The sequence below is a fragment of the Triturus cristatus genome, chromosome 3_2, assembly GCF_964204655.1.
Source record: "Triturus cristatus chromosome 3_2, aTriCri1.1, whole genome shotgun sequence".
In the NCBI taxonomy this organism is placed as follows: domain Eukaryota; kingdom Metazoa; phylum Chordata; class Amphibia; order Caudata; family Salamandridae; genus Triturus; species Triturus cristatus.
Window position 1 is genome coordinate 1,172,407,173 of NC_140584.1, and position 72,089 is coordinate 1,172,479,261.

Consider the following 72,089-nt stretch of genomic DNA (forward strand, 5'->3'; position numbering starts at 1 on the left):
TTAAGTTTGAGCTTTATACAGACCATAAGCCTGTATAAACGTCAATGCGGATTGTTTATCCCGATTACCGGTGGCCGGTAAAGAAAACGACTGTGAGAATGAGGAAGAATGGATGGTTGCTAGCATTGAAAAAGTGTGTAAAGCTATTACGGAGAAGGAATGGCAAGAAGCAATTGTTTTGGATACTGTTTTGGTGAAGGTAATCAAGCAGTTACCTAATGTTTATGGGTGGAAATTGGATGAGGATGTTAACCTCTTCAGTGCCCATGACGAGCTGGACTCGTCATGGGCCGCGGTGGCGCTGTGCCCATGACGAGTCCAGCTCGTCATAAACCCCGCCCGCTAATGCAACGGCCGGCACAGGGCGGGGAAAGGGGCGGGCACTGAAGGGGTTAAGTGCTATAAAGATGTGTGGGAAGAATTATCCGTGGTTAATGGCATTGTCAGAAGAGGTGATAAGTTGGTTGTTCCGTCTTCATTAAGGACAAGGTTGATGGAAATGTTGCACGAGGCCCATGGGGGGATGTCAGCCGTAAAAAGAAAGGCCAGAATGGATTTTTGGTGGCCAGGTTTGGATAGGGACATAGAGAGGTTTGTGAGAGAGTGTGTGTGTTGTACATGCAGTGACAAATCTCATATGTTGAAGGAGACTCCAATTAATCCTATCAGGCTACCCGAGAAACCTTGGGAGAGATTGGGAATTAACATTTGTGGCCCCTTTGATTGTTTGTCTACATCTGAAAGATTTGCAATTGTCATGATGGATTATCATTCTAAATGGCCGGAAGTGGCATTTGTAAGAGAGGTTAAGTCTAGCAGTATAGTTACATTTTGTGATGAGATTTTTAGAAGAGAGGGATATCCAGCGGAAATTTTATCAGACAATGGACCACAGTTTACTTCTGAGGAATTTGGTAGTTTTCTTAGTAGATTGGGTATTAAGCATTTAAGGACGCCTGTATATCATCCCCGAGGTAATGGTTTAGTGGAGCGCTTTAACCGAGTTTTGGGGGATTGCATTCAACTATGTGTGTCAACAAATAAGTGTTGGAAAACTGAGGTAAAGGATTTACTATGGAATTACAGGACCACTCCTCATTCAGTGACGGGAGAAACTCCGTTTAGTTTGCTCAAGGGTAGAGTGCCTTGCACGATGTCTGTACCGGCGTGGATGGGTAGGAGTGGTAGAAACAAAGTTGATATCGCGAAGGTGTGTACCAAGGTTGAGGCATATCAGGATGCATACATGAAAAGACATAATGACAAGATAGTCAGGGATTCTATTGAAATTAAAAAAGGAGATTTTGTAAGATCTTGTTCTGGAAACATGTCAAAAAAGGGAGCATCAAAATTTTCTGATCCAAGGGAAGTGGTAGATGTAAAAGGTAATTTTGTTAAACTGTCGGATGACAAGTGGTGGAATTCACGGAGAATTGCTAGGTGCAATAATGCAGAAGTGAGAGTATGGTTAGAAAAAAATTCATGTGGAGTGAAAACTCAGGAAATGCCAGAGAGATCTCTAAGCGAGCGAGTTAAATATAAGCCAAAAAAATTGGATGATTATCTCTTTGATTAAGATGGTTATAATAATTAAAAAAAAATGTATTTATAGTTTATGGAAAAGGGGGATGTGTTATATTTCTTGTGGGAAATATTGCTCTGTATATTCTTGTATGTTGTCACTCAGTCTCCTAGCAACGAAGTCTCTCTGGGGATTCTAGATTGTGGATTCCTCAGTGAGGCTTGGCTGAGGAGCTGAGAAGATACCTCTGGGGGTTGTTCTCTGTATCTAATTAAATCTACCTTTCTAGTTGACTTACATGGATCCTGTAGTCTTTAAAAGAAACTACAAGGAAGTTGGCACGGAAACTGCAAAGTACAAAGACAAGGTTTATTAACCCTTAAGGGTGGTCCTACAACCTATACAACACTCTTCAGTATTGCATAGAGTAGCACACAGAACTTGCATACATAGTCCCCTTTTATACACAAAAGAGGGGCTCATAAGTGGGTGGATACAACATGAAGCAGAATTCATTACCTTTTATGGGCATTTTCGATACAGAATCAATACGTGGGCGGAGTAACTAATTTCCTGAGCCCGCGAAAACATGGTCAAGGAAGGACTAACTGATAACAGATGTGGTCAAGTCTGGGCATGCGCCAGATGGACAAAGGAGCTATTTATAGACTGTTACTAAGCAGATTACAAGAGCAACTAACGAGAAGGTAGGACTCTTCTCGTGTACAGCACGTGGAGGCATGACAATACAAAATGGAGTCCGGACATTAGACAACATAGGAAGAGAAACTCGTTCAGAGTAGAGGGGAGTTCATGTCTTTAGTGAATGCTTAATCAGATCGCTGTTTCAATTTTCAACACAGGTTCCGATGAATTATATAATTGTTTATACATCGGATGTGTTCTAGACTGCACAACAGTTAAGTCATACCTGCTCAGGTGAATTAGAGCCACTCGGATTTGGGAGTTTGAACAAAGGTCTCACTCACAGATATTCAATTGTGGACACATTTCAATCATACAACATTAGCGGCTCTCACACCTATGGGTAACAGAATGGTGTAATTAGTAGGACACCATAACTCCATCTGGCTGTTTCTTCTGACTGCGCTCCATAGGCGACCCTATCAAATGATCCCTGTTCCATCTCTCACTTGACACACACTCACAAGCTGGAAGTGAACCGGAATGTTGACCAAGGCACATCAAGTGGTTCAGTCTAAGCCTTGTGCGTTCCTGTCCACTTCTTGAAATCTTACTCCAGTATTGTCCCACCTTGGGACAACCCATCCCAGCAAGAGTCTGCCCCAAGTCACCCGCCTTGCTAAAAGTGCCCTCTCACTTCATTTTTAAGAGTCGGACTCTCTTGCTTCTCACTGAACATTCTACCCGAGGCAGACTTTAGCCCCAACCATCTTCCTCCTGGCCAGTCACTTCTTCACTTCAGGAACATTAGGGCCAACCCTTCCATTACTATGAAGTTACACAGTAGGATGAGACCCGCTGACATGCAGCTTCCTAATAATGGCATCACTTTCGGTGATGCTTTCACTTTCTCACCATCCGCAGCTCCTGTTAAGCTTAATAATTCTTGCATCCTGGCAATTTTTTTAGTGTCTTCCTTGTTTGCTTTGCTGCAGTGTTTTGCATCATATGGGCAAATAATTTCGGAATGTTCTCCAAGGATTGAGACAATATACATGCTGCACTTCAGTGGTTCTTTATGTATTTTCTGTGGTTCCTACAACAGGTTTGTATCTGTGTTGGGTGGCATGAATAGGTGGCAGCTGAGTAAGCTCTGCACATCCCCGGCTAAATCATTTATAATCCTAGGTCCTCGGGCCATCCTGCTTGCTTGAGGGGGTAACTCAGGCTTCCGTTCCTAGTGACCATTATTGCCCCCAGTGCCATGCTGCCAGTTTACGACCGGGCACAGAGATTCTCCCAGGATTCCAGGATGCATCTAGCTGAGGGACCGCACATCGAGCTCCTGTTGCAGGGAGAAGGTGCATCCCTCTGGCATGGGTCGGTAATCATCACTGCTGGGGATTCCTGAGGCCACGGGTCTGGGAGCAGTTCCAGCTGGGGCCCAGTGGCTTGAACCTGGTGGTATCCTTTCATTTGTTGTGCTGCCTGCTCGTGGCGGTGTATGGAGCAGCCTGGTGGTTTCGACGAATAGGCTGGTGCTGCTTTCTGGACCCCACCCGCTGTGCGGCCTGTGAATGTAAGAGGATGCGTACTTTGGCCGATGCCCATGTTAATTGCTGCTCCTGTCATGGGTAAGGATTGCTGGGATCCCCTAGGGAAGACCTGCTTGGTAATATGCTACATGGTGGAGCCTACGGATGATATAGGGTGGACCACTTTTCACTACCCCGGGATCAGCAGTAGCGCTGACCTAGAGTGGTGCTGACAATGGAGTGGGCCTTCCCCTTCTGGGCCAATCTGGATTTTGTGAAGCCAGGGGAAGATGGAAATTAACTCGCCTGCAGCTAAGAGCTCCACCAAGTGAGAGGACAAGGCTGCTTGGATTGTTCTGCGCTGTTGGCCTAGGGGTGCAACCTGAATGCCGAACAGAAGGACTTCAACATATACCTTGCCTATTGTGTTGGGTGCTCTACCCATCAAGTTGGCCTGAGATCGAAGGGTGACCTTTTTCTACGATGGCAGGCTGCCCACTGAATTGAGACCCAGGCTTTGCGGCGGGATCCATACCCTGCTCCTAGAGCACTTGAGCATAAAAGGTTACTAATCTGGCCTCCTTGGCACTAGCAGTTCGGACCTAAGGGGAATAGCGGCAGCCAAGTGTGTTCTAGGTGTGCTGGAGAATCGGAGGCAGCCTGTGTAATCTACTAACCAAGATGTTGCTCCAGTGCACACATCATACGGCTTGGGAGCACTACAATAATGGTGAAAATGAAACGATCCAAGCACTCATACCCGGCCAAGGAGGCATCACAGCCTCAGGATGGGGCACTGGAAGGGGGGTTGGTACTCTGTGCCACCTCGCGGCTACACAGAATAAACATTTCAATCAGTTGGAGAGGATTTTGCAGACTATACTGGACACCAAAATAGCACTGGAATCTAAGGTTAATGCGGCGTCCCTGGAAGTGGGGTTGCTTCTTGTGGACCACTAATGGCTTGTGTAACGGGTTGATGACATTGAGCCAGCTCTGACTACGATGCGCCTAATGGTGCAGAACTTACAAACCCAGGTACAAGAGATGACAGCCAATATCACATCCTTGCAACAGCGGGCGGAAGATGCTGAGGGATGATCTCAGGGTAATAATGTTTGATTGGTGGGATTCTTGGAGTGATCCGAGGGTCCCAACATAGAACTCTTCCTCGAGCAATGGCTGATGGAGACAGTGTTAGTTGGCAGAGTACTGAAATTATTTTCCAAATAATTAGCTCACCGCCTGCCGGGTGGCCTCCCCAACTGGGGACACACCCGTGACTGTTATCGCTCCGGTGCTTAGTTACAGAGACCTGCTCTTGCAGTTCTTCTGGGCGACAGGACCTTGGCGATTTGAGAACTATGACATCACCTTGTACCTGGATTATACCGCAGAGGTACAATGCTGCCGTACTTCCTATATGAATGTAAAGGCTCAGCTATTCACCTTGAGATTGAAATATGCCCTTTTGTTCCCTGCCAAACTCTGGGTCATAGATTGGGACAACACACCTTTCTTCACAGCTCCAAAAGGAACATGAACTTGGTTGCAATGCAAGGACCTGGCAGAGAGACCGGTGCAACCCCTGGATTCCCAGAGTTGGCTAACCCTGCAACCTTGTTGACTTTGCTCCTGTAGACAACGCTCCATATCAACATCCAAGCAGGCAGCCAAGGAGTGGGCCCAGGCAGTGGAGGAGGTGCTGGAACATGCCTGTAACTACTTCGAGGTCCTGCGATCCGAGAGTGCCTCCGACACCAGCTCGGATACTGGTGGCACAGTTGGCTTTACAAGTGATTACAAGTGATTACCTCTGCAGGCTCACACTGACGCCATGACCGGCAGATGACCTCTGAGGTTGGAATGATGCTCCCCACGGTAGTAAGCCAAGTGACTGTATGCATGGCCCAGCTTCTCTTTGATGGTGGGTGGGGGTGGTGTGACAATGTGGACTACATACAGCTGGCTAAGGAAACCAGGCTACATTTGTGGTTGCTACCTATGCCCCAGATGACTGTAATGGACTGGAGTATTACAATGTGTGTTGTTATTGCTTGGTTGTTTATTGCATCGCACAGTGGCAGAAAACTGGGTATTATCTCAGCTAGGAGGGTTGGGAGGGATTCTTGTTGATTATGTTATTGTTGAGGCATTGAAGTTACCCACACATGATTGCCTGCCCGCCGACACATAACTCACACTCATGCACACATTGCACTAAAGAGAGGGATGACTCCACCCGGAGTGTTCCGAATGCGTGTCCGTCTCCTGCCAGTCACAGATACATATGACTAATGGTTACACCTAACAGGGTCTCAGCCCCTCAGTACAATTTTCTGACATGGAATCGGAGGGGTTTGGTCACACCGACCAAACTCTACAGCGTCCACACCTACCTTAAATGATGGCACACACATGTGGCTCTACTGCAAGTGATGCATCTGTCACAGTCGGAACTCCAAAAGTTGTGCACAAAGTGGAGGGTCAGGTATTTGGCACTACAGATTCGAACTGTACCAAGGGAGCGCTCATCTGGATCGCTCAGAGGTCCGGATTCTTACGAGACTGACGGAGACGGCAGATATGCGGTGGTGGAGGGATGCCTGAATGGTAGGCCACTGGCGCTTGTAGCTATTTATGCCCCCAATGCAGGCCACCCCCCTTTATATACAAGCTCACGCTCGCTCTATTACACAACCCCTATACACCTACTATATGGGGTGGTGACTTTAAGTGTGTCCTAGAAGTGGATAAAGACAGCTCGGTTCCCCCCTGGCTGGGGTGGCTTGCCGTAGATGCATGACATACTTACCGAGCTGCATGACTAATTATGGGATGTGTGACACCTGCATCACCAAGAGAGTCGTGAGTTCTCCTTCTATTCCTGTGTTCACGGTGTCCACACTCGCCTAGATCTCTTTTTCTGCAGTGCGACGCTTGTCTGATACTTCATACAGAATACCTGGCCCACACGCTCTCTGATCACTGACAGTAATAGTTCTTGTTATGATGGGGCCTCGCTTGCTCCAGGATTCCGACAAGGAGTTTACAAACTGAATCGCTGCTTGACCCCCCGCCCCTTCCTGGAGGACTTAACCGAGCACCTGATATGTTATTTTATTTTTGAACAGAGTGCTGGCTCAGCGTCTTGCCAATGGATGCCCATAAGGAAATGATGAGAGGGCCCTGCGTTGCAACTACATGAGGTGTCACACAGATGCTGCACAAGGATATACTGACCAAAGAACATGATTTGTGACACTTTGTGACAGCTGGAAACTGAGGAGGCACAATCTTTAATACAGGAGAAGATATCAATGCTACCTTTGTGAGCTCCAACTCTGCCTACATCAATACCTGCAAGAGATACCAAACCCCACGCTGAATGCACTTCAGAAAGCTGACTTAGATGCACACTTTCAGCTGGAGGAGATACTTGTGGCTGGTTAACAAATTGCACGTAGTAAAACACCGGGCACTGATGACCTCCCCATTTAATATTATGCCATATATATAGTGCTACTCTGTCACCCAGGTATCTGGAAGTTTACAATGAGGTACATACAAGTGGGTGTCTGCCGGATACACTCTGGGAGTCCCTCATAGTGGTGTTCCAAAACCAGACAGCGAACTTTTGGGTGTACAGTTGCTGGAGCAGAGTTTTCTGTTGAAAATTTATCGAGTTTTAAGCTCCAGTTTCGTTTATATGTTTTGACTAAAATTATTAATTTAAAGACATTAATTCATAGTTGTTTTGTTGAAGTCGGACTAACCAACATTACTAATGAGAGAAAACTACACGTGGGAATGCATATATGTTGCTTAATAATAATGTGCGGTTTTAATTAAATGAATGTTGCAAAGTGCTATTTGTTTAAAGCACGAAACGCTTTTGAAATAACGTGTATTAATGCTTTATTGTGTTGCAAGAGGCTAGATAATTACATACACATAAGGGTATTAGTGGGAATTAACACTGTTTTATCGTTATGCTGTGGTAACGTTGTTTTGTGTCTCTTTTAATTAAGATGGTCTGTTTTGGCCTAAACAAGATGGCTGCCATTTACAGCCTGCGCTTGAGTGAGTGAATTCTGATGGGAGGCCTTGCTGAATATGGTCGAGAGTCACCTGACCACAGCTTTTGCCTGGTTAGAAAATCTTCCGTGAGGACAGCAGCTCTGGGAACGATTCCAGCTGGCCTTGGACAAGGATAAAGCACAATGAACATTGTCCAGTCTGCGGTCACTTTGCTAAGATATCAAGGAAGAACATTTACGAAAGTAACATTTGCAAACTCGAGTTTCCTTCTTCCGTCTTTTTATTTTTGTGATTTTTCCTGAGCGGAGGTTTTCTAAATGTAACCGAGAGACTTCCTTTCCTGCTCGCTCTGCTCAGTGGCTCAACGGATATCTAATTTTTGTTTGTTACTTTTGTTTGCAACATACCCTATAAATATGTTAGACTAGAGAGGGTCCATGTTGGTTGGTTCATTCGTTCGTTCGTTCATTCATTCTTTCCTGGTGATCATCGCGTTTGGACGTTTCCCATACTGAGGACGGCAGCTCGAGAGACTTTATTGAGAGACCTGTCCTGACCCTTTTAGCTAGAATAGGTAACTATGAGAATAATGATTTCGCTAATGATTGACTTTCATTTGAACTAATTTAGATAAATAAGCATTGATTGAATTATGGTGTTGGGTGTTCATTTCTTGTCATTTATTGAGTTTCAAATGTATTTCCTATGTTTTAAAATCATGACTCAAGACAATGATTTTCAGGTCGCATTGACCTCATTGTAGATGCAGATTGGTTCTCCTATATTCAGTGTGGATAGAGTAATAGTATGAATTTTAGTGTGATGGGCCCTAGCGTATGATGTGTGTATGTGCGTGTGACTGTAGGTTTACTCTGTCCGTGGAAGCAGGGAGAATTTATATGCGCCGATCTGCAGCAGTTTCCAGATCCAGTTTTCCCAGGAGTGTATTATGTTTGTGGGAACAAGGCTTATTACAAGTTGCCTGACCATTGGTATGGCACGTGTTATGTGGGCCTGGTCTTTCCAAAGATTTTTCATATAGATAGAATAGAAGATGTAGAACACATTAATTTACTAACACGTTTTAAGAGAGAAACTTGGTCAGAGATAGTGGGTGATATTTTTGGTGCTTTAATTCCAGCAGTGGGAATTTTCTTTAAATGCATATGGGATTCGGAAACTGTCAACAGTGGTGGATCGCTTATCGACAAGTACCGCTGGAGGGTTTCTTTTGGTGAATACGGAGATGATTGCCGTACGTGCCATGTCTATGCAGAATCGACTTGCCCTTGATATTCTATTGGCCAAGGAGGGTGGAGTCTGCGGAATGCTGAAAGTTCAACATTGTTGCACTTACATTCCTGACGAAAGCAAAGACCTAAAGGTCTATATCAAAAATATTACTGATTTGCATGAAGAATTAATACCACTGGAAGCTGAAAGTATCTGGACTAAAATAGCTAATAAAATAGTTGCTGTTAAGAGTTTTATTGCTAAGATAGGTAGTACCTTTATCGGTAAAATATTGTTCCCTTTGACATGTGTAATTGTTGCTTTATTGTTACTAAGATTGGGGTGTTTGTGTTGTAAAAACAGGGGAGGGAAAAAGAGAATAATTAGAGAAAAGGCAGAAAAGAAACAAAAGAGATCAAGGAGAGATCCACAAGAAATAGAATTAGAAGAGTTGAGGGAGAGTGTTTACTTGGAGACAAAGAGGGATGATGTGAGGGAGTCTGGTGTTTAATGTTGTGTCATAAAAGACATTTTCAATTTCTCCTAAAAATTGGGACTTACATTTGTTTTTTGGGTTGGTTTTGTGGTTTTTTGTGGTGATAAGATATCACCAAAGGGGGGATTGCTGGAGCAGAGTTTTCTGTTGAAAATTTATCGAGTTTTAAGCTCCAGTTTCGTTTATATGTTTTGACTAAAATTATTAATTTAAAGACATTAATTCATAGTTGTTTTGTTGAAGTCGGACTAACCAACATTACTAATGAGAGAAAACTACACGTGGGAATGCATATATGTTGCTTAATAATAATGTGCGGTTTTAATTAAATGAATGTTGCAAAGTGCTATTTGTTTAAAGCACGAAACGCTTTTGAAATAACGTGTATTAATGCTTTATTGTGTTGCAAGAGGCTAGATAATTACATACACATAAGGGTATTAGTGGGAATTAACACTGTTTTATCGTTATGATGTGGTAACGTTGTTTTGTGTCTCTTTTAATTAAGATGGTCTGTTTTGGCCTAAACAAGATGGCTGCCATTTACAGCCTGCGCTCGAGTGAGTGAATTCTGATGGGAGGCCTTGCTGAATATGGTCGAGAGTCACCTGACCACAGCTTTTGCCTGGTTAGAAAATCTTCCGTGAGGACAGCAGCTCTGGGAACGATTCCAGCTGGCCTTGGACAAGGATAAAGCACAATGAACATTGTCCAGTCTGCGGTCACTTTGCTAAGATATCAAGGAAGAACATTTACGAAAGTAACATTTGCAAACTCGAGTTTCCTTCTTCCGTCTTTTTATTTTTGTGATTTTTCCTGAGCGGAGGTTTTCTAAATGTAACCGAGAGACTTCCTTTCCTGCTCGCTCTGCTCAGTGGCTCAACGGATATCTAATTTTTGTTTGTTACTTTTGTTTGCAACATACCCTATAAATATGTTAGACTAGAGAGGGTCCATGTTGGTTGGTTCATTCGTTCGTTCATTCATTCTTTCCTGGTGATCATCGCGTTTGGACGTTTCCCATACTGAGGACGGCAGCTCGAGAGACTTTATTGAGAGACCTGTCCTGACCCTTTTAGCTAGAATAGGTAACTATGAGAATAATGATTTCGCTAATGATTGACTTTCATTTGAACTAATTTAGATAAATAAGCATTGATTGAATTATGGTGTTGGGTGTTCATTTCTTGTCATTTATTGAGTTTCAAATGTATTTCCTATGTTTTAAAATCATGACTCAAGACAATGATTTTCAGGTCGCATTGACCTCATTGTAGATGCAGATTGGTTCTCCTATATTCAGTGTGGATAGAGTAATAGTATGAATTTTAGTGTGATGGGCCCTAGCGTATGATGTGTGTATGTGCGTGTGACTGTAGGTTTACTCTGTCCGTGGAAGCAGGGAGAATTTATATGCGCCGATCTGCAGCAGTTTCCTGGTAGCAGTATGATGGTTAGATTATCGTCTTGATCAGATTAGATTGCTTGTACATTGGCTTTCGATTTATTGATTATTGATATATGTACTAATACTATATGTTGAAGTCATCGTATTGAGTTTTATGTAGTGCTTCTGGAACTTGGGAGCTGGTGACAGTTCCGTAGTAGGGCAGAGGGAAGAGTGTGCTGCTCTCGGGAAAAACGGGATTGTTGGAATTACCTGTACGTATGCAGGAAGAACGTGTGACAATTGAAGTTGCGCGTCACATTGTCTGGGTTCGGAATTAGTGACATTGTCATGTGTTACTATTAGAGATATATTTTCTGGTATAAAAGGAGTGTGTATGGTAGCGAAGGTTATCTGTGAAACTCTGGTCATAAGTCCCAGGGATCAGTAAGGTTTGCCATTAAAGCTTATCGCGGGAGGAGTAATGGGTATTCTCTGAGCTTGTCTGAAGGACTGGGCAGAGGTAAGCGCTGCTTGGTTAACGTGTGTTATAATTCTGTAGTGGGACAGACTGTTCGCTGTTCTCGGTAAAGGCAGGATTCTGTGTGCATGTGCTACATTTTCTGGTGTAAAAGTGCGTGAATGTATGAGCATTTAATTGATTGTAAGACTATTTGGAGCAGTCCTAGAGGAAACAGTTAATGGATGCATGTTAGAAGGGCAGAGTAGAGGGATGTGCTACTGTGTCAACGAGAGTATTAATCCCGTAGTGGAGCAGAGGTAAGCGCTGATCTAGAGAGAAGCGGGATTCTTGTGAGGAAGAATTTTCCTTTACTATTCTGTGGTTAGCGAAACAGACAATGGAGATGTTTATATGTTGTAACTAATAGATTTTGTGGAATTTGAAATGAAGTCTACTGAGAAGGCTTTGTAAAGGAGGGGTAGACGAGTGACAGGAGACAGGAGCAGAAGCGACTGCAGCGACTGCTGACGTCATACAGACCGCGCTCTGATTGGGTAGTGAATCAGAACAGTGCTCGCGCTAGGATTGGTGCGTTAGTGTGAGCCGCGCAGGGATTGGAAGGAGTACAGAGTGACGTAGACGCTTCAGGATTGGTGCGTTGGTGTAAGTCGCGCTATTATTGGACAAAAGATCGTACAGTTGAGTTGCGGAAGAGACTAGAAAATACTGGTAAACATTAAAATGTATTACCAACCGGAGGAAAAGAAGAAAAGATCCTTGTTCGGTAAAATAAAAAAGTGGTTCGACAAGGATAAGAACATAATAACCAGAGAGGGTGAATTGCTACCTCCGACGAAAACTCCTGCATCCTTCACGGTTGCGAAATATGGGTATCATACCTGTATTTGGTTAGATACTAAGGAAGATGGTGTCTTAGCGTTCCCGGAACATGGTTCATTTAATTTGGCTGTGTTGAGAAATTTACGGGAGAAAATGATGTGTCTAGAGCCTAGACCAAGGCCGACACAGTTCGAGGCATTGGTGGAATGGGAAGATGAGGTGCATGAGCGAGAAAAGCAGAGGAGTGGAAACAATTATAGATACTTTTTTGGGAGAAAATATGATCGTGAAACTCATCATGATCGAATGAGGAGATGGCGAGATGCTAGTATGTCAGAGGGATTATATCCTATGAGGACAGTTGAAGAAGCGGAAGGAAGGAAAAGTGCAGCGAAGGTGTCTGATGCAGAAGTGAGAAGGTATGGAGCTAATGATTAAGAGGATGAGGTCTTGGATGACATAATTTACAAGAGACCACCTCCGTATAGACCAGAACCAGAAGAAAGTACGTCAGCTGCTACTCCTGTAAGAGATACTTTGCGGATTATTAAAACTGAGGTTGTGACACCTGATTTGAAAAGTGGTAGCTCTTTCGCGGAAAGGGAGAGAGAGAGAGAGAGAGAGAGAGAGCATCGAGTTGGTGACGAGAAAACAAGAGAATTAGCCAGAACCACATCTGAGCTGACTGAGAAAATTAGAGAGCTAACGAAAAATCTTGAAGCTGTGACGGTACCTGTAACTATTGGTCCGGTTGTGCCTATTTTTGATAAGCAAAGAATGGGTGAAAATGGTTTGACAGTTCCTTATGTTGGAAATGGTTTGGTTGGTACTTGCTCTTTGGAGGAATCAGGAATGAGAACAGGAGGAAATAATTTGAGTCAATTGAGACATGACACTTGTAGTGGCGGATTAGATGTACAGCCTAATTCAGGATTGAATACTGGTTGTTTGGGAGGAACAATTCTGGAACCACAGACGGTGACAGAACAAGTGAGTGCAGTGAAAAAGTCTACTGAAATAACAGCTGAGGATTTGAATGATTGGTTGAAGGTTCTTCAAAAGAAAGATAAAGATTCACAAGCAATTGATGTAGCCAGGTTGCGCATGGAATTAGAGGAGCTTGTTGCAGGGACAATTCCTACAGATATACTCAAAAATCATCATGATGGGGAGTTGTTATTCATGTGTAAAAGCATCACCTGGAGGGCTAAGAGTACACATGACAGGTTAAGGGCAATAGCGAGTGAACAAGGAGTTGACATGGATAAAGTGAAGGTGTTACAGAGGTCTTACAGGATGGATTTTACAGACAAAGATATTGAAAATCTAAATGGTGCTGGTAGAACAGGACAGATTAAGGAAATGATTGCCTTATTGCGAAAATGGGGTGATGTAGAAAAGTGGAAGGATAGATGGTACAAGAAAAGGGAAGATTCAGTGGACAGGACTTATTCAGCTTTTCCCGTGAGAGGAAAAGAGAAAACAGTGGATGCTTATCCTATGAGAGAGATTCCTGGAGGTGGATATGTACATGTCCCATGGACGAGTCAGGATATTTTGTCATTTACGAATGATTTCCCTCGACTGAGAGAAAAGCCCGTCGAGTGGTATAGGCAGGTAGACAGGTTTGTGAAATTGTCAAAAGTGCTGTGGATTGACCTGAATAGTCTGTTTGATATAATTGTTCCAGCAGATTTGTGGGCTGAGTGTAAAATAGTTGTAGATTGGCCTGCTAAGGAGTATCCAAGAGATCAGAAAACAGGAGCACCAGATCCAGAGGTTATGAAAAAGTATGATCAGGTTATTGTGTTCCTGAAAAATAAAGTACCCCGAAAAGAGACAGACTGGGTTAAGATAGATCGAACACATCAAGAAGCAAAAGAATCAGTTCATGCTTTTTACGAAAGGCTGATACTGGCTTTTAAACAGTTTAGTGGAGATGAACACCTGGGTGACAAGGATTTGAGTCATTTTGTATACAGATTTGTATATGGCCTGAGACCTGAAATAAGTGAAAGGATACGTGAGCATACAGTGGATTGGCAGAGTAAAAAGATTGATGAAATCCTGAGACATGCAAAATACTTCAGTGATGAGATTGAAGCAAAACAGAGAAAGTTGAAAGAAAAGGCAATGTGGGCACAGGTGAAGGTTGCTGAAAGACAAGAAGCACAGTTGATGGAACAGGCAAATAATCCAGGAAATAGACCCAGATATGCAGGAAAAGGAAAGGGAAATTTAGAGGAGGTCAAAAAGAAGTTCCCTTGTCACAACTGTGGACAATTGGGGCATTGGAGATCCAAGTGTACCAATCCACCATTAGTGAGTAATGAAAATAAACCATTAAATCAACAGGTGCAGAACGAGGGGTGTAATCAACAGCAGCAACAACAGAAGGTTGTCAGACAGCAGAGCCAAGAGCCAAAACCGCCCTTGCCGCAGAATAGAGGGTCCCAAAAGTATAACCAGGATTCAGGATTCTACAATGATGAGCAGGTAAACAAACCGAGACGTTCTAATCTGGTACAACAGTACTGGTTAAAGAATGAGGGGAGTGAGCCTGAAGGGGACTATTGATGGTGCCGAAGAGAGGAGGAAGAGTGCATACTTGGTGCAACTCTAGAAATAGACCAGGCAGGACCATTTGTAGATGGGAAAATAAATGGGGAGAGTGTTACTTTTTTGGTAGACACAGGAGCGATGAGATCAACTGTCAGGTCAGCAGATATTAGAAATCTTCCTCTCTCGGACGAAGCAATCCAAGTAGTTGGTGTAGCCAATACACAGATTAAGACTCGTCTTACTGAACCAGTAAGGGTAAGAATAGGGAAATTTTCTGACATGCACAGATTTGTTGTCTGTGACACTAGTCCAGTGAACTTGCTAGGTAGGGATCTATTGTGCAAGATGAATTGTACAATTTTTTGTACTCCGGATGGAATAGCTTTTGAGACACCGGATGAGGATGTCTTGTACCGGATGACTCTGGATAATAGAGAGAGTGAGATTGTTGGTACAGATGCTGTGTTTAATCCAGATGATTTGCCTCAGGAGTTGAGACACACAGTGAAAACAGCAGTGTGGGATTTTACTGAAGAAGATAGAGAGGGACAGATTGCGGAAGACCCCCGAGGAGGTGTAGGGAACATTCCTGATGAGCTAGGTGAAGGGACAAGTAGACAGCAAGAAGATTGCGTGTCGGAGACCCGAGGAGGGATAGAATTAGGGAAATCTCAATCAGTGGTGGTAAAAACTGTGGAGCAAAAGAAGACTGCTGAAGAACAAGAGGCAAATGAAACAGAATCAGATGAGAGTGAAAATGAGAAATCAGAGGGTCGAGTTCTGAGAAAGAGAACTTGGATTGGAGAAAGGAATAATAAAGAAGTGAGACCGAAGAGAGTTGTAAGAGGAGATCTTTGGCCTAATAACAAGATAAAGAGACTGAGATATAGACTGACACGAGTAAATGCATCAAAAGCTGAACAGGTGAACGAAGTGTCGAGTCAGAATCAAGCGAAAGGTGAAAAACAAAAGATCACAAAAGAACCAGAGGAGATCAAAAGAATCAGAAAACCTAACCAGAAGTATAGGTCACCGGAATGGTCGTATGTGGCACTGTCTGAAGGTGAAGAGGCAGAAAGTCAAGGAAATCCAGAGGGGACCGTACGAGAAGTGGTTGAGGAGAAAACTGTTGGAATCCTGAAAGTAATCTTGACTGACATTGGAGAAGAGTCGGATGCACAGGATGTTGTTGATGATCTGATACAATTTGATGTTGCTGAAGAAGAAGTGAAAAGTGACGAAAATCCAAATTGAGTGAACTGGAAGAGTCACTTGGAGAAGTGAAAAGAGAAAATCTGAAATTAGCTGTTTGAAATAATCTAGTGTTCTAAATCTCAGTAGTGGAGTAGAAGAGGCTAAGTCAAAAGACACTGCCAAAGTAGTAAAATGGCTAACACAGAGAATAATCAAAGTAGATGTGCCTTCTTGAAAAGATGGTGTAGAATGTGCTGCTGCTGTACTGGATTATTAATGCTATTATGGGGTGTACTAGCTTTACTGGTTACTTTTAGAGTTACAATAGATCATTTTGGAATACATACTGAGAATGTGACTAATGTAGAGAAAAGTTCACAAAAAGTAGTTCCAACTAGAATTAGTAACATTTATATACATAAAGATAGGTCAATTAATGATTTTTCTAGCAATGTTTTTTCAAAGTTATTGTACGAATACGTAAAGACAATGGAAGTTAGGGATTGCTACGTATGTATGCAATTGCCTGCATCCTTTTCAGAAGGTGTTACTTATCACCATTTACCAGCTACGTATGGAATTTCCTGTAGTGTGTTAAGTAGTGTTTTTTATTTGTTAGGGAAAATAGATTATGAGATGTCTAACAAAGATAACATTTTTGGGCAATTGTCTATGAACCAAAGGCTGAATCCAGCTAAAGAAGTTAACATTTTTGGTGAGATTTTTATTGAGAAAGAAGAATTAACATTAGATTACATTTTTAGAAACAATTTAACTTGCAGTTTGAAAGAAGAGGAGAAAGCTTTCCTAAACATGGTAGAGGAAAGGAGAATGAGCATGCATGAGAAGGCAGGGAAATATAAAGTGAGTGAGACTATTTGGGACATTGAGATGGGAAAGGAGTTGAAGAATGGAGTTAGTCCAACTTTAGCTTTAGATGCACAACAGAAGGGTAAATTATGCATTACCAGAAAGAAGTCTCAATATGATACATATTTTGTTGGGACTAGTGAGTGTCATGATACATACTTCATTGCAACAGGATGGGGTTTTAAAGGTGGAGAAGATCCAGTTTTCCCAGGAGTGAATTATGTTTGTGGGAACAAGGCTTATTACAAGTTGCCTGACCATTGGTATGGCACGTGTTATGTGGGCCTGGTCTTTCCAAAGATTTTTCATATAGATAGAATAGAAGATGTAGAACACATTAATTTACTAACACGTTTTAAGAGAGAAACTTGGTCAGAGATAGTGGGTGATATTTTTGGTGCTTTAATTCCAGCAGTGGGAATTTCTTTAAATGCATATGGGATTCGGAAACTGTCAACAGTGGTGGATCGCTTATCGACAAGTACCGCTGGAGGGGTTCTTTTGGTGAATACGGAGATGATTGCCGTATGTGCCATGTCTATGCAGAATCGACTTGCCCTTGATATTCTATTGGCCAAGGAGGGTGGAGTCTGCGGAATGCTGAAAGTTCAACATTGTTGCACTTACATTCCTGACGAAAGCAAAGACCTAAAGGTCTATATCAAAAATATTACTGATTTGCATGAAGAATTAGTACCACTGGAAGCTGAAAGTGTCTGGACTAAAATAGCTAATAAAATAGTTGCTGTTAAGAGTTTTATTGCTAAGATAGGTAGTACCTTTATCGGTAAAATATTGTTCCCTTTGACATGTGTAATTGTTGCTTTATTGTTACTAAGATTGGGGTGTTTGTGTTGTAAAAACAGGGGAGGGAAAAAGAGAATAATTAGAGAAAAGGCAGAAAAGAAACAAAAGAGATCAAGGAGAGATCCACAAGAAATAGAATTAGAAGAGTTGAGGGAGAGTGTTTACTTGGAGACAAAGAGGGATGATGTGAGGGAGTCTGGTGTTTAATGTTGTGTTATAAAAGACATTTTCAATTTCTCCTAAAAATTGGGACTCAAATTTGTTTTTTGGGTTGGTTTTGTGGTTTTTTGTGGTGATAAGATATCACCAAAGGGGGGATTGCTGGAGCAGAGTTTTCTGTTGGAAATTTATCGAGTTTTAAGCTCCAGTTTCGTTTATATGTTTTGACTAAAATTATTAATTTAAAGACATTAATTCATAGTTGTTTTGTTGAAGTCGGACTAACCAACATTACTAATGAGAGAAAACTACACGTGTGAATGCATATATGTTGCTTAATAATAATGTGCGGTTTTAATTAAATGAATGTTGCAAAGTGCTATTTGTTTAAAGCACGAAACGCTTTTGAAATAACGTGTATTAATGCTTTATTGTGTTGCAAGAGGCTAGATAATTACATACACATAAGGGTATTAGTGGGAATTAACACTGTTTTATCGTTATGCTGTGGTAACGTTGTTTTGTGTCTCTTTTAATTAAGATGGTCTGTTTTGGCCTAAACAAGATGGCTGCCATTTACAGCCTGCGCTCGAGTGAGTGAATTCTGATGGGAGGCCTTGCTGAATATGGTCGAGAGTCACCTGACCACAGCTTTTGCCTGGTTAGAAAATCTTCCGTGAGGACAGCAGCTCTGGGAACGATTCCAGCTGGCCTTGGACAAGGATAAAGCACAATGAACATTGTCCAGTCTGCGGTCACTTTGCTAAGATATCAAGGAAGAACATTTACGAAAGTAACATTTGCAAACTCGAGTTTCCTTCTTCCGTCTTTTTATTTTTGTGATTTTTCCTGAGCGGAGGTTTTCTAAATGTAACCGAGAGACTTCCTTTCCTGCTCGCTCTGCTCAGTGGCTCAACGGATATCTAATTTTTGTTTGTTACTTTTGTTTGCAACATACCCTATAAATATGTTAGACTAGAGAGGGTCCATGTTGGTTGGTTCATTCGTTCGTTCATTCATTCTTTCCTGGTGATCATCGCGTTTGGACGTTTCCCATACTGAGGACGGCAGCTCGAGAGACTTTATTGAGAGACCTGTCCTGACCCTTTTAGCTAGAATAGGTAACTATGAGAATAATGATTTCGCTAATGATTGACTTTCATTTGAACTAATTTAGATAAATAAGCATTGATTGAATTATGGTGTTGGGTGTTCATTTCTTGTCATTTATTGAGTTTCAAATGTATTTCCTATGTTTTAAAATCATGACTCAAGACAATGATTTTCAGGTCGCATTGACCTCATTGTAGATGCAGATTGGTTCTCCTATATTCAGTGTGGATAGAGTAATAGTATGAATTTTAGTGTGATGGGCCCTAGCGTATGATGTGTGTATGTGCGTGTGACTGTAGGTTTACTCTGTCCGTGGAAGCAGGGAGAATTTATATGCGCCGATCTGCAGCACAGTCGTACAGACCACTCTCGTTGTTGAATCTTGACTACAATATTCTGGGGAAGGTTCTTGTGAATAGGCTACTCCCTCTACTTGGTGCTTTAGTAGATGAGGATCAAAATGGCTTTGTACCTGGCTGGAGTACTTTTTTCAATATTCTCTGATTGTTGCGGCTGCTGAGGACAGACTTGGGGACCCTAGGCATGTCAGTGGCGGTGCCACTTGACATAGAAAAATCATTTTATACCCTGGGTGACATTATTTGTTCACAACCCTGGAGACAATGCAGGTGGGTTCTGGATACTTGAGCTGGCTCAAGACCCTGACTGTGCAACCATGAGCGAGAGCCAAGAAGGGCCTATGGTAGGTTTTATATCTGCTGTGGTACTGTCTTTGCTGATTTTTGCTCTAGGTGTGGAGCCGCTCGCCTGTCAACTGTGAATACGGGCAGAGGATTGTGGGATTGAGGTGCATGAAACCCATCATGTGATCTCTTTGTATGTGGATAGTGCATTGATTTAACTATGAGATATGGCCATCTCACTACCACTGGTGATGACACTGCTGGATGAGTTTAGGGCACTGTCGAGACTCAAGGTGAAGTGGGCTAAGTCCTGCCTGTTCCCCCTTCACCCAACCTCCCAGCCTGACAGGAGAGTTTTCCCTTTGGTGCGTCTTCAGTGGCAATGTGATACTTATAAGTATTTTGGCATATTGGGCATTGAGTTCCTAATGGATGAGTAGTCGCACTTTACAAGAACCCTGATTGATTGGATATATCAATCGGACGCAGATATAGTGGAAGGGAACCTGTATAGAGCTCTTAACTTTGTGCGCAGGTCACTGGCATTTTGGACATCTCTCCCCTTGTCTCCGTTGGGTTGGCGGTGATATGGAAGATACTGGTGCTACCCTGGCTACTGTTTTATTTATCAGCCCTACCAATTGCGCTCCCTGTGCATTTTTTCACAGAGTTTAAATCACTGTTAATAGAATTGATCTGGGGCATGGGGCAGCGAAGAGTGGCGCTCACCAAACTGTACCCCCCTGCAAGATGGAGTAAGTAATAAAAACAAGAAAGTAAATCCGGACACACCGAACAGAATATTGGATTTGACTTTTAGATATATCTTATTGGTCAGAATTATTCAAGTGTACGGCTGTCACATACACAACACATGAAAAACATGTAAGACAGAGAAAGGGTCTTTTGTGAGTCATGTGACATAAAGTACATAAAGGCTGTACATATGAGGAATCTGAGGATATAAATAGACAATACATCAAAAGAGGATGCTTAGTTTTGGTCCGTCCTGTCTATACATTAAGTTCTACAAACACCCTATAGGTTCTCTTCTCCTTAGTTAGAGCGTGATGAGACTATGACCATGGACTAATAAGGAAGCAGTAACGTTTCGTCCCAAGGTGTATGCGTAAATTACTGTACGTCACGGTAGGTCTTCTTCAGGACTGTTAAAAACAAGGTGGGCAGCCTAGACAAAGAAAAGCGGTTGTCTAGAATGAGTGTGGTATGTCAAAGCAATCTTTATAAAATGGCAGGTGGGAAGTGGACCAACTCACCGAGTGAAATACGAATCAAGAAAACTCCTCCAATCCTGGATGGAGTCTGCAAGTTTATGGTAAAGAGGCTACATGAGTCATCTCTCAGATGTGATTAGCTGCATCCACAATTTAAAAGGAAATATAGATCTATGAGTATTGGTAAAGGTGACTGTTTGTCTGAAAAAAATGCTGTGAATTAGCCGTTGACTCACCCCAAGTTGAAAACGAACGAATTCTTTTTATATTTGAGTAAATCCTTCCGAATTTGCAACGTGATGAATATATGATTTATAAAGTCGTATAATCTAAAGAAGAAAGTGATGGCAAACATGAGACTTGCGGAATTAGTATAGAATACCTAGAGGCGAGCGTGCTTATGTTGCGACTCACCTTTACTGAAATATGGCACTGAATGCCGAAGTTAACCGACGTGGCGGAAACGCCCACGGTAGGTAAAGAGAGTGCTAAGTAAACGGCTGCTGCGCCAGTGTGCATGTCAATGTGAGCACCCAGTAAAGCTGTCCAGCGCGAGCTGTCAGCCGGAGCACTGACACGCAAGTGTGAGTGTACAAGCATGTATACAGTAGCACGTCAAGGAGCGGACAGTTTTCTAGCATGTTCACAATAATATGTTGAAATGGTACAGATGGAAGGGCCAATTTCAGTGGCTACTAGGTTCAATATTTTGTGATAATAAATGCCAAACCTCAAACCAACAATGGTTCGATAAGGAGTGTGCAGTTGAAAGGAGCTAAGAAAAATAGGAAGGGCAAGGCAATCAGATGGTCAAGCAATGCTAGTTGATATCTACCGCTGTACGAAAAGGGAATATAAAGCTCTGGCGATGAGAAAAAAGCGGGATTCATCTGAGTTAAATTGCGATGTGATGATTAGAACACTTCAGGAAGAGGATATGAGAAAATTCTGGAAATTGATCCAGAAGGGATGTGGTATGGTTGTCCCTCCAGCTAGATGCATAGTGTCACAAGCAGATTGGGTATCCTTCTTAACTAATACTTATGAGTCAAGTGAGACAGTGGTGAAGAAGGGCTGGCCAGTTGTGGCTGTGGAGGCTTTGGAGTCATTCTCTACTCAATCCATAGACAAGTTGATAGCTTCCTTAAATCTAAGGACCAGCTAATCTGACAGCAATTGTAATTAAATCAAATCACTTGTGGTGGGCAGGATCCTTCTCCAAAGTTTTTATTCACATATTTACGCCTCTGTTGGGCCTCACCTTATTCCTTTGTTCCCGCCCCACCGCAGCCGTTTAGGCGCTGCCGGGGACCTTAGCGGCAATCACCTTCAGGTGAGGAGCAGGCGAGCGGCACAGTGCTCGGCCCCTCCCACCTCTGGACACATAAATACGCCCAGTCACAGCGCGTGCACCGATTGATAGTGTGCATGCAACGTGGAGGTCTTGAGGCGGAAGCCGGGACCTGGTATGAACGTTTGATTTTAATGTTACTTAGCTGAAAATTACTTTTAACCTGTGAAACTTGATCGCTTTAAAAAATAATATTTAGAAGTGTCTCTGTTGTGATATTTACGCCTCTGTTGGGCCTCACCTTATTCCTTTGTTCCCGCCCCACCGCAGCCGCTCAGGCGCTGCCGGGGACCTTAGCGGCAATCACCTTCAGGTGAGGAGCAGGCGAGCGGCACAGTGCTCGGCCCCTCCCACCTCTACGGCTACTAATGAACAACCCCCCCAGGAAGCGCAGCGCGCCTAAGACAAGCCCGTCTGCGCCCGACCGCGACCGGCCGGGACCAGGGGCAGACCATGCTGCCCGTACCACCGTTTATCTGAGGTCCGTCCTCTTGAGCTACAGAAACAAGGGACAGGGCTTGCTACCTAGGGACACTCTCAACCGACTCTGCTCTAACGGCATCCTGTCTAAAGGCTGCCACTTAACCACTCCTGCGCTACAACACACTCAGAGAGACCTACCCATGCCACCGCTCACCATCTTCTACCTAAATACCCGCTCCCTGGTAAAACACCAGTTGGACATCTTCCTCCTGCTAGACACAGAGAAACCAGATATCCTCCTGCTTACGGAGACATGGTTGACTCCCAACTCTGCCCCCGACATAATTGCGGCACTTCCACCCAATTATTACATCATCCACGCTGATCGTACCAACGGGAAAGGGGGAGGAGTCGCAGCTATTATCTGTTCCAACTTGACTGTCACCTCTCTTACTGGCCTATCGCTGGAGGGGACAGATAACCTTGTGCTGAAGATTACCACCCCTGACTCGACAATTGCGTGTGTCCTACTGTATAGACCCCCGACCCTGATGCCATCATTTCCTATGAATCTGGCCGACCAACTTGCAAACTTAGCACTCGAACACCCCAAAATCTTTCTGATAGGAGACCTAAACTACTGGTATAAAGATCCCCTGGAAGGCCCTCACTCAGCCGAACTGTCGGACCTCCTATCTAACCTAAACTTTAACCAACTAGTTCCCTCCGCCACTCACTGCAAGGGCCACATCCTTGACCAGTTGTGTTCTAACACCACCTGCACAACTGTTCCATCCATATTACCATGCATCTGGTCTGACCATGCATTCCTTCAATTTAATCTTTGCATCACCCCTGCGACTTTCACTGCACCAGCCGGAGGCGGGTTAGCCAGGAATTGGAATTCATTCAATAAAACAGCTTTTTTAGAGTTACTAGCCAATACCGTCCCTCCTCCCCAACATGAGATCAATTCCTCAGTCTCCTCGCTTACCAACTGGCTAAACATGGCCAGGGATTCTCATGCCCCTCTTAAGGAAATCAAATTGGCAAGACGTGCCGACGCCAACCGGTGGTTTTCCACTGATTTAAAAGCCAGGAAACTGGCCTTACGGCAATTAGAACGTCAGTGGCGCCGAAATTACGACCCTGACTTAAAAAGGACCTTCACTAAAGCTAGGAAAGAATACATGACTGCCATTTTGGCGGCGAAAGCGTCCTACTTTTCCTCTAAAATTCTGGAGTCTACAAATAAATCCAAGGACATTTTTTCTATCCTCAATGACCTTACTAATCTAGATACGGTTCGACCCAAGATCATCCCCACTCAGTCCTTATGCGACTCACTTAATGTCTATTTTTTTGACAAACTACTGGACATCAAAGCCAGCATTCCTCGACCGGTGTCCCCCCTTACATCTGGTATGATAATCAAGCCGAATCATTACACCCTGAGTAGTTTCCCACCAATCACCCAGGACCAATTTCGGGAATTACTGTCAAGAGTAAAATCCGGTGCACCTTCAGATAGTTGCCCGCCCCACATCTTAAAAGAGTGCTTCCTGACTCACCCAGCCCCTGCCCTCACACTCCTGAACAACTCCCTGACTCTTGGACTAGTCCCCGCAGCTTTTAAAGAAGCTATAGTTATTCCGCTTCTAAAAAAAACAGGGGCAGATCCTGCCTGTAAAGCCAATTTTCGACCTATCTCGCTGCTGCCTTACTTGGCAAAAGTCCTGGAGGCACACGTGGCCAAATGCCTATCCAACTTCCTTGAGGAATCCTCCTGCTTCGATCCCCATCAGGCAGGCTTTCGGCCTGCACATTCGACTGAAGCAGTAGTCACGACAGTCCTGGACACCCTGCGTGACTGTGCCGACAGACGCTCTCCACAAGCCCTGGTGCTCCTGGATCTCTCGGCGGCTTTCGACACGGTCGACCACAACATCTTGGTCGACCGTGTCGAACAAGCCGGCATCCGGGACCTAGCAGCCGGCTGGCTGAGATCCTTCCTGACAGACCGTAACCAAACTCTACGCCTTGGTGACTTAATGGGCGTCAAACAGGCTATCACTTGTGGAGTACCACAGGGCTCCTCCCTGTCTCCCCACCTATTTAATCTGTATATACTTCCCCTGATTCAGACCTTAAGAGACAACCAGGTGAGAGTCTTCAACTATGCAGACGATTTACAACTGCTCTTTACCATCGACAATACCGAAGACTCCATACGGCACTTCCAGTCTACCATGAGCTTCATTAAAACCTGGATGGACCAGAACCAGCTCAAATTAAACCCGGGTAAAACCGAGCTAGTCCTGACCGGCGAAAGCGGCAAGTACTGGGGCTCGCACTACTGGCCCTCTGAATTGGGCCAAGCTCCAACGCCCTCCTTGTCAGCTAAAACACTTGGAGTCACGGTGGACTGCGACTTATCTCTTAAAACACAAGTAGGTCAGGTGGTCTCCAAGTGCTTCTTCCAACTGAAAAAATCCGGAAGGTACGTCGCCTGCTCACACCCGAGGCTATCACCCAGGTTGTGATCTCTACGGTACTATCCCATCTGGACTACGCAAATGCCATCTACCTAGGTCTTTCCAACTACCTGGTTAAGCGACTCCAGATGGTACAGAACCATGCCGCAAGGCTAATCCTGAACCAACCAAGGCGTCAGGCAGCCACCCCCCTCTTAAGGAAACTACACTGGCTTCCAGGAGCCCAGCGCTGCGCATTCAAGACTGGCTGCATAATCTTCAAGTCTCTATACTGCAAAAGTCCATCTTTCATTAACAACCTGATTTCTAAATACACCCCTTCCCGCAACCTATGCTCACTCCACCAGAGCCTCCTGCAGATGCCTTCCTTCAAACTAAAGCGCGCAGGAGGTCGTAGGTTTGCCACCCTCGCTTCCTGCTTGTGGAATTCTCTCCCTGTGGAGACCCGGGATTGTCAAGACCTCCTATCCTACCGGAAAGCCTTGAAGACCTGGCTCTTCAGACAAGCATTCTCATAAACACTCTCCCCTCTATGTTCATGTTACTGCTGATCTTAGCGCCAAGCAACCAATCGGTGATAGTGCGCTCTAGAAATATTTTAATAACATATCTAGTACTGGGATAATCCCTCTGAGTTGGAAGGGTGCAATAATTAAACCTGTGCATAAAAAAGGTGCTAAGGATGACCCAGTCTGTTGGAGGTAGGTGCAAAGCTGTACTCCAAAGTAATACTAAGGGCTTTAACCCCTTCGCCGCGGCAGGAATTCCGCCGCGGCACTGGGGGGGGGGGGTTTGGGGGCACAGCGACGGCGCCGTGCTCATGACGGAACCACTCCGTCATGAGTCACGGGCGAGCTGTGCTCATGACGGAGTGGTTCCATCATGACTCCGCCCACGGCGCTAATCGCCCGCACAGCCGGGGAATTAGCGCCGCGTGGGCGGAGCGGCCGCCAACGGCCGCAGCATGACGGAACCACTCCGTCATGAGCACACGGCGCCTTAATAAAGTATGAAGTGAACTTTGTGATAATCTTTCCTGGTATTAAATGTAGTAACACATACCAGTTTGTTCTTTCTGTCCCCTTCAATGTAACATCCAGTAGGGCATCAAATGGACAGTACCACACTCTTTTCCTTGCCCTGAAAAGCAAGCGTTTGGGATAATCTCTCTCCTTCAGTTTCAAAATTAAAGTGTCAGTTTCATTGAAGAAATCAGTTCTACGTGAACAGTTCCGTCGTAGCCTCAAGAACTGCTCATAGGGTAGATTATCTCGTTAGTCCCTAGGGTGTTGTGAATTATAGCTGAGAAGTGTGTCTCATTCAGTGGGTTTCCTATAGAGAGTGGTAAAAATCTTAGCATCCTCTATTTCCTAAAGAAAGGTCAAGGAAACAGATTGTCTCTTTATCATGTGTCATGGTGAATTTTATGTCTGGGACCCCCCATTCAGCCAGAACGTGAAATCAATTCAATTAAATTCACTATCAGTCCAGATCATCAAGACATCGTCTATGTAGCGTTTCCACAACGTAGTATTGTCAAGGAAGGTTTTATTCAGGTTTTATATGTGCTTGTCCTCATACCTACGCATAAACAGGTTAGCCAGACTGGGAGCAAAGCCGGCTCCCATGGCTACTTCAGTGGGGCCAATTCCGATTTCGGTCGGAAGGGCTCCGACCGATTCGGATCGTGTCGGCCGGATTCCTTTCCGACGAGCCATTCTGATGGGCTCAGTCGGAAAGGAATCCGACACGGATTTTCGGATTGCGAACGACAGGCTCGGAGAGCCCGTCCGCAGTCCGGAAATCCCTCAGTACTCCCCCGGCTGCCTCTTTGCGACCGAGGGAGTACGATGGCAGTTTTTCACTGCCTTTTCGTGACGGTTTTTCTGGCACGGAAAGGCAGTCAGAAACTGTCTTCGGGGGCCCCCAGTAGGGCCCCCATGGGTGCGAGGCTGCCGTATGGTGGCCTGGGGGCACCTGTGGTGCCCCTCTGTGGATCCCTGCACCCAGTGGCAGGCACCTTGGGGTGCCGCCCACGGGGTGAAGGGATATACTGCACCCCAGCTTTCCACGATGCAAGCATGCCTTCAGCTCGGAATGCATGCTTGCATTGTGTTGTATACGAGTGCGACCGAACGTTGTTTGGTCGCATCATACTAGCAGGGCCGTAACCGACGACAGCAGGTCGGTCGGTTACGGCTCCTGACCGATGTTGGACGGACCTGAGTCCGTCTGACATCGGAATCGGCGTCTTTGTGTTAAAAAAAAGTTTTCATTTTAGGAAAAAAAGTTGTTTTTGCTCATAGCAATGTCCAACAGTTCCATTATGAAGTCAGTCGGCACCCAACAAGAACCTACTCTTTTATCCAGAAACTCACGTACTAACTCTAGAGCCTGTTCCTGTAGTATACTAGTATACAGTTAGGTGATGTCCAGGGTAACCAGAAACTGTGTTGTGGAATCAAAGGGTTGATTTTCCTTATTGAGGAAGTTGAATTCTGGTTCACTCAAGAAACCTTCCTCTAATCCTTTGCATGTTAGTCTGTTGATGAGTCTCACAATGTCTTGGGTGGGGTCTTTGTTAAGTCTAAGGTAACTCTCCTGAGCGTTCGGTTGTTTCCTGATTTCTGTCACATAGTCATGAGTGTTTTGAACGACAACTGCACCACCCTAGTCCACTGTTTTAATCACAACCGCGGGATTGTTTTTCAACGTATCCAGCCCTTCTCTTTCCATCTTGGTAATATTGTACTTTATATATTTTCTGTCATTAAGTAGATCCATGATTTCCTTAAGTGCAATCTGTTTGCATGCCTAGATTTTATGGGTAACTAAGTGTGATCCTGGTTAAAGGTGGATGCAGGTCTAAACTTAGTTGCAGCCTGATGTACAGTTGGTGGCGGATTATTCGAGAAAAAGTATCTAAGATGTATTTTTCTGAAGATCTGATGGTATTCCAATTCAACATTAAAGGTATTGGGTGGTCCTTTGGGTACCAAAGAAAGCCCTTAAAATAAGATTTTTTTTTCTGATTCCGTAACGGTGTAGTCAGAGAGATTTATAACTGGGTCTATGTGCGCTTGAGGAGGGGCAGGTTGTAACATAGGGGGATCCAACTGGGTCTGTCTGGCATCTTCAAAGGAGAGATTGTCTCTTACCACCCGTAAGTCGGTCTCCGGGTTTGAATTTCCCCATGGTTCTCTGGCTGGTAAATTCTCACCCGTGTGTTCCTTCTATGTGTATTCCGTCCCCTGTTCCAATGTCTGGGTCTGCCCCACACTTGATCCCAACCCCTGAACTTGTTGGGCATTCATGTGCTGTCCCCTAAAAAAGGAGAGCCACTATTTGTGTCCTGATAGCTAGGGCCTTTATTATATGAGTGACTGTTGGTGCTGGTGGCAGATCTTTCTGTATCGCTTTCTGAACTGCTACAAAAGGAGGGATCCCAGAAAGTAGCAAACCTTCTAGGTCCTTGCCTGCCTCTATTGGTGTAGTAACCTTGGTTGTTGTGTTGGTAGTAATCTTCAGACACTTCTTAGTCATAGTCTCATCACCCTCAAACTAAGAAGAAGAGAACCTGAAGGTTGTTTGTAGAACTTCATGTATAGACAGGACGGACCAAAACTAACCATCCTTTTTTTGATGTATTGTTTATTTGTATCCTCTGATTCCCTATATGTACAGCACTTATGCACTTTATGTCACATGACTCACAAAAGTCACGTTCTTTGTGTTATATATTTTTCATGTGATGTATGTGATGGTTCACTGACAAAATATCGATGTAAAAAATATAGAAGTAAAAAATATTGATGAAAAAATATAGAATGCAAAAATATTGACTCCCTATACTTAAACAGGTAAGTACAAAAATATTGACACAAAAATATTGATGTCAAAAATATAGTTGTACAAAATATCGATTTTTATAAATATATAGAATAAAATAATAAATATGTTAAATAATAAAATTAATTTAAAAAATGTAATATACATTTTAACAAATATAACAAATAAACTTCATTCAAAAAGTTGAACACACAAACATAATAATTAACAAATATATATAATAAACTACTAATTTTAATGTATTTTATAATTTGAAAATTATTTAAAAATGTAAAAATATATATATGTATATATATATCAGCGCTACAAAGACTTGATAACCTTTTCAAGTAAAGTCCAGCACTCGGGGGGTATCGTCACTGTTTTTTAATCAGTTTTTTCAGTAGTCAAATTTGGGCTGAGAGAGGAATATGTTTCCTAATTTATGGTAGCTATGGTATCAATGTACTAATCTGTATACACAGTACCGTGCCAAGATGGCTGCCGCAAAATGTGCAATGTAACTAGTATTGTATACCGTCGTCTATGTTGTTGCATGGATGACGTGAATAATTTAAAAATGCTTCCTCGCAGTGATCACTGTAAAAACTGACTAAGGAATTTCCGAAACGCGTCTGTTTTGTGTGGCTGATTAAAAAACAGTGACGATACCCCCCAAGTGCTGGACTTTACTTGAAAAGGTGATCAAGTCTTTGTAGCGCTGATTGAAACATGGAGCACCGCCACGACGAGCACCCGCCTCTGAGTGCCTTGGCCTTAAGGTGCATAATAGGAGCTTGATGTATATATATATATATATATATATATATATATATATATATATATATATATATACACACATATATATATATATATGTACCAATAACATATAATCTAATAAAAAAATATTCTATTATAAATGAACACATTAAACTATTTAAAAATCTTTAAACTTACATTTCCCACTCCAGTCAGTGCAACAGTAGGGAAAGTGATGGATAGCGGAGGGGTAAAAATTACTATTTCCACTCCAGTGTGTTCAACAGTAGGGAAAGTGTTGAATAGCGGACGGGTAGAAATTACTATTGCCACTCCAGTGAGTGAAACAGTAGGGAAAGAGTTGGATAGTGGAGAAATAAAAATTGCTAATCACACTCCAGTGAGTGTAACAGTAGGGAAAGTGTTGGATAGCGGAGGGGTAAAAATTACTATTCCCACTCCATTAAGTGCAACAGTAGGGAAGGTATTGGATAGTGGTGAGATAAAATTTACTATTCCCACTCCAGTCAGTGCAACAGTAGGAAAACTGTTGGATTGCAGAGTGGTAAAAATTACTATTCCCACCCCAATAATTGTAACAGTTGGGAAAGTGTTGGATTGTGGCAAGGTAACAATTAATATTCTCACTCCAGTCAGTTCAAAATTAAAAACAAACAAAATATTAACAACAAAAATATTTAAAAAACAAAATAAATAAAAAAGCATATAAATATGTTAAAAATTGAAATACAAATATATTTAATATTAATGAATTGTACAAAAAATATTATAATGGTAAACACATATGACAAATAGCTACAAATATTATATTAAATAAAAAGAAAAATAATTTTCAAACAAATAAATATATTTATTTAAAAATTATTTATAAACAAAAACATCAATTATCACATAAACAATTTTATTAATTAAAAAACAAATTAAAACTCATAGAAGTTAATTAACTTCCCACACTTTACGCCATAATACCCCACAACCCACAGCTAAAATTAAACTATAAAAATTAATTTCCCCATTGCAACTTATTTATAATTAAAAAACTAATAGTATTTAACAACTAATTATAAAGTAAGTAAAATTAATTTACTCCCCACCTTTTACACCTATAAAAGGAAAACTCACACACAAAAAAATAAACAATTACCCTAATTAAATATCAATTAATTAATGAATAATAATGATCACCAAATTATTAATTAATTAAACATAAATTACTTCCCACCCTTTACTCCTATAAACCCCACAACCCACACCTAAAATTAATTACACAATTTCCATATTTAATTAATATTAAGTAAGAACGAATTATTAATTGAATAAACATAAATTACTTCCTACCCTTTACCCCTATAAACCCCACAACCTGCATCTAAAATTAACTACACAATTTCCATAACTAATTTACAATCAATGAATTAACAACTAATTATTAATTAATTAATCATAAAATACTTCCCACCCATTACCCCTATAAACCCCGCAACCCACACCTAAAACAAATTACACAATTATCATAATTAATTACCAGTTAATTAAAATTAGTTAACAACTAATGAATAAATATTGCAAATAAATTACTTCCCACAATTAAGACTATAAAATGTCAATTGAATAAATATTAACAAATTTAAAAAAACTTTTTCTTATAATTCCATTACTTCCCAACCTATTCCCCTATAAACTCACAACCCCCTACAAAATTAAACAAGCATTGGCATAGCCAATAGGTCTCGCCTTTGGGACCTTATAAGTGTTTAGCCATGCAACAGTTGCATAACTAAATACTTATAAGGTCCCAAAAGCAAGACCTATTGGCTATGCAAAGCGGCCGTGCGGCTGCGAAAGTGAAAGTAATTGTGCTAAAGCGCGGCGCGCGCGACCGCGCACATGCACTGTAGCTCTAGGCTGGTTTGGTAGCACTTTTTGGAGCCCTCTCAATAAGTCTCTCCAGACCAGCGCATGCGCTGGGTCAGGCGAGACCTAAAAACGAAGAAATTTTATTAAAATAAAATTGATAACCACTAAAAATGTAACACCTATATTAAAAACACAAACAAAACTAATACAAAAATAATTAATCTCATAAATTCCAAATATAAACTAAAATACATAACACTAATTTCAAAATCGATATTTGAAACAACCATATTTTTGCAAACTATATTAATGACTTCTATATTTTTTTAAACAACTTTTCTCACCTTGAATTCGATATTCTTGACCACAATATTCTTGCTGTCGATATTTCTGTGTCACGATATTTCCAACTCGTTATTTGTGTAAGTCGACATTTCCAGCTCGATATGCTGTCTGAATACCGTATGTGACAGCCATACACTTGATTAATTCTCAGCAATAAGATATATATAAAAGTCAAATTGAATATTCTGTTTAGTGTGTTTGGATTCAGTTTCTTGTTTTTATTACTTATTGCGCACTGATGGCAATTTGGAAATGACACAACTGTGTCTTGGAATATAGAATTCATTTGTTTACTAAGTAATTACTTTACCCAACAGAAGACTCTGTAGGTCATATTGCTTATACTCCTGTTCTGAGGGACACAGAGTCACCTCAGTATCGTTAATGGCCTGCAAGATGGAGGCATGGGTGCGTTCATATATGAACTCTTCTTTTGCTGTTGCTCAGCTACAGTGGCCATAGCGGTGACTTGGGATGGCTCCATTTGCAGAGAGGGCTGATCTTGTACGACTCCTGGCTGTAACTCACATTTACACTTCTGTCGACCCCCGGGCCTGGTCTACCAGATGAGTCGCCCCAAATGTGGGGCTCCAGATGCAGCTGGCAGAAATATGTTCAGGGATGGGTGTCTATTCCCTCTTACTCACCCCTAATACCACTCTGGCAGATGCCGACTTTTCAGGACATTTTAGACATCATGGCGTGACATGCGTGAGGGAAGAGTGACATGCTGGAGGGAAGCGGGTTTAAATCGTGTTGGGGATCTTTATACAGAGAGTGCTTCACCCGTATTCGGAGGTGAGCAATGTGTTTCAAAGACCGATGGGTCAATTCCTGCCCTATGTCGCTGTTCACCGCGAAATTGCCTCCTATTGGAGACAAGAGCGTACAGAACCTAAGGTTGCACTCCCGATACACAACATACTGTCTTATTGGGGACACGCAAAGTTTTTACAGCCCTGTACACTGGTCTCCTGATTCATAGACAGAAACCAGGTACCAAATCTATGGAGAGGTGGGAGCTGGTTCTTCGATCCCCACTGGGGGACAAGCAGTGGACCTAAGCCCTGCGACAGGTTGCGGAAGTGTCTCGAAACTCTCGCTTTAATTTTACCCCGTTTAATTGCCTTCACCAGATACATCTCACCCCCCACCGCATATCACGTATGTTCTCCCTTGCTACTTCAGGGTGGCATAGATTTTGGGTACTTGATTTTCCACATGGTGTTGCTGTTCGGTGGTGGGGTGGGTTTGGGTGGAGGGGATTACAGCGGATCTGACTGACAGTCTGGGCAAAGGCCGAGGTAGCAGTGATGGCGGGTGTCCAGGAGAGAGGGGGTAATGTCATTGCACTTACAGCCTGGGACATTTACATACATAAACTGGAGACAGAAATTATGGAAGCGAGAGATGATGCCAGGGCCCCGTAGATACGCGAAAGATCAGTTATGCAGCGACTGGACGAATGCCAGATTAAACCCTGTGGAAGCCCCTAGGAAGTCGAAATTTCGGGAGGGGGGTGGGGGGGGGGGGGGGGGGGTTCTCGCAAATTATGTCCTAATACCCAAATGCACCAGATTTTTTTTCACAAACTGACAGCTGCCAGAGGATGAGCTTTTAAGAGACAAACTGTTATGTGAATCTGATGTATCTGGTTTATGTACTTTAAGTTGTATTTTGATCTGTTGTCGCTGGAGTGAAGTGTTTATTTGGTCAACTGGAATTGTGGGTGACTGCCTAAGTGAGAATCTGGGAGGGGGGTGGGGTGGACCGGAAGCCGCTGTTAAAGTTTACAAAGGGAGGGAATTACCAAATGGGGATGGGAAGGTTTCGTTTGCTTTCACGCTGTGAACCTTCGGGGAGTTGGGGATGGCTAATAAAATGTGTGAATTGGGTGTTGAGTCATAATACACTCTACCATTTCATAGGCAATTGTTGGTTGTCAGGCAGGAGGACCTGAGGATAAAAGGGGCTCCAATGTTGTTGTTCCTAAAATGTTGTTTATGCTAATAAAAACATGGAAAGAAAAAAGGTTTGTATCTGTGTTGCCAGGTGGTGGATAGTGCGGTTTTGCTTGTGGCCGGTTGGAGGTGCTGGTTTGACAGCAGAAGGCCCCTTTCCGTCATCCTGAGGGTTTCTGTGAAAGATCTACTTGAATGAACATTCTTCAACATGATTTGACATCAGATCACTAGTTTCTTACTGCTGCTGTGTGTTTGCTGGTTCCCTCTCTTGTTTCTCTTTGCCTCTAAATTTGCTTTTCTCCTTGGTCTCTATCTTGATGTTATCTTCGTGAAAGGAGCTTATATTTATAAATGTATGTTTTATTCAACCATTAATATAGCACTCCAGCACTAAGAAAGTATTAGAATGCCTTTATTTGTACACACATGATGGTGGATATGGGATTAGGTGAGAATAACCGGGAATACGCTCTGATTTCCAGTCAATCTGGGAAAACGTGCTTTAGGTGTCTGAACAACATAAAATAAGGTTTCATCTTTAGATCTCCTGGAAGAGGGCTCCAGAAATTAGATGCTGCTCCCGAAAATAATTGTTGTGAAGTTTGCGTCATGATGAATTATGGTGCCTTATCTTAAACCTCTTTGTCGCGCTGTGACTGGCCAAGTTATGAAAGCTGATTCTTAGGCACGCGTCTGATTGTAAATGTAACCCTGGCCTTCAATGGCTGTCGATTGATTGTAAATGTAACTCTCACCTTCATAGGCTGTCGATTGATTGTAAATGTAACCCTCGCCTTCAATGGCTGTCGATTGATTGTAAATGTAACTCTCGCCTTCATTGGCTTTCGATGTAAACAAGCATTTACAATGCAATAGGTTTCGCAATGACATTGTTTGGAGCTATTGGCATTGAAAATGTTATTGTTTTCCTTCGTGAAGCATTAATCAATTAATGGCGTTGTAAATGACAATGTCTTTTACCCCCTGTTGACCCCCGCATACAGACATACATAGAAACCGCACTACAAACGGGCACACATGCATGAACACGCTGAGAAACACTCACACCCGTGAGACAGACACGCTAATACATAGAGGCACATGGGTGCACCGAAGCACGTGATCACACACGCAGGCACACTGAGTCACAGCCACACTGAAGCTTTGGGTCTGGCAGACTAGCCGACACACCAGACACTGTCACACCGAGTAGAGGCGCACACATGCTGAGATATGGATCACAAGTGAAAGACCCACCAACGAGCACTCAAGGTTGCATGCAAGGATGTATGTGCATGTTTATTCCAATGGAAGGTAAACTTGAGCCAGGTGTCTATGGGCACGCACCATAGAGGTTACACCAGCCCCCTTCTCTCCCTGATGTATCAGCACGCATCGCACATGTGCTCACGCTCAGTGCATCAAGAAAATACTTATTGTTAAAGTGTGCAAAAATTACAATGCAAATGTAAAATTACTATGCAGGCTATTTTAATCCACAACTTGAGGCCACTGACACTCATGCTTAACAGGGACGTGACATACAGAACACCTTCCATCCCATCTCTGATCAATGTTTTTTCTGGAGTGACGCACGCACAGAGCATAGTAGGGAGATGCACAATTAGGTTTATGTACATTTCTGACGAAATTACCTTTTTTTCCACGTCTTAAGGTCACTCATTCCTAAAAAGAAAGTACCTCATACAACAAGAATTTGCAAACAGAAATAATTCTGCAACTGTGGGGCAATCACTGAAATGTATCAGTCTACACTCCTTCTACTGATGGCACAGAGCGGGAGGGACTCCAACAACAGCTCGTCTCTTGAAGGTACAAGGGATCATGGTTATTGAGTCGTGTCCACCCAGCATAGCATCTCTTATATGTGCTTCTTGCATGCACTATCGTAAATGCAAACTCCACAGACGACAAATTCATCACCCAATCTTTGCAAAATCACACTTCCAAAAATGTGTTTGGAACAATTCCATTTTAATCAGTTGTGGGAAAGGCTGAGCAGTCAATGTGCTTGTTGGATAATCATCCCCACGCATGATATGCCACACACCGTGTGATACTGCCTCCTCCCCTCTGTGTGTCCCGACACAGCACTGCCTCCTACCCTTAGTGTGTCCAAGCACAGTATAGTCCCCCCCCTTAGCCCCTGCCACAGCACAGCAGTCCAGAACATCTGCAGCCATGAACAAATACCTGCTAGTTCAAGCATGTCCTCAACAGTAAGCAACGTTCTCACACAATCAGAATTTAAAACAGGGGAGGATTAAATCTAAATTTCAAAGGTGTTATCACAAAATGAATTGGTTTGAGGGATGTTAGTATTTTAATATTAAAGTCAATCAGTGACACTTGTAAAGCGCGCTACATACCCGTAGGGTCTCAAGGCGCTGGGGGGGGTGGAGGGGGGGGTGCCGCTACTGCTCGAACAGCCAGGTCTTCAGCTTCTTCCTGAAGGAGAGGTGGTCTTGGGTCAGGCGCAGGTCGGTAGGGAGGGAGTTCCAGGTCTTGGCGGCCAGGTAGGAGAAGGACCTTCCTCCTGTAGTCGCTCTTCGGATGCGGGGGACGGCGGCGAGGGCGTGGTTGGCTGATCGGAGGTGGCGTTTGGGAGCGTGGAAGTTGACTCGGCTGTTGAGGTAGCTCGGGCCTTGGTCGTGTAGGGCTTTGTGTGCGTGGGTGAGGAGGCGGAAGGTGATTCTTTTGTTGACGGGGAGCCAGTGAAGGTCTCTCAGATGTCCGGAGATGTGGCTGGTTCGTGGGATGTCGAGGATGAGTCTGGCTGAGGCGTTCTGGATCCGCTGGAGTCTCTTCTGGAGCTTGGCAGTGGTACCGGCGTAGAGGGCGTTGCCGTAGTCCAGTCGGCTGGTGACGAGGGCCTGGGTGACGGTCTTCCTGGTCTCGGTGGGGATCCACCAGAAGATCTTCCGTAGCATGCGTAGGATGTTGAAGCACGCCGAGGAGACGTTGTTGACTTGCCTGGTCATGGAGAGGGAGGAGTCCAGGAGGAAGCCCAGGTTGCGTGCATGGTCTGTCGGTTTGGGTGCGGTGCCCAGGGCGGGAGGCCACCAGGAGTCGTCCCAGGCGGAGGGTGAGGAGCCCAGGATGAGGACCTCCGTCTTGTCCGAGTTCAGTTTCAGGCGGCTGGTCGTCATCCACTCGGCTACCTCTTTCATCCCTTCGTGCAGGTTGGATCTGGCGGCGGCGGGGTCGTTGGTCAGGGAGAGGATCAGTTGGGTGTCGTCGGCGTAGGAGATTATGCTGAGGTTGTGTTTGCGTACGATGGCCGCGAGGGGGCCATGTAGACGTTGAAGAGGGTGGGGCTCAGAGATGATCCTTGAGGGACGCCGCAGGTGACTTCGGAGGCCTCTGACTTGTACGGTGGTAGGCGGACTCTCTGTGTTCTTCCGTCGAGGAAGGAGATGATCCAGTCCAGCGCCTTGTCCTGGTATACCTGGTGATAGCTTTTTTTATGATTAGTTTTATGAAAATGTCCTTTTTTTATTGCCCATGACTTGTTATTCTTTGCATCTTGTAGTAGGGGAGTATAGTAATTCTGTCACTGTTGTGTTATAGTTTTTATTGCGATAAGATGCCTTTTAACCCTGTATTATTGTGATTTTTTTGTGCTTTTATGGTTGATTGACCGAAAAAAGTTGTTTGACTGACTAACTCGAGAATTCAGAAAACAAACAGCAGCTATATTCAAAACGCTCAACAGCACAAGAGCTTCAAAGGAGTAACAGTGCATATACCAGTGATGGAATGATGCTATGTGGCATTATAGTTTCACTTAAACGCCAACAAGCCAAGCAAAACCTTGCAATACAGAAGCCATTACAATAACCTCAGGTGTGGAATGATTATGCATTTTAGCACAGCAACTGCAACTTGTCTTCCCAAAAGCAACCATGGTATGCACAAACACGGACCATTCCGAATGTAAGAGGAAGGGGAGGTCATGATTTCATCTGTGTTTTACTTCTTCAATTGGGAAATGTAATCTTCAGTCATTCGATGGTGAAAGGTGGGTGGGAAGCCTTTCTCAACACAAATGCCTACATTTGACCAGGAAATGGTTTATAAGGTCTTGTACTAACTGTTGCACTGCCAATTTCTGGAAGGGGTTTGCAGTCCATGTAGTGTAATCCCTTAAATGAAAATATTGTTCAAAACAGACCTCATTGGTTATAAAGAACACACTGGGCCCATGCACACCCCATCATTTCTGCATTGTGCCACATCATTTTCCCACTAGGAGTATACCTAAAAAGCTCCTACGCTTTCAACTGCGATGGGTAAATGCCACTTACCTGCATCATGGTGACCACGTGGCTAGGATTCAACAGGTAGATGATGGTCTTGGTAGCAAACTTGAAGCCCACCTCAATCCCAAACGTGAGGCACAGGGCTACCAGCAGCAAGTTTTTGTCCCGGCTTTCCTGCCTGGCGGGTGCACCCCGAGGCCAAGGGGCAACCAGGGCATTCTGGTCTCTAGTCATAAAGCCCTGATGGTGATTGGACATCGCACCCTCCCACTGCCCGGAGACATCATCCTGTGTGATCTTGGCTACCCGATCACATTGATCCTTCGTCAGCACGTACTGGTGGTCCCCAATATGCGCACACTGTTTCGCCAAGGGCTTGTTATTTTGCTCAAAGGGTCCCTTGGAGTTGTGATCCCTGGTCCCCCGGGAGAGCTGCTCAGTGGTCGCTGCAGCATCCTTACAGCATCCCACCGGGCAGAGCTGGTCCTCACCGGCCACCGCCCGCTCCCGGCCTGTGCAGCCATCGTGGCACAGCTTGGCCTCCTGAACCACCACGTTCCCTTGGCACTGGCGTGCTTCCTGGGCCGGCACATGCTCCCTGCAGCCCGCTTGCTCCTCCGGGGGCTGGGTGATCCTCCGAAGGGCCAGACCCACCTCCAGCAGGGAGAGGCAGAGCAGCACCGGGCTCTTGAGCAGCCTCTGGCCCGGGGACAGGAAGGCTGCGCACTCGGGCCCCCGTTGCCCTCGAAGCTGGGGTCCACCCCGCCGTAGAACCAGTCCAGCATGGCTGGGAGCGTGTAGCGGGCCATGGCTGTGGCCGCCCCGCTTCGGCTCAGCTCATGGATCAGGGGCCTTGGCTGGGCAGTGCCGGAGCGAGGCAGGAGGTTTGCAGGAAAGAGAGGTGCCTTTAGGCGGAAGCGTCAGCGCATGAAGGGCGGCTGGAGGGGAGGCGGACCCGCTGCACTTGGAAGGCGGCGTGGAGTCTAAAGCGCTCGAATCTGAGGCAATACGCGCAAAAGAAAATGCAAAAGAAGTCATGCCGCACGACAAAAGGGGATGGGAATTTTAAGTAGCAGGAAAGAATAGGGCTGCTGCGCCGCAGCACGTCTCCGGGCTCAATAATTGGGCCAGGAGGTCAGGGGGAAGCGCTTTCAAGGCGCCTATAAGAGCTCACACCCAGCCCCAATGGCGTGACCTGACCGCGCGCGCACCGAGGAAACCTTTCTCAGGACAAGCTGTCGGAAACATGATCCGGCAGTACACGCCTCCTGAACATAAGAAAGTGCTTCACGACAGCCGAAAGGCAAACGATCCTGTCCGGATGGGCCGGACAAAAAGGGGAAAGGGCGGCAACAAAAAAAACTAATTTCCAATGGCAAGCCACCATTTAGCATAAATGGTGACACCAGCCAATGAAAAAGAGGGCGGGGCTTCAAGTCCCCTTCTGAAATCTCCTCATCCACAATATGTCTCGCAGAGCGAGCAACGCATGCGTGCTGCAACGCTAGGCAAGACCTAAAAAGGGATGGAGGGACGTGGTAGAACCCCTTGAAGAAGACAAATGACTGGTTGTGAAGTCTGAGACTGCACCAAGGCTGGTGCCCCCAAAGTCCAGGCGTGAGGTTGCCGATGGGTGGACAGCCATGCTTAGATGAGAAGCCACCAGAAGAGGTTTATTCTTTTTGAGTGTTTGGAGTTGGGAGTTGGCTGCTTATCATTGTGTTTTTGTGGTGTAGCAGAGAAAGGGAGGGGTCAAGGAAGAAGCCTATACATTTCCGTATAAGAAGACCTGGAAAGAGCAGCATCTATGACTTTGAGTTCTTCAGACAACACAGGATCAAGGGTGTTCTTATGCTTTGGGGTCAAGAAAAGGAGCTCAGAAATTCTTTAAAAAAGTACGGCCTGCCTCCCTGGCGCGAGGCATCTTTTGTATTACAGTGAATTCCAGAATCTCGAGCCAAGTGCTGCTACCAAGTCTTGGCAGAAGGGGAAAGGTGTGAGAGTTGAAGGAAAGGAGAGGGGAAGAAGTAAAAAAGAAAGAGATGTGTAAAAAGAGAACGAGGAGCTGAAAATGGAAAAAGAAGACTTAAAAAAGAATACAGAGAAATACAGGGAAAAGCAAAACGAAGAGAAATAAAGAAGAGTAAAGGAAAGAGAGAAGAGAATGTTTGCGGAAAGGGCAGACTGAGACAGCCAGAGAGTAAGAGTGACATGCACACCAATAGAGGGAGTGACTATGGAGAGTGAGACTGAGGGGTGGCCAGGCAGGTGAGATCCAGGTCTCAGATTCAAACGGTGTTCGGGTATGAAGGACTCTAGAAGAGAGGGCACAGCAGAGGGCAAGAGCTGGGGATGGGGGGGGGGGGGCAAGTCAGAAGAAGGCAGTGGAGATACTGAGGAAGAATGGAAAGTATTGGCGAGTGGCAGAGAGAAAAGATAACAAGCTCATTATAGATTTGCACTAAGGGAATGAGTGTTGGGGAGACGTGCTGGAATGTTCCAGTGGAAGGGGAAGTGACGGGAGAGAGCTAAAGGGAAGCAGAGGGACAGAAGAAGCAGCCTGGGGGAGAACTCAGATACCAGATTTTGAGAGAGAGCAAGTAGAAGGGAGAAAAGAGAATGGAACAAGAGAAACTGGATAAACATTTGAAAGGTTATTAAATATGTCTAACTCTTCTTTTTAACAAAATTGGGTTGTTGAAAGATGTGTGTCTATAACAGCAGCAGTATCTATGGTTCTGCTCTCTGTGCCACACAATTTCTCCCCTACAGTCCTCTCTTTACTTCCCGCACTATTGCTTTGCACATACGGGAAGAACGTGATGTTACTCGTACCCGTGGTGACAGATGTGTCTACCCATCTTTGTTGCTGTGCAGAGGCAGCAGGTACTCGATGGCTCTGGTGGTTTAGTGGACTAATGTGTCCACTGTAGGGGCTGGTGTTTGACCTCATGGGCACAGGTTCAAATCCCAACGGGTCCACTCAGCCTATCATCCTTCTGAGGTCGATACAATGAGTACGGTTGGCTAACAACAAACATCTGTTATTGAGCTCCAAGTTACCCTGCGGGGTGAATGTGCGCTTTACAAACACACGTTATATCACTTGGACTGGAGTGCCGAGGAAAGGCTTCACCTGCATAGTGTGAAGAGCGAGTACCCCATGCCTGACGTCTCGCAAGGGAGGCTGGGTAAGGGAGCCCAAAGCCTGTGTTGTACACATTGAAGGCGCAGAAGCACATTTGTTCCTGCTGTCAGGAGCACGCCTGCACTGCAGAGCCAAGAGGTGCAAAGCAGTGTTTTCAAGGACAGAGAGGGACATGGTGCCCAACCCTCGGTTGTATGACAGGCAGCAACAGAGGGTTTCAGATATGCTCTTGCATATTTGAAGCTGCTGCTTCTTCTTAAGTGCCTTTAAAAGGAAAAGGGGGGCAACAGAGGAACCTAATCTCATGCTAGAACAGGAATCACTAACTATGACTTTCTTTGCAACAGGCATTTATTTAATCTCACTCCCATCAGGAGAGAGGGTTCCCTGTATTTCAAAGTGACGTTTACAACCCTCATAAACGCAGTGTCTGCTGAGAGGTATTTGCATCCCTCTGTTATCAAGGAGATGTCACGTTTGTGAAACAATATTCACCCTCAAACTGCTTGTATCAAAACAGGAATGTGGCGAGCAATAGTTCAGCGATGAACCTAGCTCTCAGCTACAAGAAGGGACATTTTTTATATGCACTCAAAATAACACACTAAAGAAAAGTGGCATCCTCCCAGCTGAAAGATTCCTTTTGCATCTTATTCATGCCAGCAGCTACACACAGGGCAGGGGAGACACTGGGACGGGGTGCTGTCTTGGCAGATGGAAAAAAGTATTAAGAAAGGGGAAACTTTTTTCCTGAGGCCTGGCACTGACATGCACTACTTAATGTGGAGATGAGCACATTGTGCACAGGCAATGCAGTCACTCACAGTGAGTGTGGACACTGGCCGAAGTGGACTTACTCACTGCCCTATGCTGGTCATTGTAGGGGGCGGAAACAAAACGTGAATGACACTACACAAGACCAATGGATGAAGAAGGATGACTGAAAGCCCCTGGATGTATGAAGACGTATGTATTTTAAAGAGGTTTTTTTGCAAACACAAAAGGTCTTGGCTAACACTATGCACAAACAGTAAATAAATGGAAAACATCAAGCTATCGGTGGTCAGACTACCACATTTTGATACGATCGCCGGGCTGGCGGTCTGAAAGTGCTCATTTACACGACGGCTTGTGCTGCGGCCCAGGAAAAGGGCAGCAGCACAAGCCGCAACGTAAATGAGCAATTTATCCACATCCATGCACCATGTATTGCATGACACACGGCGCATGGAGGTGGGTGGGGAAACAGCCTTTACAACGGAAGCGTTACAACGCATGCCATTACAACGCATGTTGTTACAACGCGAAAGGCTTGTTGCAGGGGGAAGAAGGTGTTGGAGTTAACTCCAAAATCATCCCCACTGTTGCACACACTGCAGTTGGAATAGTAAATGATACTATTCCAACTTCCAGCGCTCCTCCGACAGCAAGTCGGGGTAAAGGTATGCATTGTAACGGCGTGTGTTTTAATGCCATGCGTTGTAACATCATACAACCAGTGGGTGGGGCACTACATGTGCACCCTGGACCACTATACAGTGGCCCATGACAGACGGGGGCCCTGTTTGGGGCCCTCCAAAGTCCTTTTCCGACAGCCTTTTCATTTCGGTCTATCCGATATGAGAGGGCTGTCGCAAAGGGGTATTGTAATCGCGACAGTGGTGCCTGCCTCGGCACCACCGCCATTCAAGGAATATGATTCTGACTGCCGCCCGATGGGACCTCAGATCCTGTAGGAGGCATCGGTCTTCCCCTGACTGTTGAGGGTCCGATTACCTGCATCATAATGCGGCAGTAGGACCGAAGGGTTGTCAGTCGGCTAGACCGCCATCAACAGCCTCTTGGTGGCGCTCTGAAGGACATCATAATCAGGGCCTAAATAAGGTCTTTGTGTGTGGGGAAGAAAAAGAATGAGACTGGAGGGAACAGGTGGTCTTTATCTGCGGTCAAATTCTATGATACAATAAAAAACAACTTGCGTTGTGTAAAAAGCCACTTTAAATGAAATGATCACATGCTAGGCAAGCACTGTCAAAGAAGCCTCTGTGCTTCCCTGCCTGAAAGCTTACGCTAAAACATGTCAAAACCAACAAGTGTGCCGAATTCTGCAAAGCAGGCTGAATGTGTGTTTCCTGTGCTTGGTGAATGGCCTTTTGGTATGCCTGGACCGCTTCATTGACAGTTTTAACGGGGCTGTCCAGTGTAGATAAAGAAAACCAGCTCTCATTATCAAGCCCCGTACCTATTACAGTCTCCGGTATAGGCATTCCAGAATGTTCCTCTGTTTGACGATGTTTGCTTGGGTTTTGAGATCTATTAGAACACTGGAATTTTGAGAGCCTGTGGCTTGGGCCTATACCTCGAGTTGAGGGCCTTTAACAATCATATAATCCTCGGCAGGGGGCGATAAGGCTATATTGAGACATCCTTCACTGGAAGACCCCTCTAAAAACATACACGAGTGGTCTTCTGCTCTGGCTTTGCACTTACTCTGTGACCATTTCTGGGTTTAATATGTGACTTGCTGTTATGAATTTCCCTTGTGCCTTATAATTGGTAGTATCCGGAGGTATTTGCTCTGCGGTTTACTAATGTATCTGTGTTGTATCACACACAAGGTGGAGCTGAACACCAAAGTGATAAAGTACAAAATGCAAGCAAAGCGCTGTAAATAACAAGAATTATTACCCAATTCATTTGTACTTTTTGCAAGGACTTTGAAGGATAAAAATCAGAGCCAATCCAATTAGCGTTGATTATCTTTTGACCCTCATGCGGCAGCAGATGGCATGTTGCATGAGCTTGCTAGATGGCAGTTTGAGGGTACGCCCACCCGGGAGGAATTCTGCAGGATGCAGAAAAAGTGCCTCACTCCAGAGGCCTTGAGGCAGGAAGCTGAGGCCCAAGCAGCAGTTGACATCTCCAGAGACCACCTGATCTATTGGGAGAATGACCTCCTAATTAACGAACCTAAGGTTCCTGGACCAGGGGCAGCCCGTGTGCTGGAGGTCCCCTATGTTACAGGACCTTACTACTAGGTTTGGCTCATGACACACCCATGGTAGGACATCTGGGGCAAGACAAGCCATTTGCCAGGCTTGTTTCCCACTTCTTTTGGACCCGAATGAAGATGGCCTCAGATGCATTCTATAGGTCCTGGCCTACCTGCCAGGCCAGTGGGAAGTCAGGGAAAATATCAAGACTCCCCTGACCCCATTACCTGTCCCTGGCACTCTCTTTGAGAGGGGGACATCAACAGCAACGGACCCTTAGACTCCAAGACAGCTTTAGGCAACATGTTCATCCTGGTCTTGGTGGACCACGCCACTCGTTACCCAGAGGCCATTCCTTTGAGGTCGGTGACTGCACCTGCATAGTCTTGGTAGAAAACGCCACTCGCTACCCAGAGGTCATCTCTCTGATGTCCGTGACTGCACCAGCATGATTCATTTACTGAGGGTCTATGTCAGACACAGCAGCTTGGTCTAATTATTACACTATTTGAAGAAAACCAGGACTGCTTACTGGTTTCACAAGCAGACTTCTGACCTACAGAACTATTGGCAACTTTGGTTATCGATGACCTAAGAACTATAGTTGACAGACACATCTGGACCCCACCGCCACCTTCAACACCAGCAACCAGACCATAATTTTGGAGTGACTCTACACTTTGAAATGGGGGAGGAAGGAGGGCCGTCCCTCCGAGGTTGGTGACTGAACCAGTATGAGAGGTAAAGGGTATCCATGCAAGTACTGAGCCCCATTTCAAACCTAGGGAATTGGATGAGGAGTTAAAAGAACATTCCAGCCCTGGTGGATGGACCATCTCCTACTGTCCTTTCACCAAACTCTAAATCAGGCTCTAAATCTGATAAATACCTCAGTCAATTAAAGTGTTGAATGCATATATTTTGATTTTACCATTTTTAATGCAGGACATTACTCCAATGTTAAAATTCAAAGCAAAAAGCAGTACTGGATGAGCAGTTCACACAAGTCATGGGGTGTTATATATGCAGCATACCACAGGGGAGCCTTTGATGCCTGAGACACAAGCACCACTACTTGGGATAGGCACTCCTAATGCCTCTGTCGAAAAGAGCTAAACTGGACAACAAGATTAACAAGCATTGGCATAGCCAACAGGTCTCGCTTTTGGGACCTTATAAGTATTTAGTTACGCAGCACAATATCCTTGTTGCAGCAACATTAACTATTGCATGGCTAAACACTTATAAGGTCCCAAAGGCGAGACCTATTGGCTATGCCAATGCTTGTTATGCGCAGCAATACAAACAATTGGCGCTGAAGCAGGAAAATAACAAGTGTCACCGGTGTAAACAGCAGACTCTCACACTAATCACAGTTGCCCCTTGCCTCCTTGCATTGTGTGATCTTCTGCAAATCAGTTTTCTCTCCGACGCAATTCCCTTGCTCATAAAGATTGGGCAAAATATTACCTATTACCACTAGGCGTTTTGCAGGGGCTGCTGTTAAGGTGTGTTGCTACCATGAACTGAGAACCCTATGAACAAGAAAAACATTTTTTTAAGCGCCGCTCATGTCCCTTTTAAGTGTTTTAAATAGCAATAGTAACTATTACCATTACTCATTGTAAAGATACAACATTTACCCACCTCAGAAGTATGGTCCGCCATAACATCCCAAGTCAGCAGCAATGTTTAACTCGCTGAGCCTCCTTGCACGGTTACTATGTTTGGGAGATAGCTGTGCAGTGGTGAGTGCATGCATATACTAAGTATGTGCTTTAAGTTTAATTTCTCCTTTTTAATCCAAATTAAATTCCAGGTATGCCCGAACATTTCCACCCTCATTGGCACAGAGATTTATACGTGGTGTTCACTGATGGGCAGCTGCCATTTACGCTCCCTCCCACTGCTGCTACCTACCTGCCTCCGCTGACCACCTACCTAACGCCGCTGCCTGCATCTCGCCTCCGCCGCCTCCCAGGTACCGCCTGCTGCTTCCTGGTCGCCACCCACGCCGCTACCTTCACTCCCCACGCCCGCTGACCACCGCCACTTACCTGGTCACTCCTTGGGCTCCGTCGCTTCCCGCCGATTTTCCCGCCGTTTTCTCGGCGCCGCTGCCCCAGGCGCACACTCCCACTCCCGCCTCCTCCTTCTGTCCCGCCCCCCCTCCCTGCCCATTGGCCACCCCGCTCCCGCCTCCCGCTGACCCTCCCTCCCGGCTCCTTATTTAAGGGGACCCCGCGTGCTGGTCAGTGCGACCCCCTGTGCCTGCACAGACGGACGCTCCCTCCCACTGCTGCTACCTACCTGCCTCCGCTGACCACCTACCTGACGCCGCTGCCTGCATCTCGCCTCCGCCGCCTCCCAGGTACCGCCTGCTGCTTCCTGGTCGCCACCCACGCCGCTACCTTCACTCCCCACGCCCGCTGACCACCGCCACTTACCTGGTCACTCCTTGGGCTCCGTCGCTTCCCGCCGATTTTCCCGCCGTTTTCTCGGCGCCGCTGCCCCAGGCGCACACTCCCACTCCCGCCTCCTCCTTCTGTCCCGCCCCCCCTCCCTGCCCATTGGCCACCCCGCTCCCGCCTCCCGCTGACCCTCCCTCCCGGCTCCTTATTTATGACGCCCCCTCAGCGACCGCGCAGCGGACGCGCGCAGCGGGAGCGCCGACTGAGCGCCGAAGGTGCGCCAAAGGTAAGCCCGTCTGCGCCCGTCCGCGCCTGGACCGCGCCCAGCGCCAGACCCCCTGGTCCCCGCGCCCGCCAGCCCCCCCGCAGGACCTACGACTTCGCTACGCTCATCGCACTCAAAACCGCCCGAGCCACCGGATGCTACCGAGCGTCCCCGCAACGCACCCATGGACCCTTCGCCTGCAGATCCTGCAACTTCTCCTGCCTCCAAACAAGCACCACGCCCACCAAGACGGACAACAGCAACCACCTCAAGTGCATCCTGCTCAACACCCGCTCCGTCCACAGACACGCCGTGGAACTCTGGAACCTCCTCGACACTGCATCTCCAGACGTCGCCTTCCTCACGGAAACCTGGATGAACGACTCTTCAGCCCCCGACATCGCCATTGCCATCCCGGACGGCTACAAGATCATCAGGAAGGATCGCGTCAACCAGACCGGAGGAGGCATCGCCATCGTACACAAGAGCACCATTCGCATCTCGACTGACTCCATCGACGTATTCAACGCCGCCGAATACCTGCACTTCCAGATCCACACCGACCCCAAGACTACCCTCAGAGGCACCCTCATCTACAGACCCCCGGGACCACGCGCACAGTTCTGCGAAGACATCGCCGACTTCATCAGCCCTCACGCCCTCCCCTCCGCCGACTACATCCTCCTCGGGGACCTCAACTTCCACCTGGAGAGCAACAATGACCGCAACACCACCGCCCTGCTGGATAACCTCGCCAACCTCGGACTTCAGCAACTGGTCAACACCCCCACCCACTTCGCCGGCCACACGCTCGACCCACTCTTCTCGTCCAGCAAGCACGTCACCTTCAGCCACTCCACCGGACTTCACTGGACCGACCACAGCTGCGTCCATTTCAGCTTCAGAAAGAACACGGTCCACCATCACCCGAAGCAGGCTCCCCACAGAAACTGGAGCAAGATCACCGCCGACCAGCTCGCCACCTCCCTCAGCCAGAGCCCACCTGTCAGGACCACGGACCCTAACACAGCTGCCCTCGACCTCACGCAGTGGCTGACCTCCTGTGCCGACGACCTCGCGCCACTGAAGAACCCCCTCACCAGGCCCAGAAGCAAGAAGGCCCCCTGGTTCACCGACGAACTTAAGGACTCCAAGAAGGCCTGCCGCACCCTCGAGAAGGCCTGGCTCCTCAACAAGACCGCCGACAACAGAACAGCACTGAAACTCGCCACTCGCAGACATCACCAGCTCATCCGCACCACCAAGAAGAAATCTCTGCGGGAACGACTGGACAAGAACGCCCATGACAGCAAGGAGCTCTTCAACATCGTCAAGGAGTTCTCCAACCCCAGCACCGGCAACAACGACATCACTCCCTCACAGGACCTCTGCGACTCCCTCGCCTCGTACTTCCACCGCAAGATCGCCAACATCCACAACAGCTTCGACATTTCACCCCCGCACCCATCGGTCGTACCTTCGCACCCCGCCGCCACCCTCCAGACATGGACCGAGGTGACCCCCGAAGACACGTCACGCATGATGAACACCATCCACTCCGGATCTCCGACCGACCCGTGCCCCCATCATGTTTTCAACAAGGCAGCCTCTACCATCGCACCCCACCTCCGAGACATCATCAACACCTCCTTCAACACAGCAACTTTCCCGGAGAGCTGGAAGCACGCCGAACTCAGCGCTCTGCTGAAGAAACCAACAGCGGACCCGACCGACCTCAAGAACTTCCGCCCCATCTCGCTCCTTCCTTTCCCCGCCAAAGTCATCGAGAAGGTCGTCAACAAGCAACTGGCCGCCTTCCTCGAGACGAACGGATCCCTCGACCCATCACAGTCCGGATTCAGAGCCAACCACAGCACCGAGACCGCCCTCATCGCAGCCACCGACGACATCCGAGCCCTGCTCGACAACGGCGAAACAGCGGCACTCATCCTCCTAGACCTCTCCGCAGCATTTGACACTGTCTGCCACCGCACACTAGTCCAACGCCTCAACGACACCGGCATCCAAGGGAAGGCTCTGGAATGGATCATCTCATACCTCTCAGGCAGAACACAGAGAGTACGCCTCCCTCCGTTCCGCTCCGAGGCCACCGAAGTCATCTGCGGCGTCCCGCAAGGATCGTCGCTCACCCCCACTCTCTTCAACATCTACATGAAACCCCTCGCTGCCATCGCACGCCAACACAACCTCAACATCATTTCCTACGCCGATGACACCCAGCTAATTCTCTCCCTCACCAGAGACCCCGACACCGCCAAAGCCAGCCTGCACGAAGGGATGACAGACGTCGCTGAATGGATGAACATCAGCCGCCTGAAACTGAACACGGACAAGACAGAAGTCCTCATCCTGGGACCATCACCCTCCGCATGGGACGACTCCTGGTGGCCCCCGGCACTAGGCACCGCACCTGAACCGACGGACCACGCACGCAACTTGGGCGTCATACTGGACTCCTCCCTATCGATGACCAGACAAGTCAACGCCGTCTCCTCAGCCTGCTTCCACAACCTCCGCATGCTCCGAAAGATCTTCCGATGGATCCCAACCGAGACCAGGAAGACGGTCACCCACGCTCTCGTCACCAGCAGACTAGACTACGGAAACACCCTCTACGCCGGTACTACGGCCAAGCTTCAGAAAAGACTTCAGCGAATTCAGAACGCCTCCGCCCGACTCATCCTGGACGTCCCCCGACGCAGCCACATCTCGTGCCACCTGAGAGACCTGCACTGGCTCCCGGTCAACAAGAGGATCACGTTCAGACTCCTCACCCACGCACACAAGTCCCTCCACGACCTAGGCCCAGGGTACCTCAACAGCCGCCTCACCTTCTACACGCCCACCCGCCGGCTACGTTCCGCTAACCTCGCCCTCGCCGTCGTCCCTCGCATCCAGAGAGCCACCGCTGGAGGAAGGTCATTCTCCTACCTGGCAGCTAAGACTTGGAACTCCCTACCCGTCCACCTGCGGATGACCCAGGACCACCTGGCCTTCAGGAAACAGCTCAAGACCTGGCTGTTCGAGCAGTAGCAGACCCCCTTCCCCAAGCGCCTTGAGACCCTTACGGGTGAGTAGTGCGCGATATAAGTTCCATGATTGATTGATTGATTGATTTATAGGGAATGACTGAAAGCCCCTCTCGTGAGATTGGGTCATTTGCAATAACATTTTAAACGGGTGAAAAAAAAGTCATCAAACATACAAGATCAGGCATGATGTGAGGCAAGATGACAGGCGGCTAAAAAAAAACAAGAAGCTCGAGCAACAAGCCCGGGAGTTGTGTGCACGCGTACGCGCAAAAAAAAAAACACGCGAGTGGTGCGCCCAAAAGGAGAGGCCTGTGCACGGTCACGCTCACATGCACGCAGGCTTTAGGCCACTCTGGTAGCACTTTGAAAACCCGCTAACTATAGGTCTCGCCTGAGCTAGCGCTTGCGCTAGCGCTAAGGCGAGACCTAAAAAGGAACAGCGAATTTAGTAGGACCGTGTGGATTGAATAAACAAAACTTCATGATATAGGGACTGAGTCTTAAACCATCAGTAAATGTTGGTTCGGCTAGCTCACAGTACCACATTTAAACTCCTAAACCTCCAGAGTTATAGATGCTGTTGGTAACCTTGAACATGACCACTCTTATTCCCAAGGAATTTGTGGAAATAGATCTAACCCTTTCATTTTTTACTTTTTCATGCCCAAGGTTTCACAATAATACATTGCAAATGGTTATTGAAAAGATTTAATCTTTGTAAGTAAAACATGAACTGTGATTATAGGAAAGATGAGACACAAAATTGTTATAAGCATTATTAAAATGGTGAAAAGCACAAACAATTCAACCATGTTAATTCCTCCTAATATTACTCCTACCTATCACTAATACCCCTACACTAGTGAGAGCATGTTGGGAGTACCCTTGTGCCAGACCTTGTTCGAAAGATCTAACTCCATACCTTGGTGTAATATCTCAGGAAGTCGGCCTCAGTGCATAAACGAATGTACTCTGAGTGTGGAAGCCCACACACATCTGCATGGGCAGCTATCTTCCTTCTTAGGATGAATGTCGGGGCCTGCCGAACTGCATCTCATTCACAACTCTTAGCAGCTTCCAAAACAACTCCTGTGTGAAGTGCTTCTCCGAATTCAAAACAAATGTTGTTTGAATAACAAAACACTGGCCTTATATCAGTCTGCCAGAGAGGCAGAAACACATCATTACTTAGTCTGGGTAAAAGAGACATCTCCTATGAGCACAAAATAAAGCAAGAAGATTGTCTTCTAGTATGTGTCCTTGAAATTAACAGTGCAGACTACAGGACAACGTCTAACCATTAATGAATGCGTGGCATTTTGCCGTGTTAGCGAAAAACTTGTTCAAACCACCATCTCAAATAGATGCTAAGTTAGAAGTGAAAACTAAAGTGGAGACAAAATGCGATCCCTATAACCCAGCCTATATTTTAACTGTGTAAAGCATGCAACATTCATTATGTTATTATACTGCTAAAAACCATCAACAAAAATGCTGCTCACCTTTTTAGAAGCATTTTGAATATTTTTTTTTTCATTTGTCCATGAAATTAGACAGAAAAATATATAGATATTTATTAGAATAATTGTGGTTTTTAGAATATATAGGATGTGGTCATTAAGGGATGGCTAAATATTGTGTGTGAAGTCGTCGCCTTCGGCATTATTTTGCGGGACCTCCTTTGTTTTTGGTTTACGCCACGGAAGTGACGGTGCCCCTTCATTGGTCACCTCCCAACCTCGTCCTCTCCAAATGTGCCCCTCTGCCCATTTCTCTCTTCTTGAAGCAGATAGCTCTCATTCTGATCCGATCTTTTTATGTTTCCTCTCCCTTCTCCTTTCATCTTTCTGTTCTTCTAACTATGGGGCATATTATCAAGACAGGCGATAAAATTATCGCCGCTTTAGCGGCAGAAAACTGCCGCTAAAGCGGCGATTATGGGCTTGATAATATGCCGCAGAGATTTCCAATTGAAGCTCAGGTTAGATGTCCTTCACATCTAACATGGGCTTCTATTGGAATTCCATAGAGCATATTATCAAGCCCATTATCGCCGTTTTAGCGGCAGTTTTCTGCCGCTAAAGCGGCGATAATTTTATCGCCTGTCTTGATAATATGCCCCTATGTTTTTGTATTTCATTCTTTCTCTCATCTTTATCTCATCCTCCCCTCTTTCATGCAGTTCTTTCTTCTCTCCTTCCTTCTTTCTTTCCATGCTACCTCCATTCAGTTGCCCTTCTTAATATCCTATAGGGTAGATTTACAAGAAAGTGAAGCATCTGTAAAGATGCATCACTTTCCCTGCGCCACCGTTAGAAACCCTTACGCCACTATGGATGCATAGTATTTACAATACGGCGCACCATGGCGCAGAATTGACAGATGCGTCAGAAATTCAGACGCATCCGTTGACGCAAAAGTCACTCATTGCTGGAGTCATGTCGCAAACACGACGCAACTCCAGCAATGCAGGGGGAGGCCTATCCTCATTGTGCAGCGTCACTCCTTACGCCTGCATCAAGCAGGCGTAATAATTTGATGCAGTGGCGTGCTAAAAGTGGCGCAGTGAAATCTTGTAGATTTCACTGCGTCACTTCTACGAGGCTTTTTTGCATTGGAACGCCCACCCTGCATACATTATACCTGACGCAGGTATAATATGACGCAGGGCTTTACAACATGACGCATCTCCCTAGATGCGTCACGTTGTGAATGGGCCGCATTTTTACGCTGCTAAGGCGTCATAAAAAGTTACGCAACAGCGGCGCAAAAATGAGTCAAGGGGCTTGTAAATCTGCCCCTATGTTCCTTTCTTCCTTCCCTCCCATTCTTTCACTCTTTTATCTTTGGTGTTTCTGTGACTTTTCTTTTCTTTCGCTTCAGTTTTTGTTTTCCTTTTCTTTTTTTCTTTTCTTCCATCCTTTCATTTTTCCTCTTGTTGTTCACTCTTTACTTCCTTTCTTCCGTCCCTTCTTTCATCCTTTATAAATTCCAACTCTCCCTCACCCGATCCCGTCCCATCCTCACTCTCCTCATACCAGTTTCAAGTCGTTTCTTATCGCAGGGACCTTTTATCGCTGCCTCCCACAGCCCCTCTCCTCCAACTCTCCACTGAGTTTCCGAGCGGCTTTCCCGTAGGATTTCATAATGGGAGGTCAAAAACCAAGCACTCTGATGCAAGATTCATGCAGGCCCTGATGCGTGCCTAAGTCCTCGTTCGTCGTGCATGCGCCTCTCACACCTTGAATAAATCATAGCCTTGATGTGGCTTCCTAATGCCTCCCTCGCCACACGCGTCATGTCCTCCGACTGTTTCTGCTCGGAGTCGCTTATCTAAAGGATTCCCCGAGCCTCTTTCATAAGACATCCCGCCGCAGAGTCCTCACCATTCAATAATTCAGACGGAAATGCTGCATTTTATTGCGTAATGACTATGCCTCCATCTCTGGTAAAGCTGCGACTTTTTTTCTTTCTTTTTTTTAAAGGCTGCTTCTTTCTTTTAGATTTTTACCTGGCTGAACTTTCCTCGCATGTTAATTTGTGTCTCCTCCTTATCTTCTGTGATACTCAGAAAGGCCACTGGGTGTCAGTATTTCAACAATATCGGTCTCTTCCCTCCACCACAACTACCAAGCTGCTTGTAGGCTATTCACTGATTGCCACTGCTAAACCGGGTCTCATTCAGTGCTGTCCTCTGACACGCCACTTGGTGCCACTGTTGCGCCAATATCTCAACTGCTTGATCCAGAAGCTAAGACACTGACTCACCAGAGAGCTCATCTGGTGTTAATACTGCACCCGTCTCCTCTGCCTGGCCACACTCTGCGCCCACTGCTCAAGGCTCTGCGAGAACCCTCTCAGGTAACAAAATACCTTTGTTGCTGTTGCTTACAGTCTCCAGTACCACTGCGGGCACAGCAGTGGGGAGCTTCTGTTGGTGTGTTAAGTTAGTCAGATCCTGCAAAGAGAAAACATGGGTGTTCAGTCAAAGATCGACATGCTCCCCTTTTTCTGTCTTTGACATTTTCCTCGGGGTAAAAATCCAGCAGCTAGATGAAAGAAACCCCAAGGTACTGAGTTGGAGGCCGTTCCTGGCTGACATCAGAGTGTGGCCATCAGAGTGTGGACGTCAGAGTACGCCTGAGTGTGGACGTCAGAGTGTGAACCTCAGAGTGTGGACCTCAGGGTGTTGGCGTCAGAGTGTGGACGTCAGAGTGTGGAACTCAGAGTGTGAACCTCAGAGTGTGGAACTCAGAGTGTGAACCTCAGAGTGTGGAACTCAGAGTGTGAACCTCAGAGTGTGGGCATCAGAGTGTAGACATCTGGGTGTGGACGTCAGAGTGTGGACATCAGAGAATGAACCTCAGATTGTGAACATCAGAGTGTGCACCTCAGAGTGTGAACATCAGAGTGTGGACATCAGAGTGCGGACTTCAGAGGGCGGACTTCGGAGTGCGGGCATCAGAGTGTGGACATCAAAGTGTGGACTTCCAGTTCCTCAGTGTGTGGACCTCAGAGTGTGGGCATCAGAGTGTGGGCATCAGAGTGTGGACATCAGAGAATGGACCTCAGAGTGTGGATATCAGAGTGCAGACTTCAGAGTGCGGGCATCAGAGTGTGGGCATCAGAGTGTGGACATCGAAGTGTGGACTTCCAGTTCCTCAGTGTGTGGACCTCAGAGTGTGGGCATCAGAGTGTGGGCATCAGAGTGTGGACATCAGAGAATGGACCTCAGAGTGTGGATATCAGAGTGCAGACTTCAGAGTGCGGGCATCAGAGTGTGGACATCAGAGTGTGGACATCGAAGTGTGGACTTCCAGTTCCTCAGTGTGTGGACCTCAGAGTGTGGGCATCAGAGTGTGGGCATCAGAGTGTGCACATCAGAGAATGGACCTCAGAGTGTGGATATCAGAGTGCAGACTTCAGAGTGCGGGCATCAGAGTGTGGACATCAGAGTGTGGACATCGAAGTGTGGACTTCCAGTTCCTCAGTGTGTGGACCTCAGAGTGTGGGCATCAGAGTGTGGGCATCAGAGTGTGGACATCAGAGTGTGGACATCGAAGTGTGGACTTCCAGTTCCTCAGTGTGTGGACCTCAGAGTGTGGGCATCAGAGTGTGGGCATCAGAGTGTGGACATCAGAGAATGGACCTCAGAGTGTGGATATCAGAGTGCAGACTTCAGAGTGTGGGCTTCAGAGTGTGGACATCAGAGTGTGCACATCAGAGTGTAGTGGTGGATATGGTGGAAGAGGAGAGAACCAGGATGTGGAAGAATCAGAGCAAGAGTAGGATGACCAGGATAGGAAGAGGTGGAGAAGGACCAGGCGGACCACTACCAGGACCACAAGTAGCAACAGGAAGACCAGGGCCAAGAGAATCAGGAACATCAAAAGTAATAGAACCAGGAGAGCCAAGGTACCAGGTACAATAGGAGTAGGGGGATGAAGAAAAGAAGGAGTAGTAGATGAATAACGATGAGAACAGGAGGCATTTAGAAGATATTTACAATCAAGATGACCAGGAGGAGGAAAACGAAAACCGTGACTGGGATTACATAGAAAAGCCTGAATGAAGAAGACCATGGCCAGGAAAACTGGCTGGACAGTGGCAGTAAGACCAGGATCTCCAGTATAATTATATATTACCGTGATATAATAACAAGAACAGTGGTAGTAAAAATACAAATAATCATCATCAGGACCATTTATTAGGTGGTTACAGCAGGAGCGGCCCGTGCAGCTAAGAACGGTGGGCGTGGACTCGACAGACGGCGATGAGGGAACATTTATTATTTATCTAATTTTCCCTCATCATCATCTGGCGAGACACCCTCCCCACCCAGCAGCACCGCCCCACTGCTCTTACTTGCACGGGCCACTCCTGGTTACAGCAATTAGGCTGGCTCTAGGAGTCCATCCTGGTTTACTTTGCCTCAGAGAAATGAAACTAAATTGTCAGAGAAGAATAATCTTTTACAAATTGGGCTCCTACCATGATATTTCTGTGGGACCATCTACTTATTTAGGGGCATATTATCAAGAAACGGCGTTAAAATTATCGCCGCTTTAGCAGCAGAAAACTGCAGCTAAAGCGGCGATAATGGGCTTGATAATATGCCCTTGAGAATTCCCATAGAAGCCCATGTTCTGGTCTCAACATGGGCTTCTATTGGAATTCTCTGCGGCATATTATCAAGCCCATTATCGCCGCTTTAGCCGTGCTTGATAATATGTTCCTTAGTCCCAAATGTCCAAATACTTCCAGTTCCAGGCTTCATGGGGCAACCCACCCCTCTGAGACCCTGCCAATAATCCTGGGATTCACTTCTCTTGTGAGTGCCAGCTCCTTGGACAAAAAAGAGCAACATTCCACAGAGGGGTCCAACAAGTGACATCAAGACGATTAACTTCTTGCCACTACTTACCCTTATAAGATCAGAACCAGATGGAGGTGCAAATATGCCGATCGATAGCATGGGTTGGATTGCAAAGGTTTTGCACTATTTTGCTGCAACCACAAAACACTGTAGATTTTCCTATTTCCAGTTGTACTGAATACTAGCAGATTGCTTCATATGCATCAAAATGATTGCTATAGCAGGTTTGCATTTTCATTTTTGAGTAGAAACCACTCAGAATCGACCTCCTCATAGTCTGCCGGTGTCTGCCCTCTTCCCAGGCATCATACAAAGGAAGCTTACAGCTGCACTGCCTTCAAAAGATATCTTGCAGCAAGATCATGAATCACAGTCAGCTTGTCACAGGCACAGGTGTAGACATTTACTTTTCACTTTCTAGAGAGCTCATTCTGATAACATTCTTCATAGAAACCAAAATATTTGAAACATTTTAATTAGCAAATTATGATAGCTTGGCTCCTGAAATGAGAGAAAAGACAGAGAACATGGAAGCCAAAAGTACAATTTTATATCAGCGTTAGTCATTGTAAATGAGGCCTACATGACCTATGACTCACTTAACGTGTGCACCACTAACTATAATCAATTTTAACGTGCACATCACACTATGGGTATATTTATATGTAATGCAAATCAGTATATATGTTAAACAAAAATGAAAAATGAAAAATAGTGACAGAGCCTCAATAGTTTCTTACCTCTGGAGCAGGCATCGGCAGCTGCATGGATGATTACACAACTGTATTTCAACAGAAATCTCAAGATGTTTCTAAAAGGTATAGCATTGTAGGAATATGACTACTAGAGTACTGAACTAATTGGATGACGTATAAATAGGTAGGCCTGGCCTGATGAATGCCCTGGCCCCACATAAATCTTGCCAGTATGGGTAGAAACATGTCTACAACTTCATTCTAATACCAAGGATCCATCCTTATATGTGACCGTTGTATTTTTCTTGGTTTTATTGATGAGGCTGGGTAGTTGGGTACCAATGCTCCTAACAACAAAGGAGCAATCTATAACATAATGCAAAAAAGAATATACAACAGTACCCAAAGCTCCAGCAAGTTGAGCCCACCACAATCTCCAAAAATGTGGAGTTTTAGTGAGGGGTCCGATGATGAAGCATGCAACTTCGGTGGGTGAGGGTCTTTTTTCTTTGTAGGAGAAAATCCAACAATGAACCCATATCCAGAGCTCCTATAATTTATATATACTCTTGGGACCAGATACTGTTTTGTTTGGTGGGGTGTAGCGCCTGGTAGACGCTCCGTTTGGGTCGCATATCTCACCCATTTTGCCCAATTTAAGACAAGATTTCAGCTTGCTAACTTATTTTACATCATGCTTCTCACTTGTTCACGTGGTAATGTATCGACTTCCAAGTTACCGTAGCAAGTTTTCTTTTTGAGGGATTGAAATGATCTCTTCTCTCCTCTCTGATTGGGTTGTTGTTCTTATGGAAGACTTCAGTGTTAGGCTTGAAGACTTGCTGTCTCTACCAGCACAAGACCTGGTGCAGAGTCTTGCATTCCTGCTTGAATAGCGGCCCATCCTCTGGACCTTAGTTTTGCCCATGTTTCATGAATTATGTTACCTGGACATGTGGATCAGATAGGACACTAAGCATATAACACATAAAATGACTTGTTATTTTTTATGATCACAGTGCACTTCCTTTCACGATTGTCCGACCCATCCCTGTGCTTTGAATTATCCTAGCTTTCATAAATCATCAATCTTGGATTGGTCTCAAACTGATTTTGTGGTGTTCTGTACTTCCAGAGTTTGTTTACAACACCTGCGTCTTAGATCTCTGAGACAATCAATGACGTTGTTCACACCAAAATAAAAGTAGTGTCGGGTACATATTATCTGACTGAACTCTGCTGTAGCATTGCACAAGACTTTAAGAAAAATGAGAGGGACCCCTTGGACACCCAAAGGACTAGGGTTCAAGAGAAGAGCACAAAAAGTGTCCTTTGGCAAGACTTAATAAAATACATACTCATCAGCAAGTCATCATTCACCCAATTAAATCTCATACATCAGACTTCCAACTACAATAACACTGTTCAGTCCAACTATTTCAATGTATTAGCACAAAAACCTATAAGACTGAACTTATGGCAACACAGTTTATTAAAACCTTTTTTTCTTTTAAAGTTCAAACATTTATTTCCTCACAATCGTAGCGCAAAGTTGTTATATGGGCTACATTACATTAATTGATGCTTCATTGGATGGTGACTGTCTGTGAAGCATCAGGGATCATCTTAATTATTTGTACAGACGGAGATGGTCTGCTATGACAAAGATCAATGTCTATTTTTTACTCTTGTTTTGTGTTTTTAATACTGTTATATTTTTTTATTGTATGAATTTCTTGTAAACCATATGACACCTTTGTGCTACGATTGTGAGGAAATAAATGTTTGAACTTTAAAAGAAAAAAAGGTGTTAATAAACTGTGTTGCCATAAGTTCAGCCTTATAGGTTTTTGTGCTAATACATTGAAATATTTGGAATGAACAGTGTTATTGTAGTTGGTGCATTGCACTAGACACCTGGGCAACCGACCAAAACGCCTTAACGATCCATCTGGTGAAAATGAAGTCCACAAAATGAAACTTTTTCTGCATCCCTTTAAATGAAGGTGCTAAGTAGGGGTGGGCGGTAAATTTCGCTCCTCCAGCAGAGTATACAGAGTTTTGCCCACTCTGCTTGGTGCGCAGAGTTTCAGAAAAACTCCAGCAAACGCCTCGTGGCAGAGTTTGTTCTTGTGCGTGGCTCACCAACAGTAAGTTGGTGAATGAGAAAATCAAGCGCTAGACCACTCCCCTGCGAGATTTCTCTACGTGGGAGGTCGGGGCAGGTCGCTATCGCTTACGTTGGGAGTTTGTCTCCTGGTGTTTCCTGTGTTTTGTGCCAGCATTTACAAGAAAAAAAGCTGCAACTTTCTACTGATGTGGATTAGTCATTATACCTATTGTCCCTTTACAAAAAATCTACAGATGGTCTTTCTGATTTTAAGGTTGCATGTAGGTGCTAGATCAGAGGAGTTTATTCCTCCTGTTTTTGTCTCTTCAAGAATCAACCTTATCTGTGGAAGGAAACATGTCTTCAAAGAAGATATTGATTGCTCTCACATTTATTACACAAAATACTTTTGTCCAAGTACGCCAAAACTTCTCTTCAACTAACTCAGAATTCATCAGACACCATCTTTAGGTAAATTTTACTTTTAATCCTGTTTCTCTTTCGTTGGATCGTCTATTTAATTTTCCAGAAACTCACTTAAATATTCTGTGCACTTACTGTTCCTAGAGTGCTTCATGTTTATAATCTTCTTTCCCTTTTCTCTTACATTGTCATGCTATCAGGATTTGTAAACCGTGACTTATCACCTGAAGGGTATCCAGGCAATGGAACAGACATCAAGGTCTTCTGCTGGGTGTTGGTTGAAGTAGTACAAAAAACAATGGTCCTAGACCTTAATTCAGAGATAGGCTTTAAGTCCTTACTTAGTACTGTCATTCAAATATTCTGAGCTATAAAGCGTCAATTTGGGTAGCTCTCAATACTCAATATAACATTTATCATAGAATCAAACATGCAACCAAACAGCATCAAAAATTCTTATAGCATTTTATTATTTTTATAGATTTCTTTTGACAAATCTTTTATCGAGGTTGCTCCAAGGGGAACGTGCAAATAGTAAAGTGTTTGAGTATGGAAAAGTGAAAAGAGAGAGAAATTATACAAGACATTGTGACATAAAATACTTAAAAGAATTGAACACTGGACCAGTTGTCAATCACCGTCCAAATGGAAAAACCTGGTCACGTTAATCGATTTATACAAAAGATGAGTTAAACAATTACAAAGTCAATTGGAAACTAATTCCAATGGGGCACGTGAATAAATGAACGTATCCCAGGCTTATGTATATAGGGCGTCGACGTTTCGATCCGTCTTAGTGGCCTAATGAGGGAGTTTGAACCTTGGCCATGCGGATCTTCATCAGGACTGGAGGGCAACCTAGATGGGTACTGGGCCTTGTCGAGTGCCCGCTAATCCTTGTGGTTAAGGTATAACGGTGAACATCGTGTGGCAGGACTCCATTTATGAGATGCCACTTAGTGGGTTTGTTTAAAAGCTTAGTACGTTGTGTCAATCCACTAGAATTCTCGATCGTGGTGTAAATCCACTAGAATTCTCGATCTTGTAAATACAGCTGGAGTGGATGCCAAACTGATGCCGCTATGCTCCGGCAATAGTCCGTAATGCGAGATGCTCGTGAACACGAGCATCTCGCGTTACGGAACACTGGGATACGTTCATTTATTCACGTGCCCCATTGGAATCAGTTTCCAGTCAATTTGTAATTGTTTAGCTCATCTTTTGTATAAATCGATTAACGTGACCAGTTTTTTCCATTTGGACGGTGATTGACAACCGGTCCAGTGTTCAATTCTTTTAAGTATTTTATGTCACAATTTCTTGTATAATTTCTCTCTCTTTTCACTTTTCCATACTCAAACACTTTACTATTTGCACGTTCCCCTTGGAGCAACCTCGATAAAAGATTTGTCAAAAGAAATCTATAAAAATAATAAAATGCTATAAGAATTTTTGATGCTGTTTGGTTGCATGTTTGATTCTATGATAAATGTTATATTGAGTATTGAGAGCTACCCAAATTGACGCTTTATAGCTCAGAATATTTGAATGACAGTACTAAGTAAGGACTTAAAGCCTATCTCTGAATTAAGGTCTAGGACCATTGTTTTTTGTACTACATTGCACCCAGGTCCTTGACTTTTTGGGTTACCCCATTTTTGTAAAGGGGTGTTGGTTGAAGGGCCGGTCTTCAGCTTCGCAGGGATTTCCAGAAGCGAGGAGGAGGCCTTTACGTGTAAAGGGAGTTCATTCCACATTTTGAGTGCAACATAGGAGCAGTCTAGGCCTCCTGTTCTGCTTTTTTCAGATGCAAGGGGTGTGTGCAAGAGAGAGTGACGCAGAGCGTAGGTATCTGGTGGACTGGTGGACGTGAAGGCAGCAGTTGAGGTATGCTCAGTGCTTAATTTGAGATGGCGGTTTTCGATGTCCTGCACCGGCACATAATTGTCAACACCTACGCAAGTGACAGTCTGCCATAAGGTGGCGCTGCCTGGCTAATTTAGAGATCACAAGAGCTTATTATTAATTCAATGTACATTAAAAATTACTATTACCTGTCGCCCAAGCCATTCTGATGGCTTTGGGGCCTGAAATAGCCTGAATTGTCACACTTGTAGGAATATGATTGCAGTTGTGTTGTTCCTATTACTTGCAGCATAGGAGCGGCAATGTGTGGTGCAAGCTGCAGTTGCCTCTTGACAAGAGCCTGGAACTTACTTTTTATTACAAATTAAGCACAGGGTAGGCTTGTCCAAGGTTGTGCACTGCTTTATATGCGTTTGTGAGACATTTAAATTGGCAGTGTTTGTGTATCATCAGCCAGTGGAGATTTCTGAGGTGAGGCGTGATGTGGGTGCGATGTGGGAGATCCAGGACAAGTAGAGCAGCGGGTTTCCGGATGGTCTGAAGACAGTGGAGGAGGTGATTGGTGATTCCAGCATAGAGTCAATGAAATTCTGCCTTTGTATATAAAAACGGTATCGATAAATAGATGGGGAAACATTTGCATTAACGTTAGACCTGGGGATTTATTGTAGAATGGGACACAAAATATTCTTGGAGATTCCAGGTCGTCTCTTTGGGTAACACTAACCCCAGGTTGGTTATGTATGGCCTCTGATATGTTGGCAAGTGCTGCATCACTGAATGAGCAGACGGTATTACCCCCAGGTCCCTTATGTCCTCGTCCCATTCATTGACAAAGTGGAGATAACCATCTCCTGACAGAAAAAAAGAGCAGAGGAATGCTGGGACCCTAATACTGCCCCTCCCACCGGGAGTACATAAGCAGTACTTACCCAGCATTCCGCCTGTTCTTTTTTTCTGTCTGTTGACAGAATGGACGTGGTATGCTGTTGCTGCTCCTGTTGGGCTGGAGTGGCGGTCTTCTTTCCTTCCCCCGCCCGGCTGCCTGGCTGTGTGGGCGCTGGGTTTCCTGGTCTGTCTCCTGGCCTGCCGGGCTTGCTGGGTGACAGGACTGTTCGTGGACACCGACGAGCTGCCTGGACGGCTGGCCATTGGCAGCTGGTGCGTGGCCTCCCGGGTGCTTCCGGGTCGCGTGAATCTTCCTGAGGCCGGGCCGGTTGGGAGACGTGCTGTGTTTGCAGTGTTCCTGACTTCCCGCTGTTGGAGTGGGGGCCTTGCTGCTAGTGGTGTCCAGCCCCCACTCCGGGTGAGTGTCACGTAGCGTTTTTTTTCCATTTCCCAGCGGGTGTGCCCAATGCAGCTGTTCCTTGCTTCCACAGCCTTGGGAGAATGGGTAGAGCGGGGTCCGTGTTTGGTGGCTGGCGATTTCTCCGCGAGACCGGCAGACACGGCAGCTTGCTGTTTTTCACTGTGTTTGCTGTTGGTCTCCCTCCTTCTTGGGACACGGAGCTGATGGATGCTGTCTGTCGTTCCCCTCCATGTGCTTCGGGGGCATCTGTCGTAGCTTGCGGTGGTTCTACTGGCTCCATGCAGTGGGATTCCGTTCCTGGGTTCCGGTGAGTGCTGTGCTTGTGCACTCCTTCCTGGGGCGCTCTGAAGTGCTTTCTTGGCCTGGCTTGCCTTGTTGGGTCCACGCTGCCTTCGGCGCTGGTCCGGTGCCTCGCTTGCCGGTGCCTGGTGCGTGTGCCTGGTCACGGCACCTGGTTGGGGCTTGGTGGCGATGCCTTTGTCCGCTCGGCCCCATGGTTCCGCAGACCTTCAGCGCTTCTTTGACTGCTGGGGTGTGGTTGTGGCTCTCAGCTCGCCTGCCGGCCTTGGTGCTGGGGGCCGTGGGTTCGTGCCTCGGGTCCTGTGCTTCTGGGCGGCTTCCAGGGGGGGTGTTTTCTCCCTGAGTGTCGGGCTACCTCTGTGTTGCTCTGCGTCTCTTTTCACACGCTGCTTGTGCCTCTGGGGTTCGTTTTGCGTGCGCCCCTTCGGGGTTCTCTCTGGCCTATTGACTTGGACTCATGCTCTGTGGGTTGGGTTTTCATTCCCTAGTCTTTCGATGGGTGGGTCTGTGTGCTCAGTTCGAAGTGTTGCCATTGCACATTTCTTACGTTGGGTCGTGGGCATTGGTTAGTCCTGCTGGGCGCTGCCTGCTTCGTTTCTGTGCTGGCTGTGCTCGTTCTGTTTTGCTGCTTGGGTCTTCACCCTTCGGCCCTTTTGCTTCTGGGGCTCTTTGCTGTGGGTCGCTGTGGCCTGGTGGTTAGGTCTCTGCCTCTTGCTCATGGGTTTTGTGTTGGTGCCTGCGTCTGTTCTGCCTTGTCCGCTCTCGGCCTGCAGCCTTTCCAGCCAGGCACCTCCTGCTCTTGTCTGCTCTCGGTGGTGGACTCCTCGTTGGGGGTCAGGCTGCTCCTTCTTTGTGCTGCTTTTCCTGCGGTGGGCTGGTGTCCAAGTCCTCGCTCTGGTGGCTGTGCGGTTTTGCAGCCTCTGTCTTTGTGTGCTTCCCCTGCTGCGCCCTGTGTGTGCTCCTGGTTTGGGTTCTGTTTGGCCTGTAGATGCTGGGGTTTGGCCTGGGTATCCCTGGTGCGCGGCGCCACTTTATTCTTTCGTGTATCGTGGGGCTGCCTGTTTTCATCCCAGGGCCTCCTGCAAGTGGGCCTTGTCCTCTGCCTTTGGCTTGTTTCATGTGGGCTGGCTGGTGCTGTGTCTGGCAACTTGCCTCTTGCTCTGGCGCTTTCGTTGCGCTGTTCCTGGCTTCTTGGCTTGGTCCATGTGTTCCCCTGCTGCTGCTGCGGCCTGGGCCGTCGGCCCGTCTGCCCCTGTCCTTCTCTGGTCTCGGCTGTTCGGCGGGGTTGGGCCTGCTTGGGCCTCCGCCTGTGCTTGCCAGTTGCTGTGGGTTTCCGCTTGTTTCTCTGTGGTTGCCCTGGGCGGATCTTCTGGTTCCCTCTAGGCCTTTGGCTTGCTTCCGTGGGTCCTGGCTGTGCCCTTCTCCTTGGGTCTGGGTTTGCCTTTCTCCGGGTTTTGCTGGCGGTACTGCTCGGTTGGTGGATGCTCCTCCTGTGGCCCCCTGTGCGCTGGTTACAGCTTCTGCCTGCTGCCTGTCTCCTCCTGTTTCTCGGCTGGGGCTGGTGTGCGGCGCCGGTCCCATTGCCGCTCTGTGCGCTTCCGTTTGCTGGTTGTGTCTTTGGGGCCGGTTGTGGTTGTCTGTGGCCGGGGCTTCTGGTGTGGCCTCCGGTCGTCCCTCCATGCCTGCTCCTGTCCTCGTCTGGCCTTGGGGTTTGGTGGGGTCCAGCCTCGTTGGGGTCTGCCGGGTGCTGTGATCTTTTTCTGGGTGGTGTGGTTGGGCTCCTGCTCTTCCTTTGGTGTGGGGTTCGGCTCGGGGTCGGCCTCTGGTGGTCCGTTGGGGGCCTTGTTGCTCCGGCCCTCTCGCGGCCTGGCTGTTGGCTGTGGGTTGGGTTTTCTGCCCCCAGTGTGCCTGGCGCCCGGTTGGTTGTCCTCCTGCCCTGGCGTGGTGGTGCGCCTTTGGCTGTGGGGAGCGTTGTTTTTTCACCCGTTCCCCCCCCCCCGGGGTGCGTTCCGTGGGGGTTCGCTGCCGGTGGTCCCTGGGGGTCCGGGGTTTGTGCTGTTGCGGTTCTCCTTGTTGGGGGTCTGCCTGGGTTTCTGGTGGGGTTGCTCCCTGTGGGATCCTGGTCTCTGTCGTATGGCGGGTCTGGGCCTGCCTGGTGCCTCGGTGGGGGGCCGCTTGGGCTTCCCTACTCCTGTGGGTTTTTTCGGCGCCTGTTGGTCGCCTTCTTCGGCCCTGCCTCCATGCCTGTGCGCTCTGGGTGTTCGTGGGTGTCGCCCCGGTGGTGTCGGCCGTGTCCTTGTGTGCCCTTCTGTACCTGCTCCTGCCGGCTGTTCTCTTCCCGGGCTTGCTTCGCCTCTGGTTGCTTGGTTCTGCTGGGTCTTCCCTGAATGCAGTTGGGCTTCGAGGTTCCCCCCGTTGCCCCGGTGCTCCTCCTTTGGGGGCTTTCCGCCCTGTTTGCCGCTGGGCTGCGTCCTGCCTTTCGGGCCTGTGTGGGGCCCTGGTGTTCTGGGCTTCTGGGATGGCGTGTCCGGGGTTGCCTCCGTTCGCTCCTGCTCTGCCGGCTTGCTGCTGCCTTGGCGTGGCCTCCGGCTGCACGTTTTTGATCTTGCTGGCTGCTCTGTGTCTTCTGTGCCTGCTCTGGGGTGTGTTTTGCCTGGCTTCCCCGGTCCTTCCTGGTGCTGGTGTTCTGTCCCCCTACTGTCTTTCCAGGCTCCCCCGGGTGCTGTTCCCGGTGTGTGTCTGGTCTTGGGCGTGTCTCCTTTTCTCCCCCCTCCCCTGTGGGGGTGCGGTCCTGTGGTGTTTGTCTTGCCTCTGTGGGGCTCTGCCCTCCTTGATGCTGGTTGTCCGGGGTCTGGTGCTGCTTGTGCCTTTGGCTTCTCTGCTTCCTCCGGTTTCCGCTTGGGCGGTTGCCTCTGTTTGTTTTCGTCCGGGCCTGCTGTGTGGTCCGGCGGTTGTGTGCTGTGGGTCTCTGTCTGCCTCCTGCCCTGTGCTTCGGCCTGGGCTCTGCATGGGCTTCTTCCGGTTGTGGGTTGGGCCCGGGTCCTCCTGCTTCGGCGGCTTGCTTGTCTTCGGCCCTGGCTTCAGGCTGTTTTCTTGGCCTGTGGCCTTTTCATCCCGGCCGTCTCCTGCTCTGCCCTCCTCTCCAGTGTTGGGCGGGGTCGGGCCTGGTTGGCTCCTGGTCGGGGGTACTGTGCGCCCTGGGGTCTTTCCGCTGCTCCTGCTGTGGTTTGGTGTTGGGCCCTTGTTCGGTTTGCGGCCTTTTCCTTGTGGGGCTTTGGCCCTGTTGGCTTTTTGGACCTTGTGCGGCCGGGTTCCTGGGTTTCTGTTCCTGTTCTCCACAGCTTTTTGTGGCTTGGCCTGCTCCTGAGTTCTCTCTGTGGCTTCTCCTTCTGGGAGGGGTGCTTGGGGTCGTTGGTGGCCCTGGTGGTGTTGGCCGTTCTTTCCTGGGGCCTGGGCTGTTTCCGTTTTTTCTGGTTGGCTGCCTCCTTGTTGGTGCTGTGGGCTTCTGTTCTCCTTGACACGGTTTCCCGTTCTTGGTTGTGTCCCTTTCTGGCGGGTTCTGGCTTGCTGGCCGGTTGCCTCCTGCGGTTCCCCCTTTTCTTTTGCTCCCTCGGGGTGCTGCCTTGGTGGGGTTTCCTGGGTGTGCTTGCTGGTTCGGAAGGCTGGTTTTCTGCTTTGGTATTCTCCACTTTGTCAATGAATGGGACGAGGACATAAGGGACCTGGGGGTAATGCTCTATTACTTACCGGTAATCTTCATTACTCCGGGTCCCGTTGTCCTCGTCCCATTCATACTCCCCTCCCTCCCTCCCTCCTGGGCGGCCGGCCTTCCTGTGTGGGCTTGGTTGTACAGGCGGGAAGCTGGGTAAGTACTGCTTATGTACTCCCGGTGGGAGGGGCAGTATTAGGGTCCCAGCATTCCTCTGCTCTTTTTTTCTGTCAGGAGATGGTTATCTCCACTTTGTCAATGAATGGGACGAGGACTACGGGAACCAGAGTAATGAACATTACCAGTAAGTAATAGAGAATTTCTGCCATAGTCTTGCCAGATCCTCTAATGTGTGGAATTCTAGAACAAGTATGTGTCAGTAAAGTGATGCTGGTGGTCTTTTTTGCAACACTGAAGATGGTCTCGGAAATAAGCACCAGAATTGAAATGGTCAATGTAAGCAGTGGCTGCAAGGCAGGATTGAATGTACCCAATGATCCAGCACTGATTCAGACACACTGCAGGGCCTAGACCTAGTAATCTATGATTCAGAACCCTGGAGGCTTGGAAAAGCAAATGTTCTGCATGGGTGAGATTTGCCACTGTGTCTACTGACATTCTCAGTTGCCCTCAAAGCTTGCCTCAGTCAGTTATAAAAGATGTTTGGCACTGGCGCACTATCTAGTGACTGGCAGCCACGTCGTCCAACTAGCACCGTAGAGGAGGTGACTTTTCTCTGGAAGAACTATGATCATCTAAAACCAAAGAAGCGGTTCATGAAGATATTATTATAAAAAAGATGAGTTTGACGCCGTAGGAACAGTGATTGGGTTTATTTTGAAATTATTCTAAAAACCTTCTCCTACTCAAAGCTGACATCTGTTATCCTCCTGGAGTGCCACACTTTGAGAATCTACTCTAAGGATGTGTCTGGTGTTCCCACTGCTTTATCAACACTTGTAAGCTGAATTTCGTCGATGATATGTGTAAACTGTCTTGTACCTACTGCTCCTTCATTGGCTCTACAGATTAAATACTCTACAGAGCACTGGTTCCTAAATTTCACTATTTCCTGCGCCTCTTGTGCGCATTTTGGCACACTCCATCAGCAGTGCAATGCCACTGATGATGTTCATTTCACTAAAAAAGTTGTCTCCGTAGGTGCTCCAAATGGTCCATGTTCTCTCCTGTGTGTCCTTTGCTTACCTCACTTCCTTCACATGGCGAGCTCCTGTAATGCTGACATTGGCGACCTTTGTCCCTGCCATTGGAGCCGTCTTACCGGAGTACCAATTAGAGTCACTCAGTGTTGGCTAAATGATTGTTTTAGTGTTAAGTCTTATACAAATTGCTTGTCCCATACATAGATCAACGGTTTCCTTTCATTATCAAGTTATCTACTTACAGAGGCAAGTAAGAAGTAATTGATATTACTCTTGCAATATGTTCGATTCATCTGACCTGAAGGTGCAAAGAGGTCCTAGTAATATCTAGAGGTTCCAACTCGAGGCTACATATATTACCTTGCTTATGTGGTCTTCATTCACAGACTTATGTTCACGTGCTACCTCAAGCAGTACTCCCAAAAACTGCCTCACGCTTCGGTCTTTCTGTAGTATGTGCATCCAGCAGACACTCTGGGGCATATTTACGAGCCCCTTACGCCACCAGAACGTCACTTTTTGTGATGCTCCGGTGGCACAAATCACAACATCATATCTATGAAACCACGCAAATCTACTATGCAGGGCTTTGAATGGCCTCATAGATACGGAGTAAGGCAAGGCAGCGCAAATTGCTGCGCTGCCTTACTCTTCACTCGGGAGGCGTCCCATGGGCGTTCCATGGGGATTTCCATGCAGCACCCATGTATTTTGACACGTCCCCAGATTTAAGGGAGCATGTAAACCTGAGGAAGTGCCACCACCATACGCCTTCCAAGATGAGGCGTAACGAGGAGAAATAACTTTATTTCTCCTTGTTATTTCCTCTGTCTATGTGTGCTGCATTCTGCAGCACACATAGAAAGAGGGAAACACCTCTTAGGATTGTTTCTGTACAGGAAGGTGGCTGTTCTTGCTAAAAAACAAACCTTGTGACAATACTGGCACCCTTGCACTATGGTGCAAGGGTGCCTTCTTTGGCGCTAGTCTGCCGAAACGGCAACAACATAGGGGGGAAGGACAGGTATGGACCGTACTGTATAAATATGGTGCATTCCTGCCCTATGCCAAATCCTCATAAATGAGGGCCTGTAACCTTGGTTTAGAGAGAAGCCGAGAGCAGACATTGTGCCACAATTCCCATGCGTTGCCTGGTTACACACTCTCTCTTCAGATGTTGAAGCATTTCATCGTCAGGAACATGGTGGCTTGCATTCCTCTGGATCTGGGAAATTTTATTGGAGCTGCATTATTTGTCTGTAGCCTTACTGGTTTGTGCAAGAATTATAACTAATCTATATAATGGTATGTTTGGCTATATGATGACACGCTAAGTAATGATAATTATGTTTAGGCGATTAAGGTCTTTGCAGATGCTTTCACTTCTGAAATTAGTATTTTCCAGTTTATTGTTCACAGCTATGGCTGCCCTATTTGACTAAAGCAGTGTGGTTTGGACACTGCTTGACATAACGTTGGAAGTCTTGGCAGCTCAATTCCAACATTACCAGATTCCTCGCAGAATCCGTCCTTGTTTCTCCCCAGTCAGTGGAGCTATAATTATTTTATTGTACTGCTCACCGCTGCTCTTTTACAACAGCTAAGGGTGTAAAGCATTTAATTCCATTGTGGAATTTAGAGTAATTCATAATTTGATTGCAAAATTGTTATTTGTTTACCTGGGAATCTTATGGAAAAATCTATCTGCTTTTTAAAGGCAAATTCTTCTGCAAAATGTCAGTTTGCAGAAATATTTTGAGCAAAATAACTGAAAAAATCCCAAGAATTCTTGGTCTATTTTGCTTAAAGCAAATCTATGAGAAGTCAATATGTGAGTTTTTTTTTTCCTTCTGCAAAATCCATATTTGGTGGGCTTGCTTTAAAATTCGTGTCATTAAAAAAAAACTCCGCTAAATTTCATGACATTCCATGCAGATTGCAAAGTTATTGTCAGAATAATATGAAATTTGCAGATGTGTTGTTCCCAAATTTCACACAGCCCTTTCCATAGCTTTTCATTGTGGAGAGCATGGTTAAGCTCAAACCATGGACCGGTTTTGCATTTTTTCTCAATACCATAGCACTTTTCTGAGACAGTATCCAAGTTTCAAAGCACGTCAGACACCTTATCTAGATAAATGTCTCAGAAGAAGCTCAAAGGTAATTATATTTTTTATTAGTAAGTTTATTACAATGTTTTACACTAGAATTGAGGGATTGTACATGCAAGTGATGAAAGCAGTTAATATTGTTCTTAAATATTGTCATACATATCTAAGACCTGCAGACAGAAATACATGCGCATCTTCATATTTACAGCTGTATAAGGGCAGTGACATGTAGAATCAATCTTTGTTTACTAGTGTAAGAAAATGTTTCCTTAGGACTGCTTTCACTTCCTGAATAGATAGACTGGACCATTTCAGTGGAGGAAGTCAATCCTTATAGGTAAGAAAGTAATGTCCTAATGATGTAGAAGATGGTTTGGTGTGATGCCAGAAAATTCAGGTAGGCAGACCATTGGTTAGTGGGAAGCGTCAGAATGCGTAATGCTGGGTGGAAGACAAAACAAAAGTGTTGATAACTTGTAGAGGATCCTGTCTTTTTCAAAGATCCTACTATCCCGATGGTGATAGGAAGAGGTGGAACTGAATCTGGGGAGACTGAAAAGTGTTCTCATGGCAAAGTTTAAGATTTTGTTGAGTGGTGCAAAAAAAGTAATAACGGAGCCCCATTCTCGAGGCTCTCCGTATTACGCCCTTGAGAGTGACTGCCGGCTCATGCTGTACGTTTTTGAACTTTTGTAATGCAACATCATCGGCAAGGGGATGGGTATTTCTTCTCCATGACTGTGTAGCAATACGTTCTTTGATGATGATCATGTCTTTGTCTGTATTGGTGACAGCAATGATTTGTTCCACTGACAGAGCCACTGGTGTGTTGGATCTCACAAGAAAGTTGAGATAAACTTCAGCTGTCTTGGATGTCGAACTGTGATGATATAGTGGCACTTGTGAGGAGTAATCTATTGAGTTTTGTTCCTTCCCAGGTTTATGCACATTCTCATAGTCATACGCTTGTTGTCTTAATCCCCACCACTCGGAAGATGCTACAACTATTAGAGTAATCTGGTTACTGAGAAAAAGCAAATTAATCAGTGCTATGGCTCTGTGGAAGGGGGTGATTGCAAAAATTGTGTAAATATAATTCTTTAGACTGAGCTGCAGTGTCAGTGGAGTTATGAAAGATTCCAGTCACCTGGTAGGGTTAAACAGAATTCTGAGTTTCATAGTAGGGCAGATCTGATGTTAGGTCTGAAGTTGTTGGGGCACTAGAGGAAGGAAAGCAAGTACTGTGATTCCAAATGAATTTAGCATCAAGGATGGATTGTAGTGCTGTCTAGTAGTAATAAATACGTTCTGAAAAGCCACTTTAGGTCAATCAGGTCTCTGGCATTCAGCCTGTGCCGATTTAAAAAATCATATGGTAGATAACTGAACCTTTACAAAACAATGACATTCAAGTGTGTATATATATATTTATGTCACAGCAGGGAAAATAAATGTGGCTCACTAACACATAGTAATTTGATTACCTGTGCTAATGAACGCATGTTTACATATTTATTAGAACAGTGCAGTTGTCACATTCAAGTTCATTACTACAATTCAGTAAAACTGACATGAGAAAAAACACAGTTAACTGCTCCACAGAGTGCATGTTGCGGCCTCATACAGTGCATACTGCAGTGATTTTACATAAGGAAACAATTCTCCTTATCATGACACCTCTGCACTATGATTTTACCTTAGTGCTTAGATTTAACATCTGGCATCCTGGTTTGGTTAATTACCTTTTCTTAAAACAAATCTACGTGAAACAATGCCTTTGTATAAACCATAAATGCAGGTGTGCAAAATATAATACGATATTTCCAACCATTATTGGGGGCGGGGGGCATTATGACCCGCTCAAGACATTGTCTCTCAGGATTCAAGGCTCCTCCACATACTCACAATTTTTAATAAATAGCATATTACACTCTACACACACACACATATCATTGTCGGAGTTGCATTTGAACAGTCGTGTCTTTATCACACTAAAAAGTGTCCATCTACCATAAGCACAATTTAAAACCAAATCATGAGCAAAATATAAATACTCATCCTCCTTTGCTTCCCTTGTCAGTTTTT

At 45.9% G+C, this 72,089-nt stretch overlaps 1 pseudogene; it reads right to left on the reverse strand.

The window, feature by feature from the left end:
* Positions 1-28,339: 28,339 nt before the first annotated feature.
* Positions 28,340-38,881, reverse strand: LOC146859378 (uncharacterized; annotated as a pseudogene).
* Between the last annotated feature and the right edge of the window lie 33,208 nt (positions 38,882-72,089).